The sequence below is a fragment of the Scyliorhinus torazame genome, chromosome 17, assembly GCF_047496885.1.
Source record: "Scyliorhinus torazame isolate Kashiwa2021f chromosome 17, sScyTor2.1, whole genome shotgun sequence".
NCBI classification, from domain to species: Eukaryota; Metazoa; Chordata; class Chondrichthyes; order Carcharhiniformes; family Scyliorhinidae; genus Scyliorhinus; species Scyliorhinus torazame.
In genome coordinates this window covers 142,865,233-142,937,321 of record NC_092723.1, presented here as the reverse complement: position 1 = coordinate 142,937,321, position 72,089 = coordinate 142,865,233, and positions in this window count along the sequence as shown.

The window sequence follows — 72,089 nt, the reverse complement described above, 5'->3', positions numbered from 1 at the left end:
ATGGGGCGATGGTTAGGAAATCAGATGCACAAATCCTTCTTCACGATTGTCATATGGGTAACGTGCCTCGAGGGAACCGATTGATACCAGTATGGAGCCAATGGAGCTGACTATTATTCTTATGACAGCCCTGGATGAGCACAGACTCCAGCAACAATGTGCGGTGGCATCTAGGGAAGACCCAGTGGCAAGAAACCAGGGGGGTCACAGGGCAGGCTCAGGGAACAGAGGCCGCACTCGCTGTACAGGGGGTACAAAGGCGCAGAAAGAGACCGAGGGGGTCGCAACACCTTGGTCCAGTGTGCGGTCAATTGCAGCTCCACTTGACCCGGAGTCACATCACAGGCGAAATTAGATTTGATATTAATAACTATGGCCTTGGTTGAGTTAAATTGACTACAGTCCCCAGGTTTGTAAAATTTATACACAGATAACCTTTTATTATTAACAGTAATTATAATTAACTAGGCAAAAAATACAACTGGCTCTCTACTATCTGCACCCCAACAACATCCCCTGCCCTTTCTAACTCCCTCCACTCTCTCTCTACACACACACACACACAGACAAACGGATGTGAATCGTACCCGTGTGTGCAAATTAGCCAGGGAGAGTGCATAGTAGTTACATCCTCGGGAAATCGCAGATCCCTGGCATTATGTGCAACACCACCTCTCCAACCTGGATGTTGTGACCCCTCTGCGACCAGGGGATGAAGGTTGCCGAGATCTTACTCATCAAGGATCTGGGCTGGGGAGACCATGAGTGCCTGCTGACCAGTCAATGCAGGAGGGTAATGAAGACTCACAGTGAGAAATGGTCTGTGATGTCCCTGAGCTACTGCTTATGTCTGACTCCTGTCTGTCTGCTGCCTGCACACTGACTCCCCAGCCCATGACTGAGTGAGGTTCGGCCCTACGTTCCTTTGAGCCTTAGCTCAAGACGGAGATTAGGGGCCAGGGTCTAGGGTCCATTGAAGCATGCCTTGTCCTATCACTGCGAAGGAAACATTCACAATGACTCGGCCTAACTGCCTGCCTGACACTGTGGGCCAGTGTGAAGAACTGTGCCCAGATGGGAAGAAGCGCTATGCCACTGGGATGGGAGTGAAAGGATGTGAAGGGTTAAGGTGGTGAAGAGCAATAATACTTAATTCAGTGACATGTGCAGATGTTAGAAGTGAGAATGACCACCAACTACCCGTGCCCACGCTGTGCCTGTACAATTCCTCCTGCTATATCTGGGTGTGCTTCCACAATGCACGTCAGAGTGGAGGTGGTCTGTTGCCTTCCATGCCGTTGCTTGAGATGACCTTGGCAGGAGTCCTCTGGAGGGTCGGGATCCTCAACTTAGGAATCCCACTGCCCATCTTCTCTTGCTCATTGCAGTTGTGGGCGAGCTTCTCCTTCAGGAACACAAATGGGGATAATGTGAGCTGGATGCCTGGCGGGTCAGAGGTGGTTGACACCTGGTATGTGTGGGCACTGTGCCTAAGCAGAGAGGGGTTCTGTTGAGGGGTGCCAGGTGTGGTTTGAGGATGCTGGTGGGAGGATGGGTCCTGGGGTCCTGTGAGGTGGCAGCATGTGTGATCAAGGTGACATTCCGGGGGGTGACAGAAGGGTAGGATGAAGGGAGGAGACAAGGAGTACTTACCCTGGCTGATCGGAGTAGGGCATTCATCTTTTTTCTGAATCGCACTGCATCCTCATGATCAGGCTGCTGGTACTGACCAGCTGCCATCCTCTCCCAGGTGGAATTTTTCACCTTGCTGGAGGGCCTCCTCCCATCCCGAGGGAATATTGTAGCCCGCCTCTCCTCCACAGCACCCAGCAAACGACTGAGTGTTTGTTCCACAAATCAAGTTGCTGGTTTCCTAGCTACCATCATCCTGGCTTGAGTGAGAGCAAGTGTTGTGGAGCTGTTTAAATGCAGCACCCTTTATTGACGTGCTCAGATGACACCACCCGGTAGGGCGAATCAGAGGCTTTGTGCCTCAGGCGTGGTGTGTTTCATGTGGAGAAAAAGCATTTATCCATGTGCCTGGATATTGTGGTCTGGATCATACTGCCAAGGGCAACACGAATCACACCGAATTTCCTTGCCGAAAATGACACTGTCATTTTCTCCCAGAAAATTCCACCCTCGATGTCAATCAAGATGCATTTTAATTGAAAGATTGTGCAATTGACAGCAGAGATCAGAGATCCTGAGCTGTCAATCAAACAATGTTTTCTCTGGGGTGCAGTTGTTTCAACAAGTTTATTGTTTTATCAGGGCTCTCAGCCAAGCTATGCATGTTTGGTTGACAACTCAGGCTTTCTAATCTCTGCTGTCTATTTCACAATGTTTATTTACACAACAGTAAGTGGTTTGAAAGGTTTGTGTTTTTTGTTATTGATACTTTTTAAAGGGCCTGGATGATTAACACTATTATTGGTGTACAGTGAAATAATATTTTGTCCACATGGTAAAAAGTTATGATTGAATTACTTTTTTAAAAACCTTTTTTTCCAGACATCCTACCATCACTGTAGGGTTAATTTGATCTACACAGTGTTTAATCCTCCTATCAAGCAATGTTTTCTCTGGGTTGTGTCATGTGAGTGTACCTTTAAGAAATGGGTGTTTATACATGGGTGTGTATATAAGTATCTGTCATGTGAAAGTACCTTTAAGAAATGGGTGTTTATTACTGCAGTGATGTCAGAGAGTGGGTGGAGCTGGGCTGTCTGTCAGCCTTTTACTATCGTTTTAGGCTGTTTGCTGCAGGATGTGTTTTAGTTTCGTTTTCAGTGTTGGAGCTGAAGCCAGACCAAGCAGGTGTACTTCTGTTCTCTCTGCCATCAAAAGACTATCTCTTGATCATTTGGTGAATTTAGAATTATAAATGTTTTCAGTAGTGACTTTAACCTGATGTGCTTCTGTTAAAGATTTTGTTTTTAAGTTGTATGGATGTTAAAAGGAAAGCTTAAAGGATTACTTAGTGTTGTATTCTTTGGGGGTTGTATTTGAATTAATGGTTGCTAAGATGTTCATTGTATGTTTCAAAAAGGTTAACTTGAGTTCATAGAATAAACATTGTTTTGCTTTAAAAAATACTTTTCCATTTCTGCCGTGTGCTCCTCATAACACAATCTATTAAAAGTTGTGGGTCAGGTGAACTCCATGATACACTTTGGGGTTCTCTAAAGTCTGGCCCATAACAAATTGGGGGCTCGTCTGGGATAAAAGTCTATCTATTGGATTGGCTTAGTGAACTTAAAGACTGTGAGGGGTGAGCATATTGTGGGTGCATTTCAGGTGTGGTATTTTAGTTTAAGTAGGGAGTGTGTTGTGGACAATGGCTCTTTCAGAGGCTCAGAAGTTTTTAGACGTGGAGACGGTCACACGCAGTACCTTACGGACAGAGACCAAAAGCAGACTGTTAGATTTGGCAAAAACATTGCAGTTAACATTGCCTGACAAAATGCGAAAAGGTGAGGTAATTATGGCAGTGGCTAAGCATTTAAAGTTGCCTGAGATACAGTTTGACTCATTGGAAATGGCAAAAATTCAGTTATAAATTAAACAAGTGGAACATGAGAAAGAATTAAAGCAGCTTGAATACGAAAGAGAGAGAGAAGAAAAAGAAAGAGAAAGAGAGAGAGGAAAACGAGAGAGAAGAAAGGAAAACAGAAAGAATAGCCCTAGCAGAACAAAAAGAAAGATAAAGAGAGAGAGAGTTTGAACTTCAGAAAATGGCCATGAAACATGACTGTCAGTTAAAATTGGCAGACGTAAAGGGAAACGTACAGTTGGATGATAGTGATGAGGATAGTGAGAAAGAGCATCAAAGTCGAAGGCTTGGTGGGGATCTATTTAAATATGTCCAAGCATTGCCAAGGTTAGACGCGAAGGAGGTAGAAGCCTTTTTCATTTAATTTGAGAAGGTGGCTAAACAAATGAAATGGCCATAGGACATTTGGGTATTATTGATTCAAACAAAGCTGGGAGGTAGGGCTAGTGAAGTGTTTGCATCACACCGGAGGAGGTGTCTGGGACATATGAGGAGGTGAAAAAAATCCATCTTAGGTGCATATGAACTAGCGCCTGAAGCCTACAGACAAAGGTTTAGAAATTTAAGGAAAGAACCTGGTCAAACATACATGGAGTTTGAAAGGATCAAACAGAGTAATTTTGAGAGGTGAATAAGAGCTTTGAAAATAGACCAAACGTATGAAGCTCTCAGAGAAATTATACTTTTGGAGGAGTTTAAAAATTCAATTCCTGATGCAGTGAGAACTCATGTGGATGAGCCGAGGGTGAAAACTGCGAGGTTAGCAACAGAAATGGCAGATGATTAGGGGCTGGTTTAGCACATGGGCTAAATCGCTGGCTTTAAAAGCAGACCAAGGCAGGCCAGCAGCACGGTTCAATTCCCGTACCAGCCTCCCCGAATAGGCGCCGGAATATGGCCACTAGGGGCTTTTCACAGTAACTTCATTGAAGCCTACTCGTGACAATAAGTGATTTTCATTTCATTTCATGATTATGAATTAGCTCATAAATCAAAGCTTGGTTTCCGACATCAGTTTTATCCTGTGAGGAATAGAAACTGGGGTCATGAGAAATACTCAAGTGGTAAAGGTAAAGGTGATCTGATGGGAGATAATAAGGAGAGTGTACCTCAGATTAAAAAAGAAATCCAGGAGGGTGGAAAAGAAATGAAAAATTTCAAATGTTTTCACTGTAATAAACTAGGCCATGTAAAGTCACAGTGTTGGTGGTTGAAGAAAAGCACTGGGAAGGCTGATGTGGTAAAACAGGATAAGGCAGTGGGGTTTGTTAAAGTGGTGAAGGAAAGCCCAAGTGAAGCGAAGGAGGTGCAAAAGATTGTACAACCTGATCAAGAGGTGATTGATAAGAAGGTGCCAGGTGTCTTTAAAAAATGTACTTGTGTGGGTAAAGTTTACTCACGTGTATCAGGAGGAACAGGTAAAGAAATCACAATTTTAAGAGAAACGGGAGCTCGTCAATCTTTAATGGTAAGAGATGAGGAGTTATGTAGTTTGGGAAGAATGTTGCCAGAAAAGGTGGTAATATGTGGAATTCAGGGTGAGAGGAGTCGTGTTCAATTATATCAGGTAAGGTTGGAAAGTCCAGTGAAGTGTTGTGAAGTGGTAGTAGGAGTAATAGAGAAACTATCTTGTCCAGGAATACAGTTTATCTTGGGTAATGATGTAGCTGGATCACAGGTGGGAATGATGCCTACTGTGGTTGATAAGCCAGTGGAAAATCAGGCAACTGAAGTGTTGAAGGATGAATATCCTGGGAGTTTTCCGGATTGTGTAGTAACAAGGTCGCAAAGTCACAGATTAAGACAAGAGGGGAAATCAAAGTGTGAAAATGAAGTTGAAGTGCAATTATCAGAAACGATTTTTGATCAGATGGTTGAAAAAGAACAAGAACAGGTAGAGGATGAGGCGGATATTTTTATTTCAGGAAATTTGGTGGAGTTACAACCAAATGATGTAGAAATAAAACGGATGCATCAGAAAGCATACACGGAAGAGGTATCTGAGTGTATGCCAGAGTGTTATTGCCATGAAAGTAATGTCTTGATGAGAAAATGGAGACCTTTACATATGCAGGTGGATGTAAAATGGGCAGAAGTTCATCAAGTAGTATTGCCGGTAGGGTATAGAAAGGAGGTGTTGCGAGTTGCACATGAGGTACCAGTGGCAGGTCATTTGGGAAGAAGAAAAACTCAAGCTAAAACCCAAAAACATTTTTATTCGCCTGGAATACATAAAGATGTCGTTAAATGTTGTCATTCATGTCACACATGTCAAGTGATAGGGAAACCTCAAGCAGTGATAAAACCAGCGCCCTTAATACCCATTCCAGCATTTGAGGAACCTTTTACAAGGGTCCTAATTGATTGCATAGGACCACTTCCTAAAACAAAAAGTGGGATTCAATATCTTTTGACGATAATGGATGTGTCTACTAGGTTTCCAGAGGCCATTCCAGTACGTAATATTACAGCTAAAAAGATTGTGGAAGAGTTGCTTAAATTCTTTACTAGATATGGACTACCCACAGAAATACAATCAGATCAAGGATCGAATTTAACCTCAAGGTTATTCAAAGAAGTTATGGATAGCTTCGGAATAAATCAATTTAAATCAACTGCCTACTATCCAGAATCGCAGGGAGCATTAGATTGGTGGCATCAGGCATTAAAGACAATGTTGAGGGCTTATTGTCATGATTATCCAGAGGATTGGGATAAAGGAATTCCATTCGTACTGTTTGCAATTAGGGATGCACCTAATGAGTCAACCAAATTCAGTCCTTTTGGACTAATTTTTGGTCATGAGGTAAGAGGACCACTTAAATTGATTAAGGAAAAATTGGTGAGTGAGAAATCTCAAATTACATTATTGGATTACGTGTCAAATTTTAGGGAACGATTAAATAGAGCAGGTGAATTGGCTAGACATTTGAAAGTAGCACAAAATGTGATGAAATGGGTCGTGGACAAGAAATCCAAAGTTCGTAGTTTTGCCGGTGAAGATAAAGTTTTAGTGTTGTTACCAGTGGTAGGTGAGCCTTTAAAAGTTAGGTTTTGTGGCCCTTATCAGATTGAAAGAAAATTAAGTGAGGTGAACTATGTGGTAAAAACATCAGATAGAAAGAAGACTCACCGAGTGTGTCATGCGAATATGCTTAAAAGGTACTTTGAAAGGGAAGAAGAAAAAAAGGAGGAGGTTTTAATGATTATAACTCAAAGTGACGAACCAAATCCAGATGACTGTGAATTTGACATACTTCAAATTAAATTGGAAAACGAGGATGTTGTTAAAAATTGGGAAAGATTGTTGAGTTACCTTACAAAGGAAAAACCGAACTGACCTGAAAGAGCTATTGACATCATGTGGGCAAGTTTGTAGACATAAATTGGGAAGTACTAAAGTGGCTATACATGATGTAGATGTGGGAAATGCTTTTCCAATCAAACAACATCCACATAGACTTAACCCTTTAAAATTGGCACAGGTTAACAAAGAGATTGAGAGTATGCTTAAAAATAGCATAATTGAGGTGGGTTGCAGTCAATGGAGCTCACCCATAGTGATGGTACTAAAAGCAGATGGTACCCAACAGCTGTGTGTGGACTATAGAAAGGTTAATGCAGTTACAAGAACGGACTCTTATCCTATCCCTCGTTTGGAGGATTGCATTGAGAAAGTGGGACAATCAGCTTTTATTTCCAAACTGGATTTACTTAAAGGTTACTGGCAGGTACCTTTATCCGAAAGGGCGACGGAGATTTCAGCTTTTGTGACTCCAGATGGTATATACCAATTGAAAGTTATGCCATTTGGTATGAAAAATGCCTCAGCCACATTTCAACGGTTAACTAACAAAGTCATTTCAGGATTACCCAATTGTGCGGTATACATCGACGATCTGGTAATTTTCAGCCAGACATGGAAAGAACATTTAAAACATCTGATGGACTTGCTGAAGAAACGTAGAAAATTTCAGTGGACAGCACTGTACTTTCAACAAGCAGTTGACAGCCTAAAAGCTGTGATAACCAATGCTCCTGTGTTGGAGAATTACAAGGGACTCTGTGATCAGATTGAACTAAAGTATCTGACTTTAAAGAGAAATGCCGAGGCATAGAGAAATGGACGGATCTTGCAGAGAGAGACCTTCTTGTTCAAAGAGACTATCAATCGAGAAGGATTTCAGTTGGAGGAAGAAAAAGGAAAAAAAATGGACTATATTATTATACCTGTTTGCATGTGTTGTTTTTTGAAACGAAAATGTATATTTACTGTGTGCATTTTGTTCAAGGATAGTGAAAAGGTGAAAAATAAAACCATCTTGAAGTTGATGGGTTTTTTGTTCTTGGAGGGAGGTGTCATGTGAGAGTACCTTTAAGAAATGGGTGTTTATTACTGCAGTGATGCCAGAGAGTGGGTGGAGCTGTGCTGTCTGCCAGCTTTTTACTTTCATTTTAGGCTGTTTACTGCAAGGTGTGTTTTAGTTTTGTTTTCAGTTTTGGAGCTGATGCCAGACCAAGCAGGGGAACTGCTGTTCTCTCTGCCATCAAAAGACTATCTCTTGATCATTTGGTGAATTCAGAATTTTAAATGTTTTCAGTGGTGACTTTAACCTGATGTGCTTCTGTTAAAGGTTTTGTTTTTAAGTCGTATGGATGTTAAAAGGAAAGTTTAAAGGATTACTTAGTGTTGTATTCGTTGGGGGTTGTATTTGAATTAATGGTTGCTAAGATGTTCACTGTATGTTTTAAAAAGGTTAACTTGAGTTCATAGAATAAATATTGTTTTGCTTTAAAAAATACTTTTCCATTTCTGCTGTACTACACCTGTAGAGTGGGCCGTGTGCTCCCCATACCACAATCTAGTAAAAGTTGTGGGTCAGGTGAACTCCATGATACACTTTGGGGTTCTCTAAACCCTGGCCCATAACAGTTGCACATGTTTCAACAAGCTTATTGGCTGTTTAGGATCAGAGGCAAGCCCATGTATTCTCAGCTGACAGCTCAGGCTCTCTAATCTCTGCTGTCGATTTCACAATGTTTATTCACACAACATTAAGTCGTTTCAAAGCTTTGTTGTTTCTGTTAATGCTTTATTACTTTAAGGGACTGGATGATTGACACTTTTATTGGCTTGTCATGAAATTACCTTTTTTCAACATAGTTGAAAGTTATGAATTAATTACAGTTTTAAAGCTGTAATAGGGCGGTGGAAAATCCCGCACATCAATTTTATGAAATATATACGTATATTGTCATGGATAATTTTCAACTTTTAAAACTGGACAATGATCTTATAAATTGACTGAGGCTATGTCTGGCTGTGATTTTCAAACATGAGGAACACATGGCACCATCAAAGACATTTGTGCCTTGTTATCTCTAAAGAGATTCTAATGACCCACGTTGGCTGCAGGGAAAAATCCAAAGGGAATTATACATCTATTATTTATAAGACAGGCCTGACCATTGGTGTCGACTAGTCTATCGGGTCAAAAAGCCCTGCAATCGTCCTTTCAAATTCTTAATAGTTGAATTGTTAGTAAAAGGAGTATACAGCCTTTGCCAAAGCCAAAATGGAGAGGTGAAAGTCATGTGACAGGAAGCCCAACCCCACCCCCGTACCAGCTAGGAGAACCAGTTACTGTCTTGTCGCACTGCAAAGCAATTTACCATCTTTCCACCCACCAAGCAGCAACACAGAAAAAGGGCTCGGTCCAAATTTGGGTATCTGGCCCCATTTACACTGTTTCTACTGGAACGTCTGAACTTTGATAACATCACCTATAAGACTAATCTCTGGGTGCCTATCTCATAATAGACGTAAGGCTGGATTCACCGTTTTTGAGTGCAGAGAAACTCCGGCGTTTCACGACACAAAAAATCAGCGCCAACCCCTCACCGATCCTGAGACCGGTGAGGGGCTAGAAGCCACGGCGAGTTAAACCCCCGGCTCCCACGATAAAAAAGGCTGGAGAATAGCCATGTCCGTGTCCGTACGTGGGCCCGACCTGCGATATGGTGCTGCCCTGCTCCCCCTGCTCCCCCCCACCAGTCCTCCCAGCATCCCCCCCCCACCCACCCCCCTGGCCAGCAGCACGGCTCCCGCCCGACGATGGTAGCGCTGGACACAGTCCGCAGCCGCCAGGCCCGGCACCCGACCGCTGAGACCACACGTCAACTGCGCGGTCGGGAACCAAGCCCATCGGGGTCGGAGCACCGGGGAGGGCCTTCAGGTGACGCGCTAACACCGTCCCAATGGTGTGCGGAGCGTGACGCGATGTCGCCTTTTTGGAGGGGGTGGAGGATACAAAACCTTCATCAAAAATGCACCGTCCCTGATTTCAGCGTCAGAAAGGATTCTCGTCCCGATTACAAAATCGACAATGGGGAATGGTGAATCCCGCCCGTAATCTTTACTGGAAAAGTGAATTATGCTGCATCTGTTTTCAACCTGCTGACGTCTGTGAAGGAATGATTCTGGACTCATGTGAAAAAACAGTTAATCATAGAATCCCTACAGTGCACCAGGAGGCCATTCGACCATTCAGTCTGCTTCGGCCTGTCATAATATACACCAGTATATCATGGTGCCGATACACACACACTGATGGACACGCAGTGGGACCAATCAACACACACAACACCGCAGCCAATCACCAGTTAGAGCACACTCACTATATAGACAGAGGACATCAGAGTTCCCGCTCATTCGGGATGCAGCTTCTCAGAAGGACAGAGCTTGCAGCTTACAGCACAGATTTTCACCATGTGCTGAGTGCATAGACTGGTTAGGACAGGCATAGGTCTTTAGTTTAATCTAACATCGTGTTCACCCACAGTGAAAGTATGTTCAACAGTTTCTAACTTATTAAAATAGTGTTGCACTATTTTAAGTGTTGGTGGCCTGTATGTGTTCCATGGATCCGGAGCACCCAACACATCAGGGGCCTTAGAAAGAACACCCTACTTAAGGCCAGGTCTACACCCTATCCCCACACTCCAGTAACCCTACCTCACCTTTTGGACACTAAGGGGCAATTTAACATGGCCAATCCAACTAACCTGCATATCTTTGAACTGTGGGAGGAATCCAGAGTACCGGGAGGAAACACACGCAGACACGGGGAGAAAGTGCAAACTCCACACAGTTCCTTACTCTGTGGTCTTTTCCTGTAAAGCCTTCTCTATCCCCCCATCCTTTGTTGTGGGGTGAAAAGAAGGCAACCCCTCTCGTGTAGTGTGTGTACAAATTAGCTCACCCTCTGAGATTACCCTACCACAAGTTTGCTGTGGAGTTATTAATAGAAATTGGATCACATCAAAACTGAGGGGTTGGGAAATCCACCACTGCTTATAAAGGGGGAAATCAAAACCGAAGCACTTTTCTGTTCACGGATGGGTGGTGAGGGGAGAAATCAGGGATGTTTGAATTAAAACCCTTCCTGTCCGGAACAAAGCCTTATTTTACACACCCTATTGTCACTGTAGGGTTCATTGGTTCTAGACAATATAGGGTGGGTCAATGGAGTTGGAAGTTCCATCGCTTGGCATAGGGGAAGAGCTTGGATATGAGGGGCATGAGAAAGACCTTTTGAACTTACCCATCCTGTACACTAAGGTTCATGACTTGTCTTAGGGGCGGTGACCAAGGACTCTTTAAAAACCTGGCCTGACTCCATGAAAATTGAAGAGGAGTAGGAAGGAGATGCCCATGCCTGCAATGGAGCCAGCCAGGTTGGGAATGTTGCATGCGGGCATTTGTCAGCAACTAACCAAAATCAGCCACCATGGGAATGGGTCGGCTATCCTGGAATAGGGACATGTTGTAAAGGGTTCCCGAGTCTTCCCAACTAAGTGAAAATCCAGACCTTTATTCTTCGCCCTGTCTTCATTTCGTAGGGACTCCAGGTCAGTTTATTTCCTTTTCCGTCTTTCATTCTGCTTCTTTTCTCTATATTTTTATTTCTTTGGTCATGGAGATAATTCATTCGGCCCAATGTTCATGGGGTCTCAGATGTAACAATGATATTGCTGTGCCATTATTCTGTTGACATTCTTGCAACTTGTGGCGCAAGTATAGGCTGGTGGTAAGCATAAAAGTTCAATTAATGCCATTCGCCAACAACCTACCATTGCAACAATTTCTACTCCCATGTTTTTTAAGTTGGGCAGTGCATGAAATTGGTCTTTGATGGTGGCGCAAGATGAGCAAAGGTGAATCGGCAACCTGTTTTATACGAGCCTGATTTCCCATTGACTTCAACAGAGAAGAAAATTGGAAAGTATAAAATTACATAGAATTACATAGAATTTACAGTGCAGAAGGAGGCCATTCATTCCATCGAGTCTGCATCGGCTCTTGGAAAGAGCACCTTACCCAAGTACCACACCTCCACCCTATCCCCATAACCCAGTAACCCCACCCAGCACTAAGGGCAATTTTGGACACTAAGGGCAATTTAGCTTGGCCAATCCACCTAACCTGCACATCTTTGGACTGTGGGAGGAAACCGGAGCACCCGGAGGAAACCCACGCAGATACGGGGAGAACATGCAGACTCTGCACAGACAGTGACCCAGCGGGGAATCGAACCTGGGATCCTGGAGCTGTGAAGCAATTGTGCTAACCACCATGCTACCATGCTGCCCCTATGGATTAATGTGCAAGGATCTGGCAAAAGTACATCAACCAGGGTCTCCATTCCCTGATGTCTACCCCGTGATGCCTGCTGCAAGGTTGCATTTGTGGTTTCTGGTTCAGAGGAGGCTGGTGCAGCCTGCGATGACTTATATGGCTGCTGACATCCATACAGCTGAAAAGTCCGGTAAAAGTTAACAAATCCAGGAGAATTCATAATTTGTCTGTAAGCAATGGATTTGGAAAGGAAATTAAGGAGAAACTTAGCCGCAATGTGTAGCTCACTTTGATAAATATATCTCTCTCACACAAACAGACACATCTCCTTCAGGGTTGAAAAAAAAGCATTTTGCTTCACTCAATCTCTTCCAGCTTTCATTGCATTTGTTGCCCAGAGCTGTTCCAGTTCTGTGATTTAAGAAGCTCAGTTGGGCGTTTTGGCACTTCCTTAAAGACATTGATAGTCACTGGCACAAAGCCTGCACACGCATGTGTGTGAAAAGGCTTGTCTGCACAGTGAGTTTGTTTGTAATTATTTGCATGGTGAGTGTTCCCCTTTCCATAATAAATAATGGTTAACTCTCTCAGAATCATACTAATCCAGCAATTAAACCACATTCAGTAAGTCAGAAGACAGACCTGACCATGGGAACTATTTCCTATTCTTTCAGTCTTTTCTGTTGAATTCTGTTTAATTCATCTTGCCCTGTGTATCTTCGGTGAAACAGCTGCTATCCCTGCAGTTGCCCTCCCACTGAACAAGGTTTCCTCAGCAACATGTCAAGTAATATGACCAGTTCATCTTACCAACATGCTCCGACCACTATTCCTCTTCTTTAATTCTAACCCCCTTTCTACTTTGGATTCCTTCCTTCCATTAATTTATCATTCTCTCTCTCACCTATAAAGTATTTACATCTTTTACTAAACACATCTTCCAGTTTCAGAAGAGGTTGATGTATCAGCCACTCGATCCTTTCTTTTCTGTTATTCAAGTGGATGCTGGCTGCTAACTGAATTTTCTTGACTTCAAGATTTGTGAGTGTTCATCTTCTGTGTTTCTCCTGAACAGAATCTCATCTATGAGGGAGTTATTCTCAGACGTGGCTGCACTCCTTAATCTCAGAAGGAATATCATCTTTGTGCTCTGACCATGCCATCAGAATGATGTGTTTCAACTTCTGTGAAGTTTGATCTTTTCTGAGCTTTCAATTGATTTTCAGCTTGGTGCTGTTCTGAATTAAACTCATTCATGTGTAAGGACAGCAGTCTTCGTCAGTGTCAAGCCGCGAGAGGCTTTATTGAACAGGCCGGAATTGGCAGCCTACAGTCAGCTTGATTCACGGCAGAGTCACATGACCACTGCAAGCCAGGCAGGACACTGGTAGTACACTCAATGAAGATTGCAGTTCCAAAACCCAAACATCCCCCTTTGAGATAGAACAAAACATACAAACATTCCCCTTTTCCTAGCGAGCACTTGCATGCCTGATCCTGTGTCAATGTGAGTTACCCACTATACACCACTGTTCACTTGCATCAGCAACTATTTTTTCTATTCATCAGTCACTGCACACATGGGCTGGGATTTTTCTGTTCCCTCCCCTCCCCCCCACAGCGGGTTTTCTGGTGGCGGAGTGGCATTGGCCCACGGGTTCCCCAGCAGCATGGCTGGCGAGCCATGCAAATGGCCAGCCAGCCAATGGTGAGCGACCTTCACTATGGGAAAGCCCACCATCGGGGTGGGCAGAAATTCCCGACCATAGTCTTCAAATCGTGCAGGTCTCTTAATGGTCCATGTATACATTGACATTGTCTTGACGTCTCGGTGATTTTCCTTGTCTGGAAAGTGCAGTTCCCATGGCACCTATTGGATTGGTGACTGTTGTTGTTCCATTGCAGTTGTTGGGGACACATGGATCTCTGAGATTGATGGTAGTTCAACACTCGGTACAGCTAGTGAGACCCCCTTCTTCTGTTCGGCCAATTACAGTGAAGGAGCAGCTTCACTGGTAGAGTATTTGTGTCAGTGGTTGTGCCTGCATATCTGGTTGTGTTTATTCAACTCTCGCCTTGAGTTGTCGACTGTGGAATTATGGGTCTTTCGTTCCTTCTGATACCTTTGTGTCAACTCTGAAATGTGTTGGTCCCGATCTTGCACAGCTGGCGTCATTGAAGAATTCAGTTTTTCATGCATTTCATCCATATACTTAGCTGGAATCTTGCTCTTAAAGTCTTCCAATTCAGCTCTGATGTGAACATTTTCCTGTGGAGCTGAGCCTTCAGCTTGTACATTTCATTGCACTGATGTGTTCTGCAATCACCTTGTGGCTCACTTGAATGTTGTCTCCCTCTCTCTGAGGAGTCTGTCTTCCTCACTTTGGAGTCTTTTGTTTCTTCCTCTGTGGATTATTTTTTCTGCCCTTTCTCTGGGATCTTTTGCTGCACCTCGTTGGCCCGTTCAGGGTTACCGGTCTGAGCTCTAGATTGCTTCAGCTGAGATGCAGTTACATCCCATCCATGAATTGGAACTCAATCTCTTTGTTCTTGCCATTGCATTAGCCGTCAGACTAATTTGTCCTCTCAGTATGAGTTTGTGCCATCATATAGCTTCAATCTCATTTTCGAAGGCTTCATTTTCGAATTTCCATTTTGAGCCACGTCACACAGAGCAGTGAAGGTTATTGTATTGCATAATGGACTTGTGCCTATCTGACATTGCTTGCTCACGGTACAGCAAGTCTAGCATGGTAGCACAGTGGTTAGCACCGTTGCTTGACAGAGCCAAGGTCTCAGGTTCGATTTCCGGCTTGGGTCACTGTCTGTGTGGAGTCTGCATGTTCTCCCCGTGTCTTTCTGGGTTTCCTCCGGGTGCTCCGGTTTTCTCCCAAAAGCCCTGAAAGATGTGCTTGTTAGGTGAATTGGACATTCTGAATTCTCCCTCTGTGTACCCAAATAGGCGCTGTCGTGTGGCGACTAGGGGCTTTTCACAGTAACTTCATTGCAGTGTTAATGTAAGCCTACTTGTGACAATAATAAAGATTATATTATACTTGATACTCTCCCTCTGTGATCATCATTGTAACAGCCACATTTGTCTCCTATAGGCTTGACTAAACCAACCTGTTTTATCATGTGTAATTCTTCCTCGGAATCATTTGCTGATATCTCATCCATGGTCATCTGTATAAGCTTTTTGTTTTTTTCGGCCCATTATTTGTGTGTGAAATTATTCTGCTGCTTGCAGTTAAAACAATGCTTTCCCTCCTTTTCCTGCGCATGATGCCCTCCGCATCCAACTTTTGTCTATGATTGCTCTGCTTTTTTGGCTTGGATTGTCTCTCAGTAATAATGTATCTCCTGGCCTGCTCTGTCATATATATACTGGAGTGATTTTTCACAACATCCACATGTCTATCGATTTCTTTAGCATCAGTTCCTCATCTTTCAGTAGACTTACTCTTGTCAAAGGGTCTCTCATGCCTGAGACTGATCTATCTTTAATCAGATCATCTTTTAGCTGTCTGAATTCACATGGTTTAGCCAGTATTACTGTAGTACTGCAGTCACGTACTATTCAATGGTTTTGTTTTCACCCTGAACTCTAATGTTGAATATATGTTGTTTATATGTAACATTGGGCGTCATTCTCCGACCCCCCGCCGGGTTGGAGAATCGCCGGGGGCTGCCGTGAATCCCGCCCCCGCCGGTTGCCAAAGTCTCCGGCACCGGATATTCGGCGGGGGCGGGAATCGGGCCGCGCCGGTTGGCGGGCCCCCCCGCTGGATTCTCCGGCCTGAATGGGCCGAAGTCCCGCCGATAAATTGCCTGTCCCGCCGGCGTGGATTAAACCACCTTTTGAACGGCGGGACAAGGCGGCGTGGGCGGGCTCCGGGGTTCTGGGGGGGGGCGCAGGGCGATCTGGCCCCGGGGGGTGCCCCCACAGTGGCCTGGCCCACGATCGGGGCCCACCGATCCGCGGGCGGGCCTGTGCCGTGGGGGCACTCTTTCCCTTCCGCCTCCACCACGGTCTCCACCATGGCGGAGGCGGAAGAGACTCCCTCCACTGCACATGCGTGGGAAACTGTCAGCGGCCGCTGACGCTCCCACGCATGCGCCACCCCGAGATGTCATTCCCCCCGCCAGCTGGCGGGCCAACAAAGGCCGTTTCCGCCAGCTGGCGGGGCGGAAATTCCTCCGCCGTCGGCCTAGCCCCTCAATGTTGGGGCTCGGCCCCCAAAGATGCGGAGCATTCCGCACCTTTGGGGCGGCGCGATGCCCGTCTGATTGGCGCCGTTTTGGGCGCCAGTCGGCGGACATCGCGCCGTTTCGGGAGAATTTCGCCCATTAACTCTGAGTTCAAAATGTGCATTCATGCCATTCAGAATTGCTGCTATCTGTTTTCTCTGCTCCTTTAGAGTGGTAAACACTTTACAGAAATCCCTCTCCAGCAGTGTTAAAAGTGTACCTACTCTTATCTTTTCAAACTTATTGATTAAGTCTGTTGCAATCACATAGTTTTGACATTGTAAGCAAAAAGACTACCAGTTTTTCCACATTGCCCTGTTCATTTCAACTGGAGATGTAAGTGGAAAATTTACTCCAACCATTTTTGCTCACTCAGTAATTTACTTGCAGCCTTTTGCCTTTTGTATCTGTTTTTTCTTAGTCCTCTTGCAGAAGATGTCTGCAGGAATGAACATTTCTGTATACCTTTCTTAGCTGTGTCTTCTCTCTGCAGCCAGTATTTCACTTGCAGCCTATCTGCATTTCTCTTTTGTTCTTTTTCAGCAACAATTTGCTGATTTGAGCCTTTCTGTGTCCCTGGGTTCTCAGTGTATTCTCTGCATTATCTCCAGGGTTCAAAATATATTTTTTCTTCACTTCCAAACACAATGGGCAGAATTTTCCATTTTAAATGCAGAGTGTTGCATCAGGTGCGAAATGCAGCATTGAAGTCGTCGGCCCGAATGAGGGCTTTCTCCGCCATATTGTCAGGCACTTACTTAAAAACAATTGAGGCAGCAGGACCCATGACATCACGCTGGCAGTGCAGGCTCTGATTAAGCCTGCCCCACCAGCAACTTAGCTTTTTGAAGATCGGGAAGCCATTTTTGAAGGCTGCCCCAATACAAAAAGTAAAAAGAAAACACCCCTTATGCAACACCCAATCCACAGCACTGCCCCGAGGCACTGCCTCCTGAATGTCAATAGAGTGCCCATGGTGGGTCTGCCCATCAGGTGAATGTGGTGGGATCCCTGTTCATAGAATCATAGAATTTACAGTGCAGAAGGAGGCCATTCGGCCCATCGAGTCTGCACCGGCCCTTGGAAAGAGCACCCTACCCAAGCCCACACCTCCGCCCTATCCCCGTAACCCCACCTAACCTTTTTTGGACACTAAGGGCAATTTAGCATAGCCAATCCACCTAATCTGCACATCTTTGGACTGTGGGAGGAAACCGGAGCACCCGGAAGAAACCCATGCAGACACGGGGAGAACGTGCAGACTCAGTACAGACAGTGACCCAAGCCGGGAATTGAACCTGAAGCTATAAAGCAACTGTGCTAACCACTGTGCTGCCCTAAAAAATTCAAATTCCACCATCTGCCCTGGCAGGATTTGAACCCATGTCCCCAGACCATTATCCTGGGTCTCTGGATTACTAGTCCAGTGACAATACCACTGCGCCACTGTCTCCCCCCCTGTTATAATTCACGTCGGCGTGCCCTCATGCTCAAGTGAATGGATAATGTAACGGCGAGGTAGGGGAGATTGTCTGGCATTGAGGCCTAATAATTAGATGTAAATTTATTCTAATGGGAACCCTGACAGTGAACAGGTAGGGACAATCTCAACATGCTTTTACATTGGAGTGAAACGTGATTTGGGCCTCGCCGATCCAGCCCAATGAAAAAAGGGAAAGAGGCAGAAAGTAGGGAACTATAGACCAGTTAGTTTAACATCTGTCATTGGGAAATTGTTAAAATCCATTATTAAGGAAGTAATAACAGGACATTTAGAATGTTAAGATGTAATCCATCAGAGTCAGCATGGTTTGATGAAGGGTAAATTGCGTTTGACGAATTTGCTAGAGTTACATAGAACATAGAACTGTACAGCATAGTACAGGCCCTTCTTTGAAGATATAACAAGCCAAGTGGATAATGGGGATCCTGTAGATGTAGTATATCTGGACTTCCAGATAAGGTGCCACACAGAAGATTAATACAAACGGTAAGATCACATGAGATTAGGGGTAATTTATTATCTTGTATAAAAGACTGGCTAACGACAGAAGGCAGAGAGTTGGGATCAATGGGTCTTTTTCTGGTTGTCATATTGTAACCAGAGTTCGGTCCTCGAGGCCCCAACTATTTACAATCTATATTAATGACTTGGATGTAGGGATAGAAGGTACCATAGCCAAATTTACAGATAACACTAAAATAGGTGGGACAGTAAGTTACAACGGGGAAATAAGACATTTACAAATGGATATAGATAGGTTCGGTGAGTGGGCCAAAATTTGGCAGATAGCGTTTAATGTGGATAAGTGTGAGGTCATCCATTTTGGTCGGGAAAATGGAAAGGCAACTTATTATCTAAATGGAGAGAAACTTCAGTGCAGAGGGATGTGGGTATCCTCACGCATGAATCACAGAAAACTAGCATGCAGGAACAGTTGGTAAGAAGGAAGGCAAATGTAATTTTGGCCTTTATAGCAAAAGGTATAGAGTATTAAAGTAGGAAAGTGTTGCTGCAACTGTACAAGGCATTAGTGAGACTGCACCTGGACCACTGTGTACAGTCTAGACCCCTTATTTGAGGAGGGGTGCAGTTGCATTAGAGGAGGTTCACTAGATTGATTCCAGAGATGAGGGGTGGAATTCTCCATTTCTGAGACTATTGTAGTGATCGCTATGTGTGCATGTACACAAGGGGTTAATGTGTAATCAGTAGCACCACATGATCATTAGAGGGCCGGACCAACAGGGGTGTAAAAAGCAGCCACATTGGGTCTCTCTCTCGCTCTTGGGTGCACTGTGATCAAAGCAACAGCAGACTAGTTTAGATGGCCAGTGGAGTTACGTATAGTTACCATAGTTAGATCTTGTTAACCTTATCACTAGTATCAAAGTTAAAGTAAAGAACTCATGTAAGTATTGTTGTAGTTACTCAATAAACCTTTTGTTACGACTGGAAGAGTTCGAATCTTCTTCATCGGGATTCAGAATACCTCATCACTAACCAAGGATTGAGTAGCACATGTTACCCACCACACAGGTAATAAAACAACTATGGGGTGGATTCTCCAATCGCCGATGGCGAAATTGCGTTCGGCGATCAGCCAGAGAATCCATTTTTACGCCGGAAACGGCGGCGCTGCTGTTTTTCCGATGCTCTGTCCCCTCAAAAACGGCATACTCGAGGAGTACACCGCAAGCCGTCAGGACGGCCTCAGGATGTCACCTGAGGCCCTCCCCCGATGGTCTGAGTCCCCGATGGCGAGGGGCGCGTGTCCTCTCACTTTTCGGGGACCTCGCGTGGCAGCGGCGGACCGTGTCCAGCGCCGCCACACTCAAGGGGGAGTCATTCCGCTGGCAGGGGGTCTTCGGCTGGGGCTGGGGGGACTGGTAGGGGTGGTCAGGGGGTGGCGAGGAGGGTTACAGGGGGGCAGTTTCTGGCAGGCCTGGTCCATGTTGTACGGCACAGCCGCCACGGGCTGCCGCCCTGCGCATGCGCGATCACGGACCTGGCTATTCTGCGTCCATATCGCCAGGTAAAGCCGGAGGCTTTAGTCGGCATGGCTGCTAGCCCCCCATCGGGCGGAGCATCGGTGCATGGGCGGCGCTAACCTTTTGGTCGCAAGACCACACGGATCCCACGGACATAGCCGCAGATTCGGAGAACCCAGCCCGAAGTGTTGACGCCAACGCAGAATCCGTGGACTTTTATGACAGAACAACCGGCGCTGCACCTGGACCAATTCCACTACCGTTGAGGAGCTCGCACCGGGTTTCAATGAAAAACAGTGTGGGATGCGCAGGGTCTGTGTTCGACTCTCGGGAGGCTGACGAGCTACAGCCGCATATACACATTACAATCCCCACACACACTTATCCCAGTCAAAAGGATGGCACTGGTTGTGCTGGAGCGCATCCATACAGCTGATGGGTCCAGACAGCACCAGGGGGGAGCCCTGGAGGGACACCTGCACGACCCGTAGCTCTAGGTTCAAAGTTGGCTGTTAGCCGTGTGCGCAGCTGCATGGCTGCCTTGCCGGCTGCGGCAGCGGTGGTCTGTGCCCGTCCACCCTGACCCCACATCCAACCTCCTGGCCAACCCCCGGCCAGCGGCACAACTGTCAGCAAACTTTGGCAATGTTGGACACCTTCCGTACTCCCTCTCTCTCACTCAGCAGCCGCCACGCCGGTTTCACGATTTTTAAAAGCCCAAGTGAACCATGCCATCGGAACTCAGCCCATTGGAGGCGGAGAATCACGGAGGCCCCGGAGAATACCGGGTTGGGCCCGCTAATGATATGCAAACAGTGTTTACTGTACGTGCATTCCAGAATGTATTGACGCCGCTGTCGAGGTGATGGAGCATTGCGATTTGGTATCAAATCGGCAGCTGCCGCGATTTTGGCGTCGGAACCGATTCTCCGCCCAATCACCTTTCCCGATTTCGGCGTCGGCTAACGGAGAATCCCGCCCGAGGGGTTTGCCTTATGAAGAGAGTTAGGGCAGTTTAGACCTAGACTCTCTCGAGTTTAGAAGAATGAGAGGAGATCTAATTCAGGTATAGAATCATAGAATCATAGAATTTACAGTACAAAAGTAGGCCATTTGGCCCATCAAGTCTGCACCGGCCCTTGGAAAGCGCACCCCACTTCAGCCTCCACCCCATCCCCGTATCGCAGTAACCCCACCTTATATGATATATAAGATGATAAAAGATATTGACAAAATAGAGGTAGAGAGGATGCGTGCTCTTGTGGGGCAATCTAGAACGAGAGGTCATAGTTTTAGGATAAGGGGGAGCAGATTTAAAACAGATGAGGAGAAATTATTTCTCTCAAAGGGTTGTGAATCTGTCGAATTCACTACCTCAGACTGCAGTGGATGCCAGGGCATTGAGTAAATTTAAGGAGACAGATTTTTAATTAGTAATGGGTTGATGGGTTATGGAGAAATGGGGAGGAAAGTGGAGTTGAGTCCAAGAGGAGATCAGCCATGATCGTATTGAATGACGGAACGGTTTCGAGGGGCTGAATCGCCTACTCCTGCTCCTTCTTCTTATGTTCTCAACTCTACTTTGTGTTGATGGTATTGCAAAGTCAGGTGGGGATTGTAGCTCCCTCAAGACCATCCAAGAAACTATGGCTGAGTTTGTACCTGTTCCACAGACATTTTACTGGCACTCTGGTAGATTTTGGGGGCCTATTTCCATCTAACCTATTCTTATTCTTTTTTTTAAAATTTAGAGTACCCAATTATTTTTTTCCAATTAATGGGCAATTTAGCGTGGCCGATCCACATAGCCTGCACACCTTTGGGTTGTGGGGGCGAAATGTGCAAACTCCACACGGACAGTGGCCCAGAGCAGGCATTGAACCTGGGACCTCGGTACTATTCTTATTATTGCCTGATTGCAAAAGTAAATCCCATTTGTAAGGTGCGCCACATATTTGGAGCTCACCCCAATGGCATATGCAGCCAACATGATACTGAGAAGACCCCAGGTTTAAATCTGGGCTATACAGAGTTAATCTCAGGTGGAGAGTATTTGGGGTGTAAGTACTGGCCTCAGTATACCTCCAGGCAAGGGAGAGGCAAAAGTAGCCAACATCCCTGATACCGATCAATATTCAGTGACCTCTGCTGGACATCGAGTGGACACGATCAGATTTGACTGTGATACCACCCCCAATCAAATAGTCTACTGAATGTTGGCATGTAGGCTCACAAATGGGGAATGATTACTTAGGTAATGTCCCAAGGTGTAGCTGCATTCCTGTACTCCCACCGAAGAGCCACATTTGCATATATTGCGAACCAAAGAATCAATGGAGCAGGCCCATCGCTGACCAGTGTTTTCTTCAATGTATCTGGCTATTGGAAGTAACTCTGGTAAATCAGTACAAGATAATCTGTCAGGACAATACCAGTGGAACTGTAAGACAGCACAAAACAGGGGGAGGAGATTAGGAAGTAATTAAAACATCACCACAATGAAAGATCATTACAATGACTTTTTTCTTTGTCATGTTGGTCTGAACACTAGTGACACATTTCCCTTGTCTTTCTCCATTGACTGGATGTCAGATGTATATGTTTTGCACAATTATGTTGGTGTATATTACAGAATCAGTGTCCTATCAAATCTGGACGTGGGGAAGACTCTTCCACATTCATCTTTGTTTTTGCTGAAGAATGTGGGAAAAATGATTAATGGCTAAAGAGCACGATATGATGTATTACTTGTTAACATCACCCAGCTCAGAAAACTATTTGTTATGAAAACAGATCTTTTTTGTATCTCCAGAAATCGTTGTGTAGGCAAGTCATTCTCCCCCTTCAGAGCTTTTAATTGTAACAGGATTGGCCAATCATTGCTCTCCTCCACTCCGTCTTCAGGCTGTGCTCATGTACATTTAATTGAAACATTCACTTAGTCGATATTTGGCATAGAGGTCAGGCCAAAATGAGAAGAGAAGGTACATGAATTTTCTCATTATCTGCATGGGAGAGATTGAGATATCTGCTGAGAAAGGGAATGTTTTCAATGGAATGTTCCTTCTATGCTCCGTCAAGCAATCTTCATTCCCGAGGGACATGCTTGGTGCTGAGTTTTATGGATTAGAACATCATGCGACGGGAGCCCCTGTTCACAATTTGAGCAAAAAAAATACTGATCTCTGCACGCAAAATCCCGATATACACTTCCATGGAGCTCTGTGTCAAGTACCTCAATTCATAACATCCAACTTCGAATGTCTGGGATAATATGTGTGGCTCAGTGAAATACACAGCAGTGCTATTGTATAATGGAAGTAGAATGATTGCTGGCTCAGAGTAAGTCAGAGGAGTTGTCGTTTTGTAACACGAGTGATGTAAAGGGTGGTACGGTGGCGCAGTGGTTAGCACTGCTGCCTCACGGCGCTGAGGACCCAGGTTTGATCCCGGCCTCAGGTGTCCGTGTGGAGTTTGCACACTCTCTCCGTGTCTGCGTGAGTCTCACCCCCACATCCCAAAAATGATGTGCAGGGGAGGTGAATTGGCCACACTAAATTGCCCTTCAATTGGGAAAAAAAGAATTGGGTATTCTAAATTTATTTTTAAGAAACAGTAGGCATGTATCACGTAATTCAGAATGTATTATTATGCAGTAGTCAAAATTTGAGAAAATGAGGAGAATTTGTTTACTCAGTGGGTTGTTGGAGGTTGGAATGCTTTGACACAGAGACCATTGCTGTATGTGCCCCTGTTGCAAATATTTTAGAGGTCTATTGGAAGTTTAGTTTCAGATTGCTCTAGCAGAAATCGCAGAAACTATATGCCAACTTGTCTCCATACATGAATTTCCATATGTGAATGTACCCAATAGACATACTCCTTTCCTGTGCACTTGGAATGTGTTTTGCAGGACCTTTCTCGTCCTGGTCCCAACATTCCTGCCTCATGCAGCACCGCCGAAAACAGACTGACTGGAAATTCATGTATTACTGAAAGATCTTGCTGGTTATAAAATGGTTCCTGCAGTTGCTTACAGAACAGTGCTTACACTTTGAATTAATTCATTCGCCCTAAGGTTCTGAAGAGCGTGTTTCTGATGAATAAGGCGGCTTCAATTTCCATAGGTTTCTCCTACCCTTCACAGTGGACTCTGTGCAATATCCATGGAAACCCCGGAGACTACCGCAAACGATCAGAAGAATTTGAATAGATAGATAAATAGATATTCTGTTACAATTTTCTCATATCAATGTCGGAGGAACCCGTGACTGTGTCATAAAGTGCAATGTAAGAAAATGTTTCTCAGCTGTTAATAGCCACAAATTTATGAGCACAATTGGGATTAATTAAGCAGTCTTACTTAGAGAAGCTATTGTCATTGGGTCATATTGCTATGGAAACAAGGCATATTCCCTTTGATGGTTGACTCTATTGATTAATGAAGATTTGACATGGAAAAATCAAGCAATTTTTAAAAAAATAGGAGAAGTAATGCATTTCATTGCACATCTCAAGGTCTAATGGTAGGGTGAGATAGGCCATTTGACACATCCCAGTTCTGCCATTAAGAGATCCTATAGTTCCCACATCACAGAATAATAGTGGTGCAGAAGGAGGACATTTGGCCCATCGTGTCTGCACCAGCTCTCCAAGCGAGCATTGTGCCTTTTCCAATTACCCCAGCACATTGTTTCTATTCAAGTAATAATCTGAATGCCCTCTCGAATGCCATGATTGAACTTGCCTCCACTACACTTCCAGGCTGTGCATTCCAGACCCGGACTACTCACTGTCTGGAAAATATTTTTTCTCCCATCACATTTGCAACTTCCTTAGGGATTCAAATACTGGGTCCCCATATCTTACTCTGGGACTCTAGATTACTAGTCCAGTAACAATACCACTCCATCACCACCACTCCAACTTTATCCAGATATTTTTTAACTGATTCCAAGGTTTTGTATCCACTACCTGATCTCGGAGTTTGCTTCACGCACTGGGTACTCTGTTCGCACAATCCTCTTTCTTCAGTTATATCTTATGCCCTTGTCCAACTTGTCACGGTTTAGTTTGAACTTCATTAGTGGTCTAGAAAGTGCTCATAATTTGGGGATGGAACCTCTCTCATTGGCCATTTATGGAATTCTGGCTCACTCTCCTACATTTCTGCTGTTGAAGGGGACCATTTTGATTTTTTGGGACTATATGCTCAAGGTGCTGCCTTGTTGGGTAGGGAATTAGGAGCTCAAATATCATTAGAGAAATAAGTTAGCAAAGACTGGAAAACATGTCAGCTTTGTAGGTGACTAACAGCAGAGTTTATCGAATTGTCGAGGACAAGAAATAATTGGAACTGACAAATCCTGAACACTGTATCAAATAAAAGCATTGGCCAATCCAAGGAAAAATGAACATATAGACTTAGATCAAGAACCTCTTCACATGAAAATGCGAGGGAATCTGAAGTTAAGCGAATCAATTTCTTGTGTCGATTTCCGAGTATTTTTTCTCACTGCATTTATTAATGCAGAATAGGTTCAGTTCATGGCATGGCATGGCATGGCATGGCATGTAATAAAGAACTCAGCAGATCAACGTTCTTCCTTTTGGTTCTTACACTCGATTTCTGATGTGCACATTCCCATTGTTTATATATCCTTCCTATGATGGGATGGCCAAATCTATTCGCAATACTCCAATGGCACTCCAAAACTTAATACTTTCTCTCCTCAATGATATAGACCAAAGTGGTAAACACCTAACCAAATGGCAATGAAAAGGAATTGGAAATTTCCACCTTGACATTATCACAATCCTGGACCAGACCCTAGGATACTGGACAGAAATCCCAATATTTTAATTTAATTTTGTTAGACTGTAAGGAAAGGATACCTCGCCCCAGGAGTGATTTCAGGCAAAATAAAGATGTGGTATAATAAAACAAACTTTATTACTAACGCAGTATTAAAATAGCTTTAACATCACACAGGAAAATAGCTTAAAATTACCCCTGAAACAATGCTAATAAATACAGTGACACAATCACCCTTTAATTATAATAATAATAATAATCGTTATTGTCACAAGTAGACTGATATTAACACAGCAATGAAGTTACTGTGAAAAGCCCCTAGTCGCCACATTCCAGCGCCTGTTCGGGTACACAGAGGGAGAATTTAAAATGTCTAATTCCCCTAACACGTATTTCGGGACTTGTGGGTGGGAACCGGAGCACCCGGAGGAAACCCACGCAGACACGGGGAGAACGTGCAGACTCCGCACAGACAGTGATCCAATCCGGGAATCGAACCTGGGACCCTGGAGCTGTGAAGCAACAGTGCTATCCACAGTGTTACCGTGCTGCAATCTTCACTTCCATTCAAACAACAGAACCATCTCAGACCCCAATCCACTTTTGAATACAGCGAGCGCTCAAGAATAATTGCCATACAGAGATGTCTGGATACACCATTTTGAGAATGAGAACTTTTGACTGCTTTTTAAAAAAAAATTCCAATTAATGAGCAATTTAGCGTGGCCAATCCACATATCCTGCACATCTTAGGGTCGTGGGGGTGAGACCCACGCAGACACGGGGAGAAAGTTCAAACTCCACATGGACAATGACCCAGGGCCAGGATTCAACATGGGTCCTTGTGCCATGAGGCAGCAGTGGTAACCACTGTGGTAACCACTGTGTCACCCCCTTTTGACTGCTTTAAAAGAAAAGACCTGACCCTGTCACAACAATGCAGGATTTCTAGCTGATGTCTTCAGAAACTGTCTTCATAGTTTATCTCCCAGCTCCCAGCTGAACAATCTCTGCTTTTCTGCTCAAATGTCTGGCCCTCTCGCTCCTTCCATTAGTGACATCAACTGAAACACATGTCTCCAATGAACCTCTCGTCAGGCAACCCTCTTAATCCAAGCAAAAATCTATTATCCCAAGCCTTTACAAAGTCTTAATTGCACCTGTGGCTCCCAAAAAGCCGAGCTGGCTTGCAAACAAGGATTTTTAAAATCATTACAGCAGCAGTCATACACACACTAACCCAGGATTTTAATCCTTACTGCACCAAGTACATATGACACATGGGGCTGGATTCTCCGTTTCAGGGACTGTGTACCCACGCCGTCGTGAAAACTGGCGTCAAAAGGCCACAGATTCACAGCCTTGCAAGGGGGCTAGCAGGCGGCTGTCGTGTGTCGTGTTAGGTACACAGGTATAACACTGGCTGCAACTGGATGCAGCTTAGATCAAAAGGATACTCCAGACCTTGAAGTTAGTTCAATCAGGTTTATTGAACTAATAGCACAGTTAGCACAGTTCTCTGTGAGTTCGACTCTCTGCTAACTTAAGTGTGGTTACTCTGTCTGACTGAACAAGACTAGCTCTTAGCCATGTGGTGGAGGTGTGAACAACACCCTTGACTGACTCTCTAGATGTTCATCAGTGGAAAGAGGTGGAATGTGAGTGCCTTGTGTCTTTTATAGTCAGATCCCACCCCTAAGTGTCCGGCCTGCTTATTGGTCATGTCCTGTTCTCTGTGTCCATTAGCTGCTTGTCTGTATATCATTATGTGTGTGTCTGCATATCGTGACATCTCCCCTTTTTTTAATGTTTGGATGACATATGTGAATGTATTTACAAGAATAGGCCAATATTAACATATATACAAGCAGTGGATGTGAACATATGTACATGTGAAAACAGCTGTCTAATGCGAGAACACAGCACATAGCAAACAGAACAAATGTTCATAAGTCCAGTCTCTGTGGCTTGCGTCTGATCCTGGTCGACCGCCAGAGAGGTAGAGGTGGGGACAACAGCACCTTGATGAGCGGGATTGAAGCCTGACTGGTGGCCTCGTGAGTCGAGGTATCAGGAGATGGCAAAACAACAGAAGGAAACGGAGAAGAATGTGATTGCGGGCAGGCAACTTTGCGCAGTGCCCGTCTTGTTTCGTCGCACAACAGAACCATCAGCCAGATGCACAACATACGAGCGGGGGGCAGCCTGTCAAACAACGACAGCTGGAGCTGACCAGCCTCCATCAGGGATCTTGACCCGAACAGTGTCTGACGGGGATAACACGGGCAAATCAGTGGCATAAGCATCATAGCCCTGTTTTTGCCGGTCTCGGAGTTGCTGCACCTTCTGCAGCACCGGGAGGTGATCCAGGTTGGGCACGTGTCTGGCTGGAAGTGTTGTTCGCAGGTCCCTATTCATCAGGAGTTGAGCCGGCGACATGCCAGTGGACAGTGGGGTCGCCCTGTACGCAAGCAGCGCGAGGTAGATGTCAGAAGCAGAATCCGGGGCCTTGCAGATGAGCTGCTTCACTATGTGCACCCCTTTCTCAACTTTTCCGTTTGACTGCGGATAGTGTGGGCTGGAAGTGACGTGTTTGAACTGATACGACTGGGCAAACAGAGCCCATTCATGGCTGCTGAAGCACGGGCCATTGTCACTCATGACAGTGAGTGGGATACCATGCCTGGAGAATGTCTCCTTACAGGCCTTGATGATGGTCCGAGATGTGAGGTCTGAGAGCTTCACGACTTCAGGGTAATTGGAAAATTAATCAATGATTAACACGTAATCACGACCATTTGCTGGTCATCACGGAACGGACTGAGGTAAGCCACACTAAATTAGTAGTCTCCTGGTATCATGTCGTGTTAGGTACACTGGTATAACACTGGCTGCAACTGGATGCAGCTTAGATCAGAAAGATACTCCAGACCGATGCGGCCCCCCGCACATCCGGGTCAGAGGCCACGCATGCGCAAGGCGGCGAACTCTAGCGGCCGCACCGTGCTCCATGGCGGACTCAGACCACGGAAATACTGCCCCCGATCGACCGCGTGCCTGACCCGGACCGTCCACTCAAAAATACCCCAGTCCTGAATGGGCCGCCCCCTGCCCTCCAATTGCCCCGCCCCCCGCTGTGGCGGCCACAGACTGAATCCACAGCCGCCTCGTGAGTATCCCGAACGGCAGGACCATGAGTGGCCCACGCTGTCGGGAATTCGGCCAGTCGGGGGCGGAGAATAGAAGGGCGGGCCTCTGGCAATGGCCTCCGGTAGTGGATAATCGGCACAGCGTACTCCCCGATTTCGGTGTCGTGGTATGGAGAATCCAGCCCAATATATCTGAAGTTCCGACATTCATCACATCATCACAGGAGAGTTCAGACTGTCAAAGGTCCTTCAAGACTCCTACAGGATGAGGTCCTTTTGCACAAGTTGGCAACTGCACCCAAAATGTGATGAGCTCCATTCGAGGCCAGCGCTGTCACATGCAAGATTAATTCTGCACAGAAACACCGCTGGGGTTGGAAACTGGTTTCTTGCTCTTTCTCCGCTCAGTCGGAATGTGTCCAATCCCCAGTTGGACTGAGTTAATGGAACATGTTTAAGTAATGTAAAATTAAGAGGTTTTTCTCCCTTTCTTTCCAGACTGATAATTCAAAATTAATGAATATCACAACCAGGTTCTCTGTTCTCTCTATTGATATCTTTAAGGATTAATCCCAGATGTGCTGAATATAGGCTTTCCTCAAATGCACAGCTCAAATGTCACCATGACTGCAAATTTCCATTAAAATGCAGCCAGAGTCTATGAATTTGATAGTTACTGTTGGCCAGAGCTCTTTGAAAGTTAAGTGAAGGACAGCAGCAGCAGACTTTCCCCATGATTGGGAGGAATATTATCCCATTCATTAGTTCAGAAGTGAGGAAGGAGGTGTGGGGACCTCTGGTTCAAATGCAATCATAGGAGATAAATTGATTAAACACTCCAGCGAAAGGTGCAGCGAGGAAGCAGTTGCTTGTTTATTTTATTATTCCCCTCCTCCCACCTTGAATGTTGTTAGAATGTCACTCGGGATAGCCCAAAATTGACCATTGCTTCTCTTTCCCTTTAGAGCTGAGAGCCCTCAGTTCGAGGGCCTGGTCTACTATGTGGTGGTGCCTCCACCACATAGTGCAATGCACCCATTTGTGGTAAGACACAGATCACATAGGGTAACAGATTTATGTTGGATGGGCTAACATGGGTAACACGACACAAGCTTAAAATTAGAGCTAGACCATTTAGGATAGAAATGAGGAAATACTTTTTCACACAAAGTGCAGTTGAGTTCTCAAACTCGCTTTCCCAAAAACCAGGGTTAAAATTTCAAAACGAGTCAATAGATATTCACAAAAGGCAAAATACCGGGGATGATGGAAATCCGAAATCAAATCACAGAATAGAATCACAGAATCCCGACAGTGCAGAAGGAGGCCATTCGGCCCGACGAGTCTGCACCAACCCTCTTAAAGAGCACCCCACCTAGGTCTATGCCCCTGCCCTATCCCCGTCATCCCAACTATCCTTTTTAGACAATAAGAGCAATTTAGCATGGCCAATCCACCTAACCGGCACATCTTTGGACTGTGGGAGGAAACCGGAGCACCCGGAAGCAATCCACGAGGACACGAGGAGAACGTGCAAACTCCACAAAGGCACCCAAGGTCTGAATTGAACCCAGGACCCTGGCGCTGTGAGGCAGCAGTGCTAACCGTGCCGCCCAATATAAACAGAAGACAGTGGAAATACGCAGAGGTCTGGCCACATTTCTGGAGAGAAAAACAGAGTTAATGGTTCTTGCTGCTGATCTTTCAACAGAAGTAAAGAATGTGGTGGATGCAATAGGTTTTAAACATGTACAGAGTCAGGGAAAGGCAGTGGCAGGGGTGGGGAAGGGGAAGAAGAAACAAAAGTGAAGATCTGTGATATGGTGGAAAGCAGGAGAGATTAATGACAAAAGGGATCTGGTAATCACCACTGTTTGTATAATAGTTGTATTAGAGGTAATACGTTAAGGCTCCTGTACTACAGGTATGGGGATAGATCCCTGCCTGCTGGCTCCGCCCAGTAGGCGGAGTATAAATGTGTGTGCACACCAAGCTGCTCCCATTTCTGGTTGCAGCTGCAGGAGGCCACACATCTCTGCTTAATAAAGCCTCGATTACTCTCTCCTCTCGTCTCATCGTAATTGATAGTGCATCAAGGGATGATATTGTAAGTAAAAGAAACAAAAGGTGGTTTTAGACGAACTGTAAATTGCAACAAAAGATTTATTACCAGTGCCTGCTGTCTGAAATAATGGGACCACTGGTTCTGATCTGAAATTATTAAACTCAGTGCCGATCTGGAAGGCTGCAATGTGCCTTGGGCACTACTTGGATAGTGATCAGAAGCAGTATATGTGGCTGGTTGGTCCCTCCCTGAATTAGATATTTTTCTTTTCTATATTAAACATGAAGAATTGAAGCCTCTTTTAAAGTTTGGAACCATTCCCCTCTCCAACAGGAAATAGCCCAGAATTCCATACATTCGTCAGTTAAAATCATAAATATGGATTTGACATCAGGGATTCTCAACTGGGTGTCCACAGACCACTAGGGATCTGCAAGAAAGTTTCAGCGGGTCCACCAGATCAGCACTTTTTCCTGAATACAAGCTTTTTAAAAATCCCATTCTGCGATGAAAGAAATTCTGCCGCACTCTTCCTGGCATGCACTGGGAGCACGTTTCATGGAATTGAAATCCCAGCAGAGGGAGAAGCATATGGTGACAGAGAGAATTTTTTTTTGTTGAAAATGTGCCGCTGCTGTGCCGATTGTCCGCACCTGCTTGCCTTTTTTAAATTGAGTAATTGGTGCTGGAGGTCAGTGGGGCTTGGTGCCTGTTTACTCATGGAATGACCCCAGAATCAACGGACAAGAGTTGGGGTGAATGTTGGACTGGCTTCACCTTTCACTCTTTAGATTGACAGCTGCTTGCCTGTGACAGCTGTTCATAGGGCCAAGCACAGCACAGGCACCATCACATCAAACTGCCTGCTGCTGCTGGCATTTCACGGTCCTGGGCCCAGTTACTTACTTACAGACGGCGGTCATTAAAGTTGGCCTATTTGATACATAAAATACACCATTTTGCATTGGGAAATAAAGTCCGGAGCTTAATCTCCCATGATGGGAATTTTCTGTGTGTGTATTTGCCGCTGTTTTTTATCGTGTGACAGATACTAATTATTTCACAGAAAAATTACCCGTGTTACTGGGAGTCTGGAGCATGTTTATAACACGGAGTAGGGTTTCAGAAGTAATAATCTTTTATTGTCACAAGTATGAAGTGATGTGTTATGTACTCTGGGATAAGTGTGTGACCTGTCAACGCTTCCAGCCAGCGCAGAACAAGGAGATGCTCCAGTAGCATGAAATCGAGACCTCCCCGTGGTCCAAGGTTGGCATCGACCTCTTTCGTGTGAATGGTCGTGACTAGTGTTGATTACTGACTATTTCTCCAATTACCCTGAAGTCGTGAAGCTCTCAGACCTCACATCTCGGACCGTCATCAAGGCCTGTAAGGAGACGTTCTCCAGGCATGGTATCCCACTCACTGTCATGAGAGACAATGGCCCGTGCTTCAACAGCCACGAGTGGTCCATGTTTGCCAATTCATACCATGGTTCTGTTGTGCGATGAAACAGACGGGCACTGCGCAAAGTTGCCTGCCCGCAACCGCTTTCTTCTCCATTTCCGTCCGTTGTTTTGCCACCTCCTGATACCTCGAACTACGAGGCCACCAGTCAGGCTTCCATCCCGCCTGTCAAGGCGCCATCGTCCCCACCACCACCTCTCTGGCGGTCGATAAGGATCCGACGCAAGCCCCAGAGACTGGACTTATGAACATTTGTTTTGTTTGCTATGTTCTGTTTTCTCACATCAGACAGCTGTCTTCACATGTAAATACGTTCACATATGCCACCGCTTGTAAATATGTTAATATATGCCACCACATGTAAGTACGTTCCCATATGTCAACAAAACATAAAAAAGGGGAGATGTCATGATATGCAGACATGCAGATAATGATATACAGACAGGCACATACAGGCAGCTAATGAACACAGAGAACAGGACATGACCAATGAGCAGTCAAGACACCCAGAGGTGACACTACCACAAGGGGGCAACCCATATAAAGGACAGGGCACACATGCTCTTTCTCTCTTTCCACAGACGACACAGGGGCAGATCGGAAGCATCACACCCACACGTGGATCAGAGCAGACTGGTTAGTTAGACTGAGTTACTACAGCAAGATTAGCAGGAGAGTCGAACTCAAGTAGGAGAATTGTTAAACCTATCTCCAAGTCTGAACCTTCCTTTGTCAGAATATACATCAAGGAAGCAGCTTATGCTGCATGAAGAAGCATAGCACAACAGAGCAGTGGTTGACCTGCATCACCGCACGCCATTCGTCCGCAGAATCCACAGCGAGGATGGATTGAATTTGTGATGAGTTGAATGTGGCATATTCACATTTGGTAATGATGCCCACACAGTAGGCGGAGTCCAGGCATTCTTCCTCTGGATCCGTTGTGCTGCCAGGATCAGAATCCTGTAATCGTTGTTGCACACTCTGAACGCGCCGTCGTCAGAATTGGGAGCGTTGGCCCCTGACGGGTGGGACAGACCTGCACAAGGCTGCATAGTGTCCAGGCTTCCTGCAGTTTAAACATCGCCTGCCTCTTGCAGGGCAGTGTTTCTTTAAGTGGGCGTAGCCGCAGTTCGAGCACGTTATGACGTCGGCATCCTGACGCTCCATGCGTCGTCGCACATGCACAGTGTGGGTGTTAGCCGCTTCATTATCCCGTTCACATCGCGCATACGTGGGGCCCTGGGAAAAGCGCGCAAAAGTTTCTTATTTTCAGCCGATTTGTACTGGGCATAGTGATTTTTGGCGTGCTCATGCACTGCGCATGTTTCAATCGGGACTGGCAGGGTCATATGCTTGATTTTCAGTAGCTGCTCTCTCAAAGGATCTGGGGCGAAATTCTCCCGAAACGGCGCGATGTCCGCCGACTGGCGCCCAAAACGGCGCCAATCAGACGTGCATCGCGCCGCCCCAAAGGTGCGAAATGCTCCGCATCTAAGGGGGCCGAGCCCCAACATTGAGAGGCTAGGCCCGCGCCGGAGGGATTTCCGCCCCGCTAGCTGGCGGAAACAGCCTTTGTTGCCCCGCCAGCTGGCACGGAAATGACATCCCTGGGCGGCGCATGCGCGGGAGCGTCAGCAGCCGCTGACAGTTTCCAACGCATGCGCAGTGGAGGGAGTCTCTTCCGCCTCCGCCATGGTGGAGACCGTGGTGGAGGCGGAAGGGAAAGAGTGCCCCCACGGCACAGGCCCGCCCGCGGATCGGTGGGCCCCGATCGCGGGCCAGGCCACCGTGGGGGCACCCCCCGGGGCCAGATCGCCCCGTGCCCCCCCCAGGACCCCGGAGCCTGCCCACGCCGCCTTGTCCCGCCGTTCAAAAGGTGGTTTAATCCACGCCGGCGGGACAGGCAATTTATCGGCGGGACTTCGGCCCATCCGGGCCGGAGAATCGAGCGGGGGGGCCCGCCAACCGGCGCGGCCCTATTCCCGCCCCCGCCGAATATCCGGTGCCGGAGACTTCGGCAACCGGCGGGGACGGGATTCACGGCAGCCCCCGGCGATTCTCCAACCCAGCGGGGGGTCGGAGAATGACGCCCCAGAGTGAACTCGAAAAACGATTTGGTCTCTGATCATGGAGTCAGCAATATCACCAAAGTTGCAGGACAGCGCTAGCAGGCGGAGGTTAGTTAAGAAGGAGTTGAAAGATTCAGCTTTACCTTGTAGATGCTGTTTGAATATGTAGCGCTCAAAGATTTCATTGGTGTCCACTTCACAGTGACTGTCAAACTTGTCCAGAATGGTCTGAAACGTTGTCTTGTCCTGGCCTTCGGTGAAGTGAAAAGAGTTGAAGAGTTCAATGGCTTGATCACCCGCTGTTGAGAGGAGAAGCGCAATCTTCTTTGCATTAGACGCACCCACGAGGTCTGAAGCTTCGATGTACAGCAGAAACTTTTGCTTGAATGTCCACCACTTGGCACTGAGATTGCCGGAGGTCCTGAGCTGGTGAGGAGCCTGAATCTTCTCCATGGTGCCGGGATACATTCGCTGGTCGTCACGGAACGGACTGAGGTAAACCACCTAGATTAAGCAGTCTCCTGGTAGCATGATGTGTTATGTACTCTTGGATAGCACAGGCTGAAACCAAAAGATACTCCAGACCTTGAAGTTAGTTCAATCTGATTTATTGAACCAGTAGCACAGTTAGCACAGTTCTCTATGAGTTCGACTCTCTCCTAACCTAAGTGTGGTTACTCTGTCCCACTGAACCAGACTAGCTCTTAGCCACGTGCTGGCGGTGTGATACTGTACATACACCCTGACTCACTCTGCAGATGTTCATCAGTGGAAAGAGGCGGAGTGTGAGTGCCTCGTGCCTTTTATAGTGAGATACCACCCCTGAGTGTCCTGCCTGCTCATTGGCCATGTCCTGTTCTCTGTGTTCATTAGCTGCTGTCTGTGCCTGTCTGTATATCATTATCTGCATGGCTGCATATCATGACATGAAGTTACTGTTGAAAGCAGCGAGTCGTCACATTCCGGCACCTGTTCGGGGAGGCCAGTACGGGAATTGAACCTGCGCTGCCGGCCTTGTTCTGCATTACAAACCAGCTGTATAGCCCACCGAGCTAAACCGTAAAAGGATTGGGAACTCTGTTCTGCACACAGGGTGGAGTTTTCTTTTGTTCCAGCTGTTATTCTCAGAGAGATTGAGGGTGGATTCTACGACGTGGAAATCTTGTTCGGCGATCGGCCGGAGAATACCCGTTTGTGCCGAAATCGGGGGCGGTGCCGCTTTTGTGATGCTCCGCCCCCTCCAAACAGCATACTCGCTGAGGCCCTCCTGCGATGCTCCGCCCCCGATGGCCGAGTTCCCCACGGCGTGGGTCACTCTTGCTATCTATTTTCGTGAACCTGGCGTGGCGGCTGCGGACTGAATCCAGCAGCGTCACTGTCGGGTGGGAGCCTTTCCGTGGGCAGGGGGGGCTTTAGCGGGGGCTGGGGACACGTGGAGCGGGTGGTCCGGTGCTTGGGAGCCTGGTCAAAGGGGAGGGGTTTGGCAGGCTGTGTCCGCACTGCAGGCTGGCGCCATGCGCATGTGCGCCCACGGACCCGGCAATTCTCCGGCCGTAATCACAGCTGAGGCCGGGGGCTTTATGCTGTGTGCCTGCTCGGCGCCCACCAGACAGAGGATCGGTGCAGCCTTTGCACCATTTCTTTGGGCGTAAAACGGCACTGTTCCCACGCCGGCAGCCAAGGTGAGTAGGCAGCAGCGTGAGATTGTTAACAAGCCTATTGAGTCCACGCCACAATATTGTTGGTGTGGGCAGTCAGGCGGGAATGGGCAGGCCAGTTTTGTAAAAGGAAGGAGATCCAATCTTTGGAGAGGTTCCCTTTGCATAAGGGGGGAAAGCCCCCCCTCCACCTGATTCATAAGCACCCCCACTTCTTCCCACCATCCTTCTCTCCAAAACTCATCATCCTCACCATCCCGCCCCCTCCCTCTTCCGGCCAAACTCCCAGCCCAATACCCCGGATTTACCTCACTCCGAGATCCCTTGGGCTTCTTCTTGGGACTGGTTGCAGACCAGGCAGCTCCCACTAATGAGCTCTTGGCGCTGCCAAAACTGCCGTAACTGCCGACCAATCCGATTACCAAACAATTCCTGAGGGCGGGACCTCCTCCTCAGGCCCTCTCCCCAACCTAGTCTGCAGCAGCCTGCCATGGCTGTAAGCTGGGCTGGCATGGGGTGAGTTGGCTTTGAGCTGACTTTCTCCCTGAAGTGGGGTGAGGTGTCCACTCCCCTGTAAAATGCAGCCCCAAATCTCATTCGTTCATCACCCCTGTGATTTTGATTTATATTGGCTTCCCATTACTCAATGTGTCAGTTCATATCCTTGTTTTCAAATTGCTCTGCTGTCTTCCAACACTCTGAGATATCTATGCTCCCCCAATTATGGTCTTTTGAGCATCCCTGATATTAATCACTTTACTGTCGAACCATGCCTTCAAGTGTCAAGGCCCTAAACTCTAGAATTCCCACCCTCAACCTCTCTACCTCTCTTTCTTCATTCAAGGTGCTCCTTCAAATCTACCTCTTTGGCCTCGCTGTAAATTTTACATGATAGTGCTTTGCGGATTGTTTATTATCTTCAAAGGCGCTATATAAATACATTGCATCAACAACTTCCACTGGAAGACTGCTTTGCATATTCTATATTCTGTAGGGGGAAGACAAACTTCAGGGATCACGGAGAGCTTAATGACCCCAATACATGTCTCCAAATGCTACTTTCCAAAAGAATTTGATCATGCTTAAATAATGCACATGGGGTAATGGAGTGGTGTATTTTCAAAGCTGCTGCTCCAATTCACGTTGCCAAGTGTAATTGCGAGAGGCAGGAAGAAGCCGTTACTTTGCGATTCACATAAATATCCAAACAGCTCTGGAGTGAGCTTCTGGCTGTTGAATCACGACACAACAGACAACAAAGCTTAGATCCTCTCTATACTCCTCCACCCTACGCCTCCTCATCTTCAATAAAGGAGATGTGAGTTAGTCCTGGCTTCAAGAGAGGCAGGTGTCTGTCGTGGAGGCACTGGGCAGACAAACAGCTGGGATGGATGCAAATTAGTATATTGTAAATACTACAGATTACTGAGTCCAGGGTACAGAGTATTGCTGGTAAATGATTTCTATCGTTTTCCCTTCAGATTTTCACTTTACTTTTTGTTATTCTCCCCTCCATTCTCCTATTCCTCCCCTCCAGAAGGTGCCTTCTCATGCCAGGCCTTAATTTCCAATTTCACAGGTGTCAGCAGTTGTACCTTACTGCGCGCAGTCCATATGAGGACGCAACTTCCCTGCTCCTCAGTGTCGAATTTGGGTGTATCCCAAAGATGTGCAGGGAAATCCCTCTCGGAAGTTCAGTGTTGCACAAACTCATCCAGAAATAGTTAGAAGAATTAAAACCTCTTCTTACTTCTGGGTAACTATTGTAAAGGGTGGCACGGCAGCACAGTGGTTAGCACTGTTGCTTCACAGCTCCAGGGTCCCAGGTTCGATTCCCGGCTTGGGTCACTGTCTGTGCGGAGTCTGCACGTTCTCCCCGTGTATGCGTGGATTTCCTCCGGGTGCTCTGGTTTCCTCCCACAAGTCCCGAAAGTAATGCTTGTTTGGTAATTTGGACATTCTGAATTCTCCCTCAGTGTACCCGAACAGGCGCCAGAATGTGGCGACTAGGGGCTTTTCACAATAACTGCATTGCAGTGTTAATGTAAGCCTACTTGTGACACTAATAAAGCTTATTATTATTATTATTATTAAGACACAGACGCAGGACTCTCCCCACACACTGACCACCCCACCGGAGGCCCCCCCAACCCCCGACTATCCCCTCCCCCACAGTTCAGGCTCTGGACCCCAAGAGGACTTCCCTCTCCCTGACTCCCCCCCACCCGCAACTCCCCTTGGTGTTTTGCCAGACCCAACCCAACCACACCGCAGGCCTAAGCCAATCTGAAACAACTCCCCATCCCACCACAATGACTCACCCCTCTGAGTTCTGTCACCCCCCCTCCCCCAGATCCGGTACCCCCATCCCCTAGAAGTCTCACCCCCCCCCCGGTTCCAACCACTCCCCAATGTGCGAACCCTCAACCAATGTCTGGATTCCCCCAGCTAATGTCTGACTTCCCCCAACTCTATTCCCGAAACCCCCACCCGATATTTGACCCCCCCCCCCGATGTCTGACCACCCACCCGATATCGAACACCCTCACCCGTTGTCTAAACCCCCCCACCCGATGTCCGAACCCCCCTGATGTCAGACACCCTCCCCACCCTCACAGATGTCCAAACGCCCTGACCTCCAATCACCCCAACCCTCCAATTCCTATCCAGTGAGTTACTCAGTTACTTACCCTCTCTCTGGACATTGCCAGAAAAGATGCCGTGTGTCCTTCAGTTTGCTGGACTTTGACACTGGGCCTCGAAGACTGCTGCACTGCCTGGATCTTACCCGGCCGGAATCGGAAGGTCGGGTAATACAGGCACGGAAGAAATTCAACATACGTAATTGGCACTGAGTGACCTGATGCTGATTGCCACTCTGAGCAAGTTACAGCCCCATGTCAGCAGTTGAACAATGAGTGCCAGTGAGGTGTTTGACTTTTTTTCTTATCTAGAATCCCCATAGGCTTTCACGCCAGGGACCGCTGAATGGCGATAAGGAGTAGGAATCCTGATCGATTTTCTCCTCTTCAATCCCAGGGACATGGGGCTCCATTTCCATTCTAGATGGTGGCTAGCGGTATTCAGAAAATTCCCAACCTCAGCTCAGGAGGATGTGCCTTGAAAAGCGGGGTTTTGTTCTGGAGTGCCGGGGGAGGGGGGGGGGGGATTGTGCTGCGGATGTGTGGGGAGGAGGGAGGTGCTAGTGGAATAGGACCCACTACCTCCGGAAAATGTTCCGAGGCAGCCACAGGAGGTGTCAGTTGCTGGATGGCTGGTCAAAAGGCCTACCCCTCAATGCTCTGGACTTTGTCACAGTTGTTTCATTTCTTATTCGATCCTCGAGCCCTCACCCTTCACATTCCCTCAGCCCCTCAAAGTTTACTGTGCCCATCCATGCCAATTCATGCCACTTCACCCCTGCCCTATGGCCCCACCTAGGTCCATGCTAAGCTATGTCTCACCACCCACCCCCACTGGGCTCCTCATAACCTCCATGCCAAACGATGTCCCACCGCACACCCACATTGGTCCCTCACAACCTTCATGTCAACCTATGCCTCTCCACCCACCCCAATTCCCTCCATACCAACCAATAGTACTTCCACGCCAATTCATCCAGTACGTACTCTGTATAGAAATACGTGGCCAACGTTTCACATTACTCTATAGTAATAATGGCAGGTGTGGAAAATCTTTTTCAAAAAGTCATTCATTCATGACCTTCTTAAAGAAACCATTTTTACTGTAGCCTTATAAATGTGTCAATCATCCAGACCTTTAAAGTATCAATAGTAGAAACTACAAGCCCTTGACACCTTCTTATGTTGTGTAAATAAACATTGTGCAATTGAAAAAATAGTTTTAAGAGAAAGAACTGTCAATTAAGCAATGCTTTCCCTTGGATACAGCTGTTTCAACTAATGAACGTCTGGGCTCTCAGCTAAGCATTACCAAATAAAGGGCGCAATTCAGCGGACAAATGTCTAAGTTCACTTCTGGGCGTGTTTGGCGGTGTGTTTCTCGATGGCTGCAGCGCTCAGAATCACCCTGCTATTCAATGGTACTTCACCATTACTTTTGGCCTTGGGGAGTTTCTCTTTGCCGAGGCCACACTTCGAGTGATTTCCTGCTCGTGAGATCAGCTCATTAGCAGAAAATGTTGCTCGCAGATCGGGACGCCATGTTGACTGGCAGACCTGGGGCGTGATTCTCCGAGCCCCCGCCGGGTCGGAGAATCACTGAGTGGCATCGTGAATCCCACCCCCTGCCGGCTGCCGAATTCTCCGGCGCCAGGGATTTGGCGGGGGTGGGAATCGCGCCGCGCTGGTCGGAGGCCATTGGCAGCGGACCCCCCCCCCAGCGATTCTCCGGCCACAATGGGCCGAGTGGCTGCCCATTTTCGGCCAGTCCCGCCGGCGTAAATTACAGCAGGGTACTTACCGGTGGGACCTGGCTCCGCGGGCGGCCTCCGGGGTCCTCGTGGGGGGAGGGGCGCCAGGGGATCTGGCTCTGGGAGGTGCCCCCACAGTGGCCTGGCCTGCGATCGGGACCCACCTATTGTGGGGGCACTCTATTCCTCCTCGTCGACTGCTGTGGACCTCCGCGATGGCCAACGCGGAAATGATCCCCCCTGCGCATGCGCTGGGATGACGCTAGCACAGGCTGGCGCTCCCGCGCCTGTGCTAACTCGCGCCGCCTGGCGGAGGCCCTTCTGCACCGGCCGGCGCGGCGCAAACCACTCCAATGCTGGCCTAGCCCCTGAAGGTGCGGAGGATTCCGCACCTTCGGGCGTCCCGACGCCGGAGTGGTTCACGCCACTCCTTCCCGCCGGAGTTGCCCACCCCGCCGATTCCCGCAGAATCCCACCCCTGATCTCCCCCTCTTACCCCTGCTTTCAGCCACCCCCATTACCCTTACCCTAACCTTGTCGAGACCCCTGAGAACTCCTCCACCTTCCCTCCAATTGGCAAGGTACCTCCCCCTGGGCCCAGCCCCTGGCACTGAAAAACCTGGCACTTTGGCACTGCCAGCCTGGCAGTACACAAGGCACCCTGGCAGTGCCAAGGTGCCTGGTTACCAGGGGGAAAAAGGATTGCCAGGTTACCACCATGCCTTGCTCCCATACATCCGGGTGTCTCCAATGGCCTGCAAGACCCCCTGATGCCCAATTAGTCCTGGTCCACATGGCAAGGTCTCGCAGGTGCATCGCGGGTGCCAGGTGAATCCGCCATTAGGGCGAATGAGCCATTAGGCTTATTGAATATTCAGTTCTGGATTTCGCCCTCGCTGGGTGAAGCGAGTCGGGTGACCAGTGATCGGCCCGGTGCCTGGCACGGAGTCCAATTTGGTGCTCTCGCATGATTCATCCAGGGATTTGCACCGGGCGCAACAGGGTCACTGAATCATGGCCAACGTTTCACATTGAGCCGCATAAGGGGATATTAGAGCAGGTCAACATAAGATTATTGAAAGAGGAATGTTTTAAGGAGCATCTTAAAGGAGCAAAGAGAAGGGGGGTTTGGGGGGGGGGGGGGGCGGATAATGATGATGATGATAATGATGATCCCGTGTCCACACACGGCGGGCCTGTGCACTGGAACCCGGAGACGTCACCGTGGAGTGGAGTGATTCCTATTGGCTTATTCATGGGTCGGAGCTGTGGATCGAAAGTGGGCATGAGTTAGTTTAAGGTGAGAGGGGAGAGATACAAAAGGGCCCAGAGGGCGGTGAGTGTCTGGAACGAGCTGCCAGAGGCAGTAGTAGAGACGGGTCTAATTTTGTATTTTAAAAAGCATTTAGACAGTTATATGGGAAAGCTGGGTATAGAGGGATATGGGCCAAATGCTTGGAACAAGCTTAGTGGTAAAAACTGGGCAGCATGGACAAGTTAGGCTGAAGGGCCTGTTTCCATGCTGTAAACCTCTATGACTCTATCACAAGGAGCAAAGAGAAGTGGACAGTATAGAGGGAACTTGACTCTGCATCTAACCCACATTGGACCTGCTCTGGGAATGTTTGATGGGCAGTGCAGAGAGGGATTTACTTTGCATCTAACCTGGGTTGTACCTGCCGTGGGAGTATTTGATGAGGGAATGCAGAGGAAGCGCTACCTGTCCTACTAATGATTGATGCTAATATGGTTCCAATTGCTGTGCATTGATAATACTAGTTCTATAAGTGCAAAGGTTCATCCAAATATGTTGTATATTTTGGATAAAATATTTTAGAAATCAGAAGGAATTCAATAATCAACTGGAATATGAGGATTGTAAAAGGTAATTGCACCCCAGTAGCCAATCTTTCCTTTCACTGTCAAGTCCAAAATATTTCTCATTGTTTAGTTATTGCTGAGATCAGCTTTGCTGGGCCTGAGACTCTGGTGACTGAGTCCTGTCCACTAGCATTGACCCTGTCCAACCGCAGAGGAGGAGAGAGCTGACAGCAGAGTCCTGCTCAAATACAACTGTGTTTGGGCAGAGACCAGTTATCCCACAAGGATGGGAACATATCAAAGCACCAATCAGCCAGGAAAACGAAGAAACAATTAATTTGCCCTTAGATGGGTATAAAACTGTAACAGAAGCTGTGGGCGGGATTTTCCCGCCGTTCCCGCCGGCATGATCTCCCGGTCCCGATGGTGGAGGGTGCGAAGAACAGGAAACCCTGTTGACAGTGGTCCGGAAGAGCCTGCTGCTGGTCAATGGCGGGCAGTGATGTTTCGACACAGGCTGTTTGTGCTCAGCACCATTCTATGGCAGCATTGGTACAATTAACATTTGCCACCTTTTATCTTTTAAAAATTTATTCTTCAGATTCAGGCTTTAAGCTGGCAAAGTTGACATTTATTTTTCACATTTGACCTGAAAGGTGAGCGGTCGACCTGGCCCTTAACTGCTGACGTCTGTTTGATGACAGTGCAGCCACAATGGTGTTTGGTGGAGAATTGTGACACAACGATGCCAATATTGAAGGAGGAAACCAGTCAAAATAAAAGCTGTAATGAGGCACACTCCTTCCTGTGAATGTGCGAGGAAACGATGGTGATGAGCCTGCTTTGCTTCCCAAAATGCATTACTTTACAGTTTACCCCTTCCATCTTGTTGCCAGCAATGAAGCCCCATCTTCGGTGGATATTAAGCTTCATGACAGTTTTGGAAGTGACATTGAGCAAAGTCATCAGTGAGCAGAAAGGCACGAGCGTGGCTGATGCTATCACTGTTGGCAATGCCAAGCTTGCAGGTGCCCCGACTGGAGGCATTGCCACTGCTGATGCTACAGGTGGTACTGCTCCAGCGGCAGCCTCTGCTCTTGAAGAAAAGAAAGAGGAGGAAGAAGAGTCTGAAGAATCTGATGATGACAAGGACTTTGGTCTCTTTGGCTAAATACAAAATTGTCTTGAAAACAAACTCTTGTTTGTTCTAAAAAAAATTGACTGAGTGCAGACAGGCTATGAGCTTGAAACCATTCCCTCTGTGTGAGCCAGCCTCACAAATAAAGTAGTCCATCGGTAGCTGTATTGGTCGAGCAGATTGGGGTAAATTCTCCGTCTTCCCAGCGGCGTGTTTCCTTTTTTGTATAAAATGCTTTATTGAGGTTTTTGTAGTATACAGAGCAAGGATAAGCATGGACATACATTTGAAACAAAAGAAAAAAGGATCAAGATAAATATTTACTCATCGGTCTGCTTCTGTTATTTATATCAGTCGTCTTCCGTTATTTACAACAGCTACAGTTCCGTTTTTCGTTTTCCAGTCGGCTTTTGATTCTGTCTGGGTCCCCTGTTCCTTCTCCCCCTTTTCTCTTGCTATTTGTTGGACATGGTAGGGTTCCATGCCTCTTTGTTCCCCCCCTCCGCCTCCCCACCCCCCCCTTGCTGTACCGTGACTATCCTCTCCTTTTTTTTGAATTATTGGCTGTTGGCTACAAACAGGTCTTGGTATAACTCTTGAATGGTGCCCACGTTTTGTGGAAGCCCTCTTCCAACCCCCCTGATGCTGAATTTAATTGTCTCCATTTGCAGAAATGCCACTAGGTCGGACAGCCAGTCAGCCGCTTTGGGTGGTGCTGCTGACCGCCAGTCGTGCAGGATTCTCCGGTGGGTGATTAGAGAGGCAAAGGCAAGGGCTTCGGCCCTCCTCCCATTGAAGAGGTCTAGCTGTTCTGAGACCCTGAAGACTGCCACTCTCGGGGTAAAATTCGATCCTTGATCCGATTGTATTTCTGTGGGTAGTCCATATCTAGTAAAGAATTTAAGTAACTCCTCCACAATCTTTTTAGCTGTAATATTATGTACTGGAATGGCCTCTGGAAACCTAGTAGACACATCCATTACAGTCAAAAGATATTGATTCCCACTCTTTGTTTTAGGAAGCGGTCCTATGCAATCAATTAGGACCCTTGTAAAAGGTTCCTCAAATGATGGAATGGGTATCAAGGGCGCTGGTTTTATCACTGCTTGAGGTTTCCCTATCACTTGACATGTGTGACATGATTGACAAAATTTAACTACATCATTATGTAGTCCAAGCCAATAAAAGTGTTTCTGGATTTTAGCTTGAGTTTTCCTTATTCCCAAATGACCTCCCACTGGTACCTCATGTGCAACTCGCAACACCTCCTTTCTATACCCTCCCGGCAATACTACTTGATGAACTTCTGCCCACTATTCATCCACCTGCATATGTAAAGGTCTCCATTTTCTCACCAAGATATTACTTTCACGGTAATAACACTCTGGTATGCACTCAGATTCCTCTTCCGTATATACTTTCACTACATCTGTTTTATTTCTACATCTTTTTGTTGTAACTCCGCCAATTTTCCTGAAATAAAATATCCACCTCATCCTCCACCTGTTCTTGTTCTTTGTCAACCATCTGATCAAAAATCGGTTCTGATAATTGCACTTCAACTTCATTTTCACTCTTTGATTTCTCCTCGTCTTAACCTGTGACTTTGCGACCTTGTTACTACACAATCCGGAAGACTCCCAGGATATTCATCCTTCAACACTTCAGTTGTCTAATTTTCCACTGGCTTATCAACCACAGTAGGCATCACATCCCACCTGCGATCCAGCTATATCATTACCCAAGATAAACTGTATTCCTGGACAAGATAGTTTATCTATTATTCCTACTACCACTTCACCACTCTTCAATGGACTTTCCAACCTTACCTTATATAATGCAACACTACTCCTCTCACCCTGAATTCCACATATTACCACCTTTTCTGGCAACATTCTTCCCAAACTACATAACTCCTCATCTCTTACCATTAAAGATTGATTAGCTCCCGTATCTCTTAAAATTGTGACTTCTTTATCTGCTCCTCCTGATACACATAAGTAAACTTTACCCACACAAGTAAATTCTTCAAAGAGATCTGGCACCTTCTTATCAATCACCTCTTGATCAGGCTGTACAATCTTTTGCACCTCCTTCGCTTCACTCGGGCTTTCCTTTACCACGTTAACAAACCCCATTGTCTTATCCTGTTAACCACATCAGCCTTCCCAGTGCTTTTCTTCAACCACCAACACTGTGACTTTACATGGCCTTGTTTATTACAGTGAAAACATTTGAAATTTTCATTTCTTTTCCACCCTCCTGGATTTCTTTTTAATCTGAGGTACACTCTCCTTATTATCCCCCATCAGATCACCATTACCTTTACCACTTGAGTATTTCTCATGTCCCCAGTTTCTATACCTCACAGGCTGAAACTGATGTCGGAAACCAAGCATTGATTTATGAACAAATTCATAATCATCTGCCATTTCTGCTGCTAATCTCACAGTTTTAACCCTCTGCTCTTCCACATGAGTTCTCACTACATCAGGAATTGAATTTTTAAACTCCTGCAAAAGTATAATTTATCTGAGAGCTTCATACGTTTGGTCTATTTTCAAAGCCCCTATCCACCTATCAAAATTACTCTGTTTGATCCTTTCAAACTCCATGTATGTTTGACCAAATCCTTTCCTTAAATTTCTAAACCTTTGTTTGTAGGCTTCAGGCACTAGTTCATATGCACCTGAGATGGATTTTTTCACCTCCTCATACGTTCCAGATACCTCCTCCAGTGTGATGCAAACACTTCACTAGCCCTACCTACCAGCTTTGTTTAAATCAGTAATACCCACATGTCCTGTGGCCATTTCATTTGTTTAGCTACCTTCTCAAATGAAATGAAATAGGCTTCTACCTCCTTCTCATCAAGCCTTGGCAATACTTGGACATATTTAAATAGATCCCCACCAAGCCTTCAACTTTGATGCTCTTTCTCACTTTCCTCATCACTATCCACCAACTGTACGTTTCCCTTTATGTCTGCCAATTTTAACTGACTGTCATGTTTCATGGCCATTTTCTGAAGTTCAAACTCTCTTACCTGATCTTTTTTCCTGATCTGTATCTCCCTTTCTCTTTCTTTTTGTTCTGCTAGGTCTATTCTTTCTGTTTTCCTTTCTTCTCTCTCTCTTTTTCCTCTCTCTCTTTCTCTTTCTCTTTCTTTTTCCTTTCTCTCTCTTGCGTACTCAGGCTGCTTTAATTCTTTCTCATGTTCCATTTGTTAATTTGTAACTGAATTTTTGACATTTCCAATAAGTCAAACTGTACCTCAGGCAACTTTAAATGCTTAGCCACCACTATAATTACCTCACCTTTTCGCATTTTGTCAGGTAATGTTAACTGCAATGTCTTTGCCAAATCTAACAGTCTGCTTTTAGTCTCTGTCCGTAAGGTACTGCATGTGACTGTCTCCACCTCCAAAAACTTCAGAGCCTCTGAAAGAGCCATTGTCCACAACACACTCCCTACTTAAACTGAAATACAACACCTGAAAAGCAACCACAATATGCTCACCCCTCACTGTCTTTAAGTTCACTAAGCCAATTCATTAGATAGACTTTTATCCCGGACTTGCCCCCAATTTGTTATGGGCCAGGGTTTAGAGAACCCCAGAGTGTATCATGGAGTTCGCCTGACCCACAACTTTTACTAGATTGTGGTATGGGGAGCACACGGCCCACTCTACAGGTGTGGTACAGCAGAAATGGAAAAGTATTTTTTAAAGTAAAACAATGTTTATTCTATGAACTCAAGTTAACTTTTAAAAAACATACAGTGAACATCTTAGCAACCATCAATTCAAATACAACCCCAAAGAATACAACACTAAGTAATCCTTAATAACTTCCCAAACAACATCCAGAAGACAAAAGAAACACCTTTTAACAGAAGCACATCAGGTTTACATTCACTGCTGAAAACATTTATAATTCTGAATTCACCAAATGATCATGAGATAGTCTTTCCATGGCAGAGAGAACAGCAGTACACCTGCTTTGTCTGGCTTCAGCTCCAACACTGAAAATGAAACTAAAACACGCCCTGCAGCAAACAGCCTAAAACAAAAGTAAAAAGCTGACAGACAGCCCAGCTCCACCCGCTCTCTGGCATCACTGCAGTAGTAAACACCCATTTCTTAAAGGTACTCTCACTACAGATACTTATATACACACCCATTTATAAACACCCATTTCTTAAAGGTACTCTCACATAACACTTAGACAAGGCTCCAAACTCTTTCAAGAGCGCCATGATTCCGTCCGTGCTGCTTTGCGGGTCCGAAATGTAGTGGAGCAGGTCATCCACACAGAGCGAGACTCTGTGCTCTCTGTCTCTTCTCCGGATCCCCTTCCAATTCCTTGCCGCCAGTGGTTTGATCACGAGGGTGAGCAGCAGCGGGGACAACGGGCATCACTGCCTCGTGCCTCTGTGCAGCTGGAGGTACTTAGAGCTGGTGGTATTTGTACGTAAGCTCGCTGTGGGAGCGTTGTACAGGAGTTTCACTCAGGCGGTGAACCCTGTTCCAAGCCCAAAACACTTCAGTACCTCGGGTACCTCCATTCAACTCTGCCAAAGACCTTTTCTGCGTCCAAGGAGACGATCACCTCAGGTGCTCTCTCCCCGGATGGGGGTCATGATCACATTCAGCAGGCACCTGATGTTCGACGTTAGCTGTTGACCCTTGACAAAGCCCATTTGGTCTTCTGCTATCACCTCTGGTACGCAGTCCTCCAGCCGCTTGGTTAGGCTCTTGACCAGTATTTCGCAGCTGCGCTTAGCAGCGAGATGCGTCTGTCGGACCCGCATTCTGTTGGCTCTTTGTCTTTCTTGGGCATCAGTGAGATTGAGGCTTGTGCTAGCGTAGGCAGCAGTGTGCCCCTCGCCAGTGAATCTATGAACATCTGTCGCAAGTGCAGTCGCAAATCATTTGTAGAAGTCAGTCGGGAAACCGTCCGCTCCCGGCACCTTTTCCGCATGCATAAAGCTAATACTCTCCATGACTTCTCCCAGTTCTAGCGATGCTTCCAGGCCCCATCTCCTATCCTCCCCCACAACTGGCATGTCCAGTCCATCGAGGAACTGCTTCATCCTCAAGTCCCCTGCTGGGGGCTCGGAGGTGTAAAGCCCCCGGTAGAAGGGCTCAAAGGCCTCATTGACCTTTTCCAGCTCCGGTTCTAGCTTGCCTATATTGTCCCTAATCTGGGCTAATTCCCTCGTAGCTGCGGCATATTTCTGTGTGGAGTGCCATCGCTGGCAGCAGGATTCTCCATTCTGCCGCTGGCCAATGGGATTTCCCTTTGTAGCCACCCCACTTTGCCGGTGAACCCGCGGGCGGGGGCGCTCTGTTGGCAGAAAGGAGCATCCCCCTGGCGGAGAATTCATCCCATTTTCCTTTTGAGATTCCAGTCATGCACATTCTCCTGCTACTCAGGAGGATTCGGTGAAGAGATCAAGGATAAAAGCACTGCAGAAGTTCTTTTAATATCCTTACTATAATCAGTCCAAGTTCATTATGTTCTGCAGCATAGTGTGAAAAATTCACAGTTCCTTTAAATGAGTCAGATCGCAGTGTTAGGAACTGAAGGTATTTAGCTGCTCAGAGAATTTCCCAGCAACATTCCTCGGTTCGGAACATGATTGATGCAGTTGCTTCTGGAGCTAACATAACCGGTCAGCTCTGACCCAGAATGGATTTGACGTGTCCGATGTTTGATGACTGGACACTTTTCTTCATGATATCGTTGATATCATTTCACAAGATGCAAGGAAGGATGTGTATGCTTGGTTCATCACTGATGCGGGGCGAGACGCTGCCCAGAGGCAAAACGAGATGGAATCTATTCCACACAAACACCGCCAGCAAGGAATAGAAACATTGCAATCAAGTTCAGTGAACCTGACATTCTCCTCGTGTAACTTAAAATGCAACAACATCTCAATCATTTTATTGATCGTGAGGAGGGATGGTTTCCACTGACCGAACAGAGTAAGGCTGGGGGGCTGGGAGAGCTGATGTGAAATTTCAGGCCCAGTAAGTTTGGCTGAGTCATATTGCCAGCTAGGATACCAGGTTTCATCCTGAACCATCCAAGCCACTGCTAGTGTTTCTGGCAAAGGAAGGCAAAACCATCCTGGTCCCCTGCTGCTGAGTACTATCACCATGGTCGGACAGCCTGTGGACATTCACTTTGATAAAATGTGTGATCAAAACTGCCCCCAGAAGAAAAGCTGTAACTTTTTGAGATGAGTGGAGAGTGTGAGAAACTGCAGGTAGATTTGGGGGTTTCTTTTACTTTTTTTTGCTTAATTTTTGTTTCTTAGATATTCTTCTACATGAGCTACAGTTCTAAATGAATCAAAATGAGTTTTTTTTTTAAATAGTCAGTTTGGCAAGAGCAGCATTTCTTGGTCAGCCCTAGTCACGCTGGAAATGATGGTGCTGGACCTTCCTCAACAGATGCTGCCCATCAGAGCTCGGAGTTCCCATTGTGCTGCTAATTCAGAACGTCCAGCTAAGTTGGCCGTCTGCTTTTATTCCTGATATTCTCTGCAGTTGATTTGACTGAGCATCCTGCTTAGCCACTTCAGAGGGCAATTAAGAGCCAACCATATTGGCATTGGACTGGAATCACACGGAGATAAGTCTGCAAAGAAGGTTTCCTTCCTTCCTTAAAATATATTAGTGAACCAGTTGGGTTTTTATAACAATCTGACAGCTCCTACTAATACCATTGTTTTATTTCACTGTAACTTCTGCCGCTGACTGTGACAACATGTATATTGTATGGTAAATGAAGGGTTAACAATTTGATGTGAATGCTTCCAACCACTAGATGGAGATGAAGAGCATACATGCTAATCATATGATACCTTGATTCTGGGAGTAGGTGATCAGGTGGGATAGAGAGTAGTCATGTTTTCAGAAACTCTATAGATAGCATAATAACCTTAGTGTATTTTGTAATATTTGTATCTTAGTAAGTTGGTTCGAATCTAGTTAGTTGTAGTGTTGATAAAATTAGCTTTGTTTAAAATATAGTTTGATGTTCTTTGTGAGACACTACATTTCAAAGCCATCCTCGTCTACAAAGCAATGAACATCACATGGTACCAGGAGTTATTGCTAAGACAAAAAGAAAGATTCAGCGAGAGAAGAGCAGTTTAAAAAAATCTCCATGAAATAAAACGTCAAAAAGATTCTACCAGGTTCTGGCTGCATTGACAGCGTCGCAGACCTTCCCAGTCAAAGCGAGATGGAAAGTTTGCAAACTCCACGGCAATTTTGTACTTCGGGTAAAGTTAATGTTGCAGTTTGCATTCTATATCTCTGCCCTAGACCTAGAAGCGGCCAGCGATCAGTGAAATATAGCGCTGCTTCTAACAAGCCCTAGACATTTTCAAGTCGTTCCGTTTTGAGGATGAAGCAGAGAAGAAAAAATACAGTAAAGTAATTGAAAAGTTTGAGAAGCACTGCAGGTTGCAGCAAAATGAAACGGTATGTGTTGAGGCAAAGAGTGCAAAAAGCAGTTGAAACACTTGACTGCTTCATCACAGATCTGAGAATTAAAGCGCAGATATGTAGGGCTGGGTTCTCCGATCGCCGATGGCAATTGGCCGGGGAATGGGTTTTTACGCTGGAATCGGGGGCTGCGCCACTTTTCCGATGCTCCACCCCCTCAAACACAGTGCACTCGAGGAGTACGGCGCATGCCATCGGGACGGCCTCAGGACGTCACCTGAGACCCTCCCCGATGCACCGCCCCGATTGACCGAGTCCCACGTACTCCCTGCGTTGGAGATCTCTACTGCCTCTCGAAAAAACAAGGCCAACTCACCAGGCCGTCCTATCGTATCAGGCAATGGGACCCTGTGTGAGAACCTCTCTGGCTACATTGAGGGCATCTTGAAACCCATCGTACAAGGTACGCCCAGCTTCTGTCGCGACACGACAGACTTCCTACAGAAACTCAGCACCCATGGACCAGTTGAACCAGGAACATTCCTCGTCACAATGGACGTCTCGGCACTCTACACCAGCATCCTCCATGACAACGGCATTGCTACAACAGCCTCAGTACTCAACACCGACAACTGCCAATCTCCAGATGCAATTCTGCAACTCATCCGCTTCATTCTGGATCACAACGTCTTCACCATTGACAACAAATTCTTCATCCAGACGCACGGAACAGCCATGGGGACCAAATTTGCACCTCAATATGCCAACATCTTAATGCACAAGTTTGAACAAGACCTCCTCACCGCACAGGACCTTCAACCGACTTTATACATCAGATACATCGATGACATTATTTTTCCTTTGGACCCATGGCGAAGAATCACTGAAATGACTACACGATGACATCAATAAGTTCCATCCCACCATCAGACTCACCATGGACTACTCTCCAAAATCGGTTGCATTCTTGGAGACACTCATCTCCATCAAGGACGGTCACCTCAGCAATTCGCTTTACCGCAAGCCCACGGATAACCTCACAATGCTCCACTTCTCCAGCTTACACCCTAAACACATTAAAGAAGCCATCCCCTATGGACAAGCCCTCCGTATACACAGGATTTGCTCAGACGAGGAGGAGCATAACAGACATAGAATCATAGACGTTTACAGCATGGAAACTGGCCCTTCGGCCCAACCAGTCCATGCCGCCCAGTTTTTACCATTAAGCTAGTCCCAGTTGCCCGCACTTGGCCCATAACCCTCTATACCCATCTTACCCATGTAACTATCTAAATGCTTTTTAAAAGACACAATTGTACCCGCCTCTACTACTACCTCTGGCAGCACATTCCAGACACTCACTACCCTCTGAGTGAAGAAATTGCCCCTCTGGGCCCTTCTGAATCTCTCCCCTCTCACCTTAAACCTATGCCCTCTAGTTTTAGACTCCCCTACCTTTGGAAAAAGATGTTGACTATCTACCTTATCTATGCCCCTCATTATTTTATAGACCTCTATAAGATCACCCCTAAGCCTCCTACGCTCCAGGGAAAAAAGTCCCAGTCTATCCAGCCTCTCCTTATAACTCAAACCATCAAGTCCCGGTAACATCTTAGTAAATCTTTTCTGCACTCTTTCTAGTTTAATAATATCCTTTCTATAATAGGGTGACCAGAACTGCACACAGTATTCCAAGTGTGGCCGTACCAATGTCTTGTACAACTTCAACAAGACGTCCCAACTCCTGTATTCAATGTTCTGACCAATGAAACCAAGCATGCCGAATGCCTTCTTCACCACCCTGTCCACCTGCGACTCCACCTTCAAGGAGCTATGAACCTGTACTCCTAGATCTCTTTGTTCTATAACTCTCCCCAGTGCCATACCATTAACTGAGTAGGTCCTGGCCTGATTCGATCTGCCAAAATGCATCACCTCACATTTATCTAAATTAAACTCCATCTGCCATTCGTTGGCCCACTGGCCTAATTGATCAAGATCCTGTTGCAATCCTAGATAACCTTCATCACTATCCACTGTGCCACCAATCTTGGTGTCATCTGCAAACTTACTAACCATGCCTTCTAAATTCTCATCCAAATCATTAATATAAATCACAAATAACAGTGGACCCAGCACCGATCCCTGAGGCACACCACTGGTCACAGGCCTCCAGTTTGAAAAACAACCCTCTACAACCCTTCTGTCGTCCAGCCAATTTTGAATCCAATTGGCAACCTCACCCTGGATCCCGTGAGCTTTAACCTTCTGAAACAACCTACCATGCGGTACCTTGTCAAAGGCTTTGCTAAAGTCCATGTAGACAACGTCTACTGCACTGCCCTCATCTACCTTCTTGGTCACCCCCTCAAAAAACTCAATCAAATTTGTGAGACATGATTTTCCACGCACAAAGCCATGCTGACTGCCCCGAATCAGTCCTTGCCTCTCTAAATGCTTGTAGATCCTGTCTCTCAGAATACCTTCTAGCAACTTACCTACTACAGACGTTAGGCTCACCGGTCTGTAGTTCCCAGGCTTTTCCCTGCTGCCCTTCTTAAACAAGGGCACAACATTCGCTACTCTCCAATCTTCAGGCACCTCACCTGTGGCTGCCGATGATTCAAATATCTCTGTTAGGGGGCCAGCAATTTCCTCCCTAGCCTCCCACAACATCCTGGGATACATTTCATCAGGTCCCGGGGATTTATCTACCTTTATGCGCTTTAAGACTTCCAGCACCTCCTCCTCTGTAATATGCACACTTCTCAAGACATCACTATTTATTTCCCTTAGTTTCCTAACATCCATGCCTTTCTCCACCGTGAATACCGATGAGAAATATTCATTCAGGATCTCACCCAACTCTTGTGGCTCTGCACATAGATGTCCTTGTTGATCCTTAAGAGGCCCTACTCTGTCCCTAGTTACTCTTTTTCCCTTTATGTATCTGTAGAAGCTCTTTGGATTCTCCTTTGCATTATTTGCCAAAGCAATTTCATGTCCCCTTTTTGCCCTCCTGATTTCCCTCTTAACTCTATTTCGACAATCTCTATACTCTTCAAGGGATCCACTTGATCCCAGTTGTTTATGTACGTCATATGCCTCCTTCTTCTTTTTGACCAGAGTCTCAATATCTCGAGTCATCCAGGGTTCCCTACTTCTACCAGCCTTGCCCTTCACTCTAAAGGGAATGTGCTTACCCTGAACCCTGGTTAACACATTTTAAAAGCCTCCCATTTACCAGCCATCCCTTTGCCTGCCAACAGTCTCCCCCAATCTACCTCTGAAAGTTCCTGTCTGATACCATCAAAATTGGCCTTGCCCCAATTAAGAATTTTAACTCTTGGGCCAGACCTATCATTCTCCATAGCTATCTTAAAACTAATTGAGTTATGGTCACTTGTCCCAAAGCGATCCCTCACTAACACTTCTGTCACTTGCCCTTCCTTATTTCCCAAGACGAGGTCAAGTTTTGCCCCCTCTCTAGTCGGTCCATCCACATACTGAATGAGAAATTCCTCCTGAATACACTCAACAAATTTCCCTCCATCCAAGCCCCTAATGCTTGGGGCATCTACAGATGCTGAAAGATGCCCTATGTACGAACGGGATACGGTGCTCAACTGATTGATCGACAGTTCCAATGCGCCACAGCAAAAAACTGCACCGACTTCCTCCGAAGACAAACACGGAACACAATCGACAGAGTACCCTTCGTCGTCCAGCACTTCTCTGGAGCGGAGAAACTACAACATCTTCTTCACAGCCTTAAACACGTCATCGATGAAGACGAACACCTTGCCAAGGTCATCCCCACACCCCCACTACTTGCCTTCAAACAACCGCGCAACCTCAAACAAACCATTGTTTGCAGCAAACTACCCAGCCTTCAGAACAGCGACCACGACACCACACAACCCTGCCATGACAATCTCTGCAAGACGTGCCAAATCATCGACATGGGTACCACCATTACACGTGAGAAAACCACCCACCAGTATGTGGTACATACTCGTGCAACTCGGCCAACGTTGTCTACCTCATACGCTGCAGGAAAGGATGTCCCGAAGCATGGTACATTGGTGAGACCATGTAGACGCTGCGACAATGGATGAACGGACATCGCGCGACAATCGCCAGGCAGGAATGTTCCCTTCCAGATGGGGAACATTTCAGCAGTCAAGGGCATTCAGCCTTTGATCTCCGGATAAGCGTTCTCCAAGGCGGCCTTCAGGACGTGCGACAATGCAAAATCGCCGAGCAGAATCTTATAGCCAAGTTCCGCACACATGAGTACAACCTCAACCGGGACCTGGGATTCATGTCACATTACATTCATCCCCCACCATCTGGCCTGGGCTTGCAAAATACTACCAACTGTCCTGGCTTGAGACAATTCACACCTCTTTAACCTGGGGTTACCCCTATCTCTGAATCTGTAAAGGCTTAATTACCTGCAAATGCTCGCATTCAAAGCATTGTCTTGCATCTTTAACTTTGTCTATATATATGTTTCTGGAACATACCTCTTCATTCACCTGAGGAAGGAGCAGTGCTCCGAAAGCTAATGTTTGAAACAAACCTGTTAGACTTTAACCTGGTGTTGTAAGACTTCTCACTGTTCTTCTCTCCAGTGAGAAAAGCCCTAGCTCCCTCAACCTTTCAGTTGAGGCAGCATCCTGGTAAATCTCCCCTGCACCCTCTCCAAAACATCCACATCCTTTCTATAATGAGGCGACCAGAACTGGACACAATATTGGTCGAACCAGGGTTTTATAAAGGTGCAGCAAAACCTCACGGCTCTTAAACGCAATCCCCCTGTTAATGAAAGCCAACACACCAAACGCCTTTTTAACAACCCTATCAGCCTGGTGGCAACTTTGAGGAATCTATGTACATGGGTCCCACGAACCCTCTGTTCCGCCACATTTCCAAGAATCTTGCCTTTTACCCTGTATTCAGCATTCAAATTTGACCTTCCAAAATGTATCACTTCACATTTATCTAGGTTGAACTCCATCTGCCACTTCTCTGCCCAGCTCTGCATCCTGTCAATGTCCTGTTGTAACCTGCAACAGCCCTCGACACTATCTAGAACACTAGAACTCCACCAACCTTCGTGTCATCTGCAAACTTACTAACCCACCCTTCCACTTCCTCATCCAAGTCATTTATAAAAACCACAAAGAGCAGAGGTCCCAGGGTAGATCCCTGCGGGAAAGCACTGGCCACCAACCTCCAGGCGGAATACTTTCCTTCCACTACCATTCGCTGTCTTCCTTCGGCCAGCCAATTCTGTATCCAGACAGCTAAACTTCACTGTATCCCATGCCCCCTGACCTTTTGAATGAGCCTAACATGGGGAACCTTATCAAATGCCTTACTGAAATCCATATACACCACATCGATGCCCAACCTTTACAATGTGTCTCGTCACATCCTCAAAGAATTCAACGAGGCTTGTGAGGCATGACCTGCCCCTCCACAAAGCCATGCTTACTATCTTTAATCAAACTATGTTTCTCCAAATAATCATAAATCCTATCTCTCAGAATCCTTTCCAGTATTTTGCTCACCACAGACGTAAGACTGACTGGTCTGTAATTCCTAGGGATTTCCCTATTCCCTTTCTTGAACAGGGGAACAACATTCGCCTCCCTCCAATCATCCGGTACATCTCCAGTAGAGAGTGAGGACCCAAAGATCATAGGCAACGGCGCAGCAATCTCCTCCCTTGTTTCCCATAGTAACCTTGGGTATATCCCATCAGGCCCTGGCAGGGGGTTTGTCTATCCTGATGCTTTTCAAAATTTCCAGCACATCCTCCTTCTTAATATCAACCTGTTTGAGCCTATTAACCTGGCTCACGCTGTTCTTATGAGCAACAAGGTCCTTCTCTCTAGTGAATACTGAAGCAAAATATTCAATTAGGGCCTCCCCTATATCCTCAGACTCCAGATATAAGTTCCCTCCGTTATCCCTGTTCGGCCCTACTCTCACTCTGACCGTCCTCTTATTTCTCACATAAGTGTAGAACACCTTTGGGTTTTCCCTAATCCTTCCCTAATGATGATTGGACAATTCCATTTATAATAAATGGAGCCACCATAAGAATGAAATTGGATACCGGAGTAAAAGCTAATCTCATTAACCAAACAGACCTAGCCAAATTAAAAACTACACCAGTAATTGACGAAAATGACTGTTAGCTGCCGGACTACAATGGCAATGTGATTACCATAATGAGCACTTGCTACCTAACAGTAGAGGTCAAAGAAAAAAAGATTCTGATTAAATTTGAAATAGTTGAACCAAAGCGATCTACACTACTGGGTGTTCAAGCTTGTGAGATTCTGAAACTTGTGAAACGCATTTACAGCTCGGACAGGATCTCATCCATTCAGGCAACGTGCCTCAATGACTACCGTCTGGTGGCCCTTCATTGGCGACTTCATTCAGTCATAATGAAGTGCTTTGAGAGGTTGATCATGAAGCACATCACCTCCATACTCCCAATACACCTTGATCCACTGCAATTCGCACACTGTCGCAACTGGTCCACATCAGACGCCATTTCCCTGGCCCTACACTCATCCCTAGAGCATCTCAACAACAAGGACTCCTACATCAGACTCCTATTTATTGACTACAGCTCTGCCTTCAACACCATAATCCCAGCCAAGCTCATATCAAAGCTCCAAAACCTAGGACTTGGCTCCCCACTCTGCAACTGGATCCTCGATTTTCTGGCCAACAGACCACAATCCGTAAGAATGAACAACAACTCCTCCACAATAGTCCTCAATACCGGGGCCCTGCAAGGCTGTGTACTTAGCCCCCTACTCTACTCCCTGTACACACACGACTGCGTGACAAAATTTGGTTCCAACTCCATCTACAAGTTTGCTGACGATACGACCATAGTGGGCCGGATCTCGAAAAGCGCCGATTTAGAATACAGGAGGGAGATAGAGAACCTAGTGGAGTGGTGTAGCGACAACAATCTCTCCCTCAATGCCAGCAAAACTAAAGAGCTGGTCATTGACTTCAGGAAGCAAAATACTGTACACACCCCTGTCAGCATCAACGGGGCCGAGGTGGAGATGGTTAGCAGTTTCAAATTCCTAGGGGTGCATATCGCCAAACATCTGTCCTGGTCCACCCACGTCGACGCTACCACCAAGAAAGCACAACAGCGCCTATACTTCCTCAGGAAACTAATGAAATTCAGCATGTCCACATTAATCGTTACCAACTTTTACAAATGCACCATAGAAACCAACCTTCTGGCTGCATCACAGCCTGGTATGGCAACTGCTCGGCCCAGGACCGCAAGAAACTTCAGAGAGTCGTGAACACTGCCCAGTCCATCACACAAACCTGTCTCCCATCCATTGACTCCATCTACACCTCCCGCTGCCTGGGGAAAACGGGCAGCATAATCAAAGACCCCTCCCACCTGGCCTACTCACTCTTCCAACTTCTTCCATCGGGCAGGAGATACAGAAGTCTGAGAACACGCATGAACAGACTCAAAAACAGCTTCTTCCCCGCTGTTACCAGACTCCTAAATGACCCTCTTATGGACTGACCTCATTAACACTACACCCCTGTATGTTTCTATGTTTCATCCGATGCCGGTGCTTATGTATACCTTGTGTTGCCCTATTATGTATTTTCTTTTCTTCTCTTTTCTTCCCATGTACTTAATGATCTGTTGAGCTACTCGCAGAAAAATATTTTTCACTGCACCTCGGTACACGTGACAATAAACAAATCCAATCCAATCCAATTTGCAATGATCTGATTGAGACCATAATCCAGAAATTTCCTCACGTCTTTCATGGTTTGGGAACACTACTATTTGAATATAAAATCCAGCTAAGAGCAAATGCCAGACCAGTCATTTATCCACCTAGGAGGGTTCCAGCTCCTTTGAGGGAACGTCTAAAAGCAGAACTTGTACGTATGTAGCAGTTGGGGATAATCACCAAAGTGGAAGAACCAACTGACAGGGTCAGTTCTATAGTTTGTGTGAAGAAAGCAAACAGTGACCTGAGAAGCTGTATTGATCCAAGGATCTAAATCAGAATATTTAGCAGGAACACTACCCGATTCCTAAAAGAGAGGAAATCACGAGTGAGATGTCAGGTGCCAATATCTTCACCAAGCTAGATGCATCTAGGGTTTTTTGGCAAATAAAGCTAGACGAAGCGAGTACGAAACTCTGCACATTCAACACACCTTATGGGAGGTACTGCTTCAATTGAATGCCTTTCGCGATCATTTCAGCTTCCGAAATTTTTCATCGGGCAATGGAGCAGATGGTCAAAGATATTGCAGGCGTACGAGTGTACGTTGATAACATCATCATTTGGTAATCAAATAAAGAGGAACATAACATAAGAATATAAGAACATAAGAACTGGGAGCAGGAGTAGGCCATCTGGCACCTAGAGCCTGCTCCGCCATTCAATGAGATCATGGCTGATATTTTGTGGACTCAGCTCCACTTTCCGGCCCGAACACCATAACCCTTAATCCCTTTATTCTTCAAAAAACTATCTACCTTTATCTTAAAAACATTTAATGAAGGAGCCTCTACTGCTTCACTGGGCAAGGAATTCCATAGATTCACAACCCTTTGGGTGAAGAAGTTCCTCCTAAACTCAGTCCTAAATCTACTTCCCCTTATTTTGAGGCTATGCCTCCCAGTTCTGCTTTCACCCGCCAGTGGAAACAACCTGCCCGCATCTATCCTATCTATTCCCTTCATAATCTTATATGTTTCTATACGATCCTCCCTCACCCTTCTAAATTCCAACGAGTCCAGTCCCAGTCTACCCAACCTCGCCTCGTAATCCAACCCCTTCAGCTCTGGGATTAACCTGAATTTCATTTCATTTTCATTAGTGAATCTCCTCTGCACACCCTCCAGTGTCAGTACGTCCTTTCTCAAGTAAGGAGACCAAAACTGAACACAATACTCCAGGTGTGGCCTCACTAACACCTTATACAATTGTAGCAGAACCTCCCTAGTCTTAAACTCCATCCCTCTAGCAATGAAGGACAAAATTCCATTTGCCTTCTTAATCACCTGTTGCACCTGTAAACCAATTTTTTGCGACTCATGCACTAGCACACCCAGGTCTCTCTGCACAGCAGCATGTTTTAATATTTTATCATTTAAATAATAACCCCTTTTGCTGTTATTCCTACCAAAATGGATAACCTCACATTTGTCAACATTGTATTCCATCTGCCAGACCCTAGCCCATTCACTTAGCCTATCCAAATCCCTCTGCAGACTTCCAGTATCCTCTGCACTTTTTGCTTTACCACTCACCTTAGTGTCGGCTGCAAACTTGGGCACATTGCCCTTGGTCCCCAACTCCAAATCATCGATGTAAATTGAGAACAATTGTGGGCCCAACACTGATCCCTGAGGGACACCACTAGCTACTGATTGCCAACCAGAGAAACACGTATTAATCCCCACTCTTTGCTTTCTATTAATTAACCAATAACAATCCTCTCAAGGTCCTCACCTGTCATAGCCTCATTTCCATCAGTCACTGGCATGTTATTTGTGTCTTCCACTGTGAAGACCGACCCAAAAAACCTGTTCAGTTCCTCAGCCATTTCCTCATCTCCCATTATTAAATCTCCCTTCTCATCCTCTAAAGGACCAATATTTACCTTAGCCACTCTTTTTTGTTTTATATATTTGTAGAAACTTTTACTATCTGTTTTTATATTCTGAGCAAGTTTACTCTCATAATCTATCTTACTCTTCTTTATAGCTTTTTTAGTAGCTTTCTGTTGCCCCCTAAAGATTTCCCAATCCTCTAGTCTCCCACAAACTTTGCCACTTTGTATGCTTTTTCCTTCAATTTGATACTCTCCCTTATTTCCTTAGATAACAACGGTCGATTTTCCCTCTTTCTACCGTCCTTCCTTTTAACGCACGTCTTCTGCAAATCATGGAGCGAATTGAAAACTAAACAGAACCAAATGTCAATTTGGCATCTCCAGATTAATTTTCTTGGGTGATCAAATATCAGTTCAAGGAGTCCAGCCAGACGATGGAAAGATTACAGCCATCACCAGAGTGTCATGTCCAAAAGACAAAAAAGAATGTTGGGTGTTGTCAACTTTTTGGGCAAATTCATATCCTATTTGGCATGACACACCACAGCACTGAGAAACCTTATCAGAAACAATGTAAATTTCACTTGGTCTGAGGAATACAATAGGGAGTGGTCTGACAGCATAGCACCTGTTCTGTCCTTCTTCGATCCCATGATTAACATGAAGGTTTCGACAGATGGCAGCAAAGAAGGCATAGGTGCAGTGCTGTTACAGCAGACAAGTGAAGGGCTATGGCAACGAGTTGCATATGCTTCAAGAGCGATGACACCAATCGAGATGCGCTATGCGCAAATTGAAAAGGAGTGTTTGGGTCCACTCACGGGTATGGACAAATTCCATAACTACGTGTATGGGTGACCCACATTCACAGTGGAAACTGATCATCGACCTCTCGTCTCCATTATAAAGAAAAACGTGAATGACATGTCTCCGAGACAACAAAGAATGATTATGAAACTTCAAAGGTACAATTTTGAGCTAGTCTGCATGACAGGAAAAGAGATAGTTGTAGCTGATGCACTATCACGTGCAACTGATGGTGCAGGGATGACGGACATCGTCCAGATCATTGAAGCTCAAGCGACCTGACCTGTCTTTGATGAAAAGTCGAAGCTCACTAAAGAAGAAATTTCTAAAGATGAAACAATCCAACGTGTGCTGAAGCACATGCGGGATGCCCAAAGGAACTTGTTCCAACTACAGAAACATACAAGTAGAACTAGGCAGTATAAATGGGTTCTTGCTCAGGCGATATTGTACTGTTATTCCGCCTTTTTTAAGAAACATGCAAGATGCATGAAGGCCATCTGGGATAGAAAAATGTAAGAGCTTGCGAGTCCGTGTATTGGCCAGGAATCAACAATGTCATTGGCAACCTTGTGGCACAGTGCGGTACGTCTCAGAAGAACCAGCCCCATGATCACAAGGAGACACTTACAATGCATGAAATCATCACAACCCCATGGTCGAAAGTAGGCATTGATCTGTTTTTCTTCCAAGGCCATGAATATTTGTTAGTCATTGACTATGTTTTGAACTATCCGGAGGTAATCAAGCTACTCAACTCCAGTTCGAAGGCAGCCATCAAGGCTACAAAGGAAATATTTGCTGGGCATGGCATCCATTCACCGCCATGAGTGACAATGGACCATGTTTTGACAGCAGCGAATGGACGGAGTTCTCCAAACAATACGACTTTCAGCACGTCACCTCCAGCCCACTTCATCCACAGTCCAATGGAAAGGCTGAGAAAAAGGTACATATAGCCAAGAAACTTCTCAAACATGCTTGGCATTCCAAAAGCCATCCAAACTTAGCTTTTTTAATCTACAGAGCGACACCACTTAAAACAGGATACTCACCAGCACTATTGCTGATGAATCGTAAAATACGCACCACATTACCGTGTCTAACTACAGCGAATCCTGACAATAACGATGCTATGCAAAAGATCAAGCAGACCAGGCTGAAACAGCAACGTTACTGTGATAGATCAGTGAAAAACCTAGAGGAGCTAGAGCCAGAGGATACTGTAAGGGTACAACTTCCGGATGGATGGTCGAGCGTGGCACATGTAATTTGCCAGGCAGCTCCACATTCATACAGCATCAAAATGGAAGAGGGTTCAACCTTAAGGAGGAACCGCAGAGCGCTTCTGAAAGTGAAGTTGACACTACCAAATTTCCACAGATAACAATAGACACAGAGCTACTTAAACCAAAAGCACAGCAGCAAGACGTTGTTCCAGCAGCGAGTACAACAGCAGCAGTAGTGGAACAAACACAACTGAGAAGGTCCACATGTCCAAGAAACGAGACAGACTCAATCTGTGAACTTTGAAAAATTGTTAACTTCTAAACAAGAACATTGAAACAATGTATGGGTTACACAGCAATCAAGTCATGTAAATATGTTTGTATATGTGTCCAAACAACTTCAAAGAAAGGGGGATGTGACAATATGTATATTGTTATGGGCCAGGGTTTAGAGAACCCCAAAGGGTATCATGGAGTTCACCTGACCCACAACTTTTAATAGATTGTGGTTATGGGGAACACATAGGCTTAGTCTGCAGGTGTAATACAAACAGAAATGTACAGTACTTTTAAATTAAAACAATGTTTATTTATGAAACCAGCGAACACTTTATAAACCCACAGCAAACATCTTTACAACTATCAACACCAATAAATCCCCAAAGAATACAATATTCCACAGATAACTCTTAATAAATTCCCAAACAACATCCGGAAGACAAAATACACTTTTTAACACAAAGATCAGGTTTAAATTCACTATTGAGAGCAGTCAGCACTTTGAAATCACCCAATTGATTCGGAATTTGTCTTTAGTTTGCAGAGAGATCCATGCACATCTGCTGGCTTTCACTGCAGCTCTTCTCTCTGAAAACAAAACTAAAAACTCTCTCTATAGCAGCCTGCTCAAAAACGAAAGTAAAGCAGACAGACAGCCCAGCTCCACCCACATTCTGACATCACTGTAGCTCTCTAATAAACACTCATTTCTTAAAGGTACACCCAGTACAGAACATAGAACATAGAACAGTACAGCACAGAACAGGCCCTTCGGCCCTCGACGTTGTGCCGAGCATTGTCCGAAACCAAGATCAAGCTATCCAACTCCCTGTCATTCTGGTGTGCTCCATATGCCTATCAATAACCGCTTGAAAGTTCCTAAAGTGTCTCCACTATCACAGCAGGCAGTCCATTCCACACCCTAACCACTCTCTGAGTAAATAACCTACCTCGGACATCCTTCCTATATCTCCCACCCTGAATCTTATAGTTATGCCCCCTTGTAACAGCTACATCCACCCGAGGAAATAGTCTCTGAACGTCCACTCTATCTATCCCCCTCATTATCTTATAAACCTCTATTAATTCGCCTCTCATCCTCCTCCGCTCCAAATAGAAAAGCCCTAGCTCCCTCAACCTTTCCTCATAAGACCTATCCTGCAAACAAGGCAGCATCCTGGTAAATCTCCTTTGCAACCTTTCCAATGCTTCCATTTCCTTCCTATAATGAGGTGACCAGAACTGCACACAATACTCCAAATGTGGTCTCACCAGGGTCATGTAATTGCAGCATAACCCTGCGGCTCTTAAACTCAAGTCCCCTGTTAATAAACACTAACACACTATAAGCCTTCTTCACGGCTCTATCCACTTGAGTGGCAACCTTCAGAGATCTGTGGACATGAACCCAAGATCTCTCTGTTCCTCCACATTCCTCAGAACCCTGCCGTTGACCCTGTAATCCGCATTCAAGCTTTTTCTACCAAAATGAATCACTTCGCACTTATCAGGGTTAAAATCCATCTGACATTTTTCAGCCCAGCTTTGCATCCTATCAATGTCTCTTTGCAGCCTACAACAGCCCTCCACCTCACCCACTACTCCACCAATCTTGGTGTCATCAGCAAACTTACTGACCCACCTTCAGCCCCCTCCTCCAAGTCATTGATAAAAATCACAAATAGCAGAGGACCCAGCACTGATCCCTGTGGTACACCGCTGGTAACTGGTTTCCAGCCTGAAAATTTTCCATCCACCACCACCCTCTGTCTTCTATGTGATAGCCAGTTACTTATCCAATTGGCCAAATTTCCCTCTATCCCACTCCTCCTTACTTTCTTCATGAGCCGACCAAGGGGAATCTTATGAAACGCCTTCCTAAAATCCATGTATACGACATCAACTGCTCTACCTTCATCTACACACTTAGTTACCTCCTCAAAGAAATCAATCAAATTTGTGAGGCATGACCTACCCTACAGCTAATCAATAAACCCCCATTTCTTAAAAGGTACTCTCACGTGACAATATTGTATGGTAAATGAAGGGTTAACAATTTGATGTGAATGTTTCCAACCAGTAGATAGAGATCAAGAGCATTCATGTATATCACGTGATACCTTCATTCTGGGAGTAGATGATTAGGCAGCATAAAGAGTAGTCATGTTTTTAGAAGGTCTGAAAAGTAGAATAATAGTCTTAATGTATTTTGTAATATTTGTATCTTAGTAAGTTGGTTCGAATCGAGTTAGCTGCACTGTTAATAAAATAAGCTTTGTTTAAAACATAGCTTGATGTTCTTTGTGAGACACTACAATTCAAAGCCATCATTATCCACAAAGCAAAGAACATCACACTGACCAGAAAGGGAACAGGAAGAGTTGCACATGCACAGCTGGCCCACACTGTGGCTGCTGGCACATGCTCAAATGCTCCTAATACCTTTTTGTTCGACGCGAGGAGTTTGGGTCCATCAAACTTTATGTAGTCTAACACTGCATTGGGACCTGCAATGCAAGCTTTTCCAATGAGAATTTCAATGTTAAAATTCAATACTGTATTTTGTCAAAATGCCACCAAATAGCTTTATAATGGGAATTCCACTGTAGCATTTCAGTGTTGCACTTTGGCACCTGGACAAAAATAATTTACTGCTAACAATTTAACCCAGATTCCAATTTGGCATAGGATCACAATCACAATGAGATTTTACATGAGTGCTGCCTCCTCGGCTAGATCCAGTGTATTCAGGCTTTGTGTTGGGAGCTTCCAAACACCACATTCATAAATAACAGACCTCTTAATCCCAGGCTCATTATTTTAACTTCCACATGAATAATTATTTTTTAAATTTTAAAACTGATTTTTACTAAAAAGAAAATAATGTCCTGAAACTAAATATTGCAATAAATTCTCCACATTGGAAGCTGAGAATCTCATTTTCATGAAATGTACTCATCATTTAATGAATGGTCAGAAATATGTATATGTATATTTGTTTTAATTCAATTACAGGATGTGTGCATCACTGGTTGATGTGTTCAGTAAGTTGGTTCAACATTGACTGCAACTGGATGCAGTGAAACTAGAAACAGGCTTCTGACACAGGAGATGGTCCAACACTGTTTTATTGAACTTGCTGATTGCTGTACATAGTTTGCTGTGAGTTGACACCCTATTAATCTAACTGATAACCTCCCACTGGCTTGACCAGACTAACTCTCTACCTCATGGTGATAGTGCTCATGGCTTGTGCACTCTTACTATCTCAGCAGCTGTGTCCTGTAGAGAGAGAGAGAGTTTTAATGCCCTGTGTGCTTTTTGTGGTGGTGTCCTGTCTGGTGATTGGTTGTTATGTGTTGTGTGTGTTCATTGGTTATCCTGTGTGTCAATCACTGCCTGTCTGCATCTCATTATATACAAGGGCAGCACGGTAGCATTGTGGATAGCACAAATGCTTCACAGCTCCAGGGTCCCAGGTTCGATTCCGGCTTGGGTCACTGTCTGTGCGGAGTCTGCACATCCTCCCCGTGTGTGCGTGGGTTTCCTCCGGGTGCTCCGGTTTCCTCCCACAGTCCAAAGATGTGCGGGTTAGGTGGATTGGCCATGCTAAATTGCCCATCGTGTCCAAAATTGCCCTTAGTGTAGGGTGGGGTTACTGGGTTATGGGGATAGGGTGGAGGTGTGGACCTTGGGTAGGGTGCTCTTTCCAAGAGCCGGTGCAGACTCGATGGGCCGAATGGCCTCCTTCTGCACTGTAAATTCTATGATAATCTATGAGTGGATATTATGACATCTCCCCTTTTTGAAGTAAATTTTGGAACATGGCGATATATATACATGCATGATTATATACAAGTGGTGAGTGATTGAACATATGTACATGGGAAGGTGTCTATCGGCAGATTCAGAGCAAACTGAACAAAATTTACGAGATTTAAGCCTATAGATTCAGTCTTTGTGGAGGGCGACAAATTCTTGTCGATCGCTTCAGAGGTGGAGGGGGGGACGCCAGCACTTGGACAGGCAGGATTGCTGCCAGATTGGTGGCCTCATGGAGAGGCGGGATCGCTGCCAGATCGGTGGTGTGAGATGTCCGGAGGAGGCATGATGACATGCGGAGAAGGGCGGCCAGGCGGTGGGCACGGAACTTTTCATAGCGCCCTCCTGTTGTGCCGTAGAATGGAGCCATCAGCCATTTGGACAACGAAGGACCTTGGGTCAGCCTGCCTGACGACAATAGCTGGGGCTGACCAACCTCCCTCAGGCAACTGGACGCGAACAACATTGTCTGGAGCCAGCGCAGGTAGATCCGTGGCATGAGTATCATACGTGATCTGCTGCTGGTCCCTGGATCGCTGCACTTCCTGCAGCACCGTGAGGCGGTCAAGGTCTGGAATATGGATGGCTGGAACAGTCGTCCTCAAGTTGCGGTTCATGAGCAGCTGTGCCGGAGACAAACCAGTCGACAGAGGGGTTGCCTTGTATGCCAACAGCATCAGGTTAAAATCTGAGGCTGAGTCTGCAGCCTTGCACAGCAACCGCTTGACAATATGGACCCCTTTATCGGCCTTCCCGTTTGATTGCGGGTAATGGGGACTGGATGTGATGTGACTGAAGTGGTAGGATCGTGCAAAGTCGGACCACTCTTGGCTGTAGAAACATGCGCCGTTGTCACTCATTACTGTGAGTGGTATGCTGTGCCTGGCAAAGGTCTCTTTGCAGGCTTTAATCACTGACTTGGACGTGAGGTCCGACAGTTTCACCACTTCCGGGTAGCTGGAGAAGTAGTCGACCAAGAGCACATAATCACGCCCATTTGCATGAAAGAGGTCTATCCCCACCTTGGACCACGGAGAGGTCACGACCTTGTGCTGTTGCAGTGTTTCCTTGGGCTGAGCTGGTTGAAACTTCTGGCATGTTGTGCAGTTGAGGACCGTGTTGGCAATGTCCTGGCTGGTGCCAGGCCAGCAGACTGCCTGCCGAGCTCTGCGTCGACATTTTCCGACCCCGAGGTGACCTTCATGGATCTGTCTGAGCACCATGGCTTGCATGCTTTGGGGAATGACGATTCTATCTAGTTTAAGAAGGATCCCCTCGACAACCGTTAACTCATCCTTAACGTTGAAGAACTGGGGGCACTGCACCTTTTGCCAGCCATGGGCAAGGTGTTGCATCACACGCTGCAGTAGAGGATCTTTGGCAGTTTCTTCGCGTATTTGGACAACTCGTTCATCAGTGGCTGGGAGGTTGCTGGCACACAACTGCCCCTGTGCCTCAATGTGGCGAATGAAGTCGCCCGGTTCACACGGCATGGTGATGGATTGGGATAGGGCATCCGCGACGATCAGCTCCTTGCCCGGTGTGTAGATGAGTTCAAAGTCATATCGGCGGAGACGAAGAAGAATTCACTGCAGCCGAGGTGTCATAGTCATTTAAATCCTTCTGGATTATGTGGACTAAAGGCCTGTGGTGTGTTTCCACCGTGAACTTTGGCAGACCGTATACGTAGTCATGAAACTTGACTATTCCTGTCAGGACACCCAGACACTCCTTTTCAATCTGGGCATACCGTTGTTCGGTCGGAGTCATGGCCCTGGATGCATATGCCACTGGAGCCCAGGACGAGGAATCATCTCACTGGAGGAGCACCGCCCCAATGCCGTCCTTGCGTCTGTGAATATCTTGGTATCCTTGGTTGGGTCAAAGAACGCCAGTACTGGGGCTGTGGCGAGCTTCGCCTTCAGCTCAAGCCACTCCACTTGATGCGCGGGAAGCCACAGGAAAACTTTCGATTTTTTAACGAGATGCCGGAGGGCCATGGTGTGGGATGCCATGTTGGGAATGAATTTTCCGTGAAAATTTACCATCCCGAGGAAGCGGAGGACCGCCTTTTTGTCCTCTGGTGTCTTCATGGCATTGATTGCCAGCACCTTGTCGGCGTCAGGTTGCACACCCTGCTGTGAAATGTGGTCACTTCGAAACTTGATAGCGGACCGACCAAATGAGCATTTGGCCTTGTTGAGCTGGAGGCCATTTTCGTGGATCCTCTGGAAAACCTGTTTGAGGCGAGCAATGTGATCCTCGGGCGTCGTGGACCGCGTCGTCCACATAGACTCGCACGCCCTCGATACTCTCCATCATTTGCTCCATTATGCGATGAAATACTTCGGAAGCTGAGATGATACCAAAAGGCCTGCGGTTGTAGCAATACCTGCCGAACGGAGTGTTAAAAGTGCACAGCTTCCAACTGGACTCGTCCAGCTGAATTTGCCAGAGGCCACGGGAGGCGTCCAGCTTGGTAAAGAATTTGGCGTGAGCCATCTCACAGGTCAATTCTTCACGCTTCGGGATCGGGTAATGCTCTCGCATAATGTTGCGATTCAGGTCTTTGGGATCAATGCAAATGTGGAGTTCGCCAGAGGGTTTCTTGACACAGACCATGGAGCTGACCCAGTCTGTGGGTTCCATGACCTTTGAGATGATGCCCTGGTCTTGGAGCTCTCGTAGCTGCGTTTTCAGACGATCCTTGAGAGGAGCCGGCACCCGGCGGGGTGCATGGATGACTGGGGTGGCATTCGGCTTGAGCAATATCTTGTAGCGATATGGGAGCATGCCCATCCCATCAAACACACTGTGGTATTGCGTGAGAATGGTGTTTATCTCAGCCTGGAGATTCGCATTGGGCGAGGCTGTCGCCGGTGTCGAGGGCATGGCATGAACTCGCTGTACCAGATTTAGGAGTTTGCATGCGCGAGCACCGAGCAGGGATGCCTTGTTAGGCCGGACGATCGCTAATCTCAACGTCGCCTTGATTGCCTTGTGAGAGACAACTAGCTGACATGACCCACTGGCAGCTATGGCATTACCATTGTAGTCAAGGAGCTGGCAGGCTGGTGGAAGAATGCTAGGTTGGTGTCGGATGCTGTCGAGGTCCGACTGTGATATGAGGTTCGAAGACGCGCCAGTGTCCAATTTAAATCGGATGCGAGACTGGTTGACCGTGATGACGGCACACCACTCGTCGTCAGGATCCACACTGAGGATTGAAAGGCGGTTGGCAGGCTCGGTAGAGACCAACTCGCGTGTGGTGATGATGCCCACCCGATATGGAGACTCGAGGCAGTCAGCATCGGGGTCCATTGGGCTGTCTGGATCAGAATCCTGCATGCCTTGTTGTACGCAGTGGACACGTCTGCGCTGCAGCTGGGATCGCTGGCTGTTGTTCGGTGGAGCGGACCTGCAGAAGGCCGCGTCGTGGCCAGGCTTTCCACACTGTAGACATCGCCTGCCTCTGGCTGGACATTGCCGCTTTAAATTGGCGGAGCCACAATTCGGACCCGTCATGAAATTAAATGAAATGAAAATCGCTTATTGTCACAAGTAGGCTTCAAATGAAGTTACTGTGAAAAGCCCCTAGTCACCACATTCCGGCGCCTGTTCGGGGAGGCTGTTACGGGAATTGAACCGTGCTGCTGTCCTGCCTTGGTCTGCTTTCAAAGCCAGCGAATTAGCCCTGTGCTAAACAGCCCGTCGCTGACGTCAGCACGATCTGTGCGCCATCGCGCATGTGCAGTGCGGTCGGCCGACGTTCGCACATGCGCCTCAGGGTCTTCGGCCTCATCGTCCACCTGATCGTGGCGCGCATGCGTGGGGACCCGAGAAAAGCGTGCGAAACGGCCACTCTCCTCGATGCTCAGGTCTTGCATTTTCGCTATGGTCTGCACCCTTTCTGCCTCGTGGGTGGCCAGTTTTGCAGTTTCTGCCACCCTGATGCGGGAGTAGCGATTTCTGGCATGCTCATGGAGAACGCACATTTCGATGGCGACGGAGAGGGTCAACTGTTTGATTTTGAGGAGCTGCTCCCGCAGGGAGTCGGACTGGACCCCGAAAACGATCTGATCCTGGATCATGGAATCAGCCATCGAGTCATAATTACATGACTGCGCTAGGATGCGGAGATGGATCAAGAAGGACTGAAAAGCTTCATCCTTACCCTGAAGCCTCTGTTGGAAGATGTACCGTTCAAAGCTCTCATTCACCTCAATGTCGCAGTGGCTGTCGAATTTCAGCAGAACTGTCTTGAACTTTGTCTTGTCTTCGCCATCGGCAAACTTAACCAAGTTATTGATATGGATGGCGTGATCCCCCGCAGTCGACAGGAACAGCGCGATCTTTCTGGCATCCGATGCTGCCTCGAGGTCGGAGGCCTCGATGTACAGAAGGAACTTTTGCTTAAAGACTTTCCAGTTGGCGCTGAGGTTGCCGGAGATCCGGAGTTGCGAAGGAGGCTGGATCTTCTCCATGCCGCTGGATGGCTGCTTACTGGTCGTTGCAGCTGCACTCGAGGTAGGTTTGTTAGGATTAATAGCACTCTGGTACCATGATGTGTTATGTGAGTTGGTTCAACGTTGACTGCAACTGGATGCAGTGAAATTAGAAACAGGCTTCTGACACAGGAGATGGTCCAACACTGTTTTATTGAACTTGCTGATTGCTGTATATAGTCTGCTGTGAGTTGACACTCTATTAATCTAACTGATAACCTCCCACTGGCTTGACCAGACTAACTCTCTACCTCATGGTGATAGTGCTCACTGGCTTGTGCACTCTTACTATCTCAGTAGCTGTGTCCTATAGAGAGAGAGAGAGAGTCTTAATGCCCTGTGTGCTTTATAGTGGTGGTGTCCTGTCTGGTGATTGATTGTTATGTGCCGTGTGTGTTCATTGCTTATCCTCTGTGTCAATCACTGCCTGTCTGCATCTCATTATATACATGAGTGTATACTATGACACTGGTTAGGCCAGCATTTATTGCCCATCCCTAGTTGCCCTTTCAGAAGGTGGTGGTGAGTTGCCTTCTTGAACCGCTGCAGTCCTTCAGGTGTAGGTACACCTACTGCGCTGCTAGGGACGTAGTTCCAGGATTTTGTCCCAGTGACAGTGAAGGAATGGCGATATATTTCCAAGTCAGGGTGGTGAGTGACTTGGAGGGGAACCTCCAGGTGGTGGGGTTCCCAGGTATCTGCTGCTTTTGTCCTTCTAGATGCTGGTGGTCATGGGTTTGGAAGGTGTTGTCTAAGGAACCTTGTTGAGTTATCGCAGTGCATCTTGTAGATGGTACACAAGGCTGCCAC